The 72,089-nt window shown below is 45.3% G+C and overlaps 1 protein-coding gene across 2 annotated transcripts; it reads right to left on the reverse strand.

The window, feature by feature from the left end:
- Nucleotides 1-12,239: 12,239 nt before the first annotated feature.
- LOC143777072 (tumor necrosis factor alpha-induced protein 2-like) lies at nt 12,240-53,499 on the reverse strand. Of its 2 annotated transcripts, XM_077267035.1 has the most exons (15): nt 53,418-53,489; nt 53,216-53,267; nt 52,737-52,884; nt 52,572-52,664; nt 50,280-50,327; nt 49,025-49,361; nt 45,320-45,472; nt 42,454-42,553; nt 40,136-40,236; nt 39,486-39,584; nt 38,056-38,176; nt 31,147-31,269; nt 30,426-30,575; nt 14,936-15,078; nt 12,240-13,315 (listed from the first exon to the last, which is right to left on the reverse strand). In XM_077267035.1, exons 3-15 carry the CDS (start codon nt 52,870-52,872, stop codon nt 13,150-13,152), a joined length of 1,770 nt encoding a protein of 589 aa, XP_077123150.1. In that variant the 5' UTR covers nt 52,873-52,884; nt 53,216-53,267; nt 53,418-53,489; the 3' UTR covers nt 12,240-13,149. The 2 variants fall into 2 exon arrangements, with proteins under 2 accessions (XP_077123150.1, XP_077123160.1); XM_077267045.1 differs by lacking the exons at nt 30,426-30,575; nt 31,147-31,269 and having other exon boundaries at nt 53,418-53,499.
- Between the last annotated feature and the right edge of the window lie 18,590 nt (nt 53,500-72,089).

Consider the following 72,089-nt stretch of genomic DNA (forward strand, 5'->3'; position numbering starts at 1 on the left):
AACAATGTAATCTATATTATGGAATGTACAGCTTGCCATCTTAAAATATGTTGGTAGCACTATACACCAACTTAAAACAAGAATTTGAGAACATATTTATGATGTAGAAAATGTTAATATTAATAGAAACACATCACAAGTTTCCAAACATTTTATTAATCAACATCAATCTAATCTTGAATCACTCAAAGTTTATGCAATAGAAAAAACGCACAAACCATTCAGAGGAGGGTATACAGAGGTAACATTGAGAAACAGAGAAGCCTGGTGGATTTTCAAACTTGGCACCAGAATACCGCACGGTCTAAACAAGAGGACGGACATTATGCTTTTCTATTAATGCTGCTTAATTATGCATATATTGAATAATCATATGCAAAAACTATAAATTTATATGTTTTGTTGTTTTTTTACCACCCAAAAAAATCTCATTTTCAGTTTATTTATATTTAGAAATTTATTTTACTAGATGATATCATACAATATAGATCATTAAAGTTGCCCTTTACCAGGGAACAAATATATCTAATATATAAAGCTGAATGTGTGTATGTCCGGGATTGGCATCTGAACCGTCGCAGCTAGTCACAAAATTTTGCACAGTCACACGTCTGGACCCCAAGAGCGTCATAGGCTATGTTGTGAGGTGAAATTTTAACCCCGCGCTTTCCAATTCACCAAACAATTTTGCCCCTATCTACATAATGGGGAAAAAGTGAAAGGAAAAGTGTTGGAGGCAAATTAACAGCTGCCAGATGTGAACAAGGGGGACTTAAAGAATGAGAGCGATGGCGCCAAAGAGTATATACTGTACAGTTGCTAAGGTGGGGCCCCAACATGGGATAATCACCACACCACCACGGGGATATGAACACACACACAAAATGCGCCACACACTACCACGTGCTCGAACACATATACCACCCTCAGCGCACATTTCACCACACATACACCAACCTCGCCACATAAAAGTCGAAACACAAAAGTCGCCGCTCAAAACTCGTCACGCGCAAAACTCTCCACATGCAAAACTCGCCACACGTGCAAAACTCACCTCATGGAAAACTCGCCACACGCAAAACTTGCACACGCGGAAAAATTGCCACATGCACAAAAGTTGCAACACATGCAAAAGTTGCCTCACACAAAACTTGCACATACTCAAAAGGCACCACACATAAAACTCGCCACGCGCAAAACTCGCCATGCGCAAAACTTGCTGCACACAACTTGCTACACTAACCTGTCACATGCAACTCGACACACAAAAAGTTGCTACACACATGTCGCCACACAAAAATCATCTCACAAAAGTCGCTACATGCATGTCGCCACACGCAACTCAACACACACAACTTGACACACAAAACTCGCCCTAAAACACACACAACTCTGGTATTATCCTTCAAAAATAAAAATCTGATTAATAAGCAGACAAACTACAAGAGCAACAAATGTACCATATAGGAATCCGGCAGCTGTCAGTCACATGACCTGTCTATTATGTGTATGTGTGAGCTAATATATACTGCCAGGGGGTGGGCTTACTGTTGGCTGGGGATTTATCAGGCTGCCAATTTAGCTTACAAATACTGAGGTAAAAATACTGACCAAATAACGTGTGAACGAGGTCTAATACAGGAGGAGATGACATACAGATATATACTATTTACAGGGGAGATGACACACAGGTATATACTATATACAGGAGGAGATGACACACAGATATATACTATATACAGGAGGAGATGACACACAGATATATACTATATACAGGAGGAGATGACACACACATATATACTATATACAGGGGAGATGACACACTGGTATATACTGCATACAGGGGAGATGACATACAGGTATATACTATATACAGGAGGAGATGACACACAGGTATATACTATATACAGGAGCAGATTACCTACAGGTATATAGTATATACAGGAGGAGATGACATACAGGTATATGCTATGTATAGGAGGAGATGACATACAGGTATATACTATATACAGGAGGAGATGACACACAGATATATACTATATATAGGTGAGATGACACACAGGTATATACTATATACAGGAGGAGATTACATACAGGTATATACTATATATAGGAGGAGATGACATACAGGTACATACTATATACAGGGGAGATGACACACAGCAGGTATATACTATATACAGGGGAGATGACATACAGGTATATACTATATACAGGAGATGACATACAGGTGTATACTATATATAAGGGAGATGACAAACATGTATATACTGAGGTGAAAATGAGAGGTGTGAGGTGAAAATGAAAAGGTGTGAGTGCAAAATGAGAGGAGTGAGGGAAAATAGTGGAGTGATCGGAAAATGACAGATGTGAGGTCGAAATGACAAGTGTTAGGGGGGAATGAGAGGAGTGAGGGGGAAAATAAGAGGAGTGAGGGGGAAAATGAGAGGTGTGAGGGAGAAAATGAGAGATGTGAGGGGGAAAATGAAAGATGTGATGGGGAAAATGAGAGGCATGATGGGAAAATAAGGGAAGTGAGGTGCTATAACTAACCACAGATATTTGCTATGCCCAGGCAACGCCGGGCTCTTCAGCTAGTTACAAATAAGCGGCAATAGACTAGCGTAGTTCCCTTATTTCCTCTACAGGACTTGACCTAGAGTCTATTTAGATTTCAGAACCTGTTTTCTTTATGGGCTATATCAGAACATAAATCTCCACTGTCTCTCTATAGCACTCGAACTGATTCTGGGTAATCAAGCATAACGGCATCAGACGCACGCAGCTCTGCTTTTTCCCCTTTGAGGATCTGACCACGAGTCTATTTACATCCTAGTACTTGCCTCCACTGATAGGAGACTTTGTATTTATATACAATATGTAACGAATTTTAAATTCCAGGATGTCTCACCTAATTTGTGCCAGCAATTAACATGTGTTGGGTATTTTCTTTTCCTTTTTCTTTCTTTCTTTTTTTTTTTTTTAACTAATACCAAGGTTGTACCGCTATACTAAATCTGCTACTAATTACAATAGATCGCTAATATGGTGTTTGAATTATTCCATCACATTTAGATCTAAAAACTGTTTGATAGCATTAGATTTGCCTTTATACTGGACGTGTTAATAATCATAGCAAACTTTTTATGTTTGTGAAATAATGATGCCAACCAAAATTGGATACATTTCAGATATTTCTTGCTACTAATTTTATGTAACAGAATTCATGGCTTCAACACTATTTAATCTTGTGAATCACACATTGTTTATTCCATATTTTTATCTAGCCAAAGTACCTGTTCTTAGGCCGGTTTCACACGTCAGTGGCTCCGGTACGTGAGGTGACAGTTTCCTCACGTACCGGAGACACTGACACACGTAGACCCATAAAAATCAATGCATCTGTTCAGATGTCATTGATTTTTTGCGGACCGTGTCTCCGTGTGCCAAACACGGAGACATGTCAGTGTTCGTGGGAGCGCACGGATTACATGGACCCAATAGAGTCAATGGGTCCGTGTAAAACACGGACCTCACACGGACGTTCTCCGTCTGGGGTCCGTGTGCGTGCAGGAGACAGCGCTACAGTAAGCGCTGTCCCCCCCCACATGGTGCTGAAGCCGCGATTCATATGTTCCCTGCAGCAGCGTTTGCTGCAGAGAAAATATGAATAATAGTGTTTAAAATAAAGATCTATGTGTCCGCCGCCCCCCCACCCCCTGTGCGCCCCCCCCGCTGTTCAGAAAATACTCACCCGCTCCCACGTTGGCTGTCACTCCTTCCTCTCTGCCCCCATCTTCTCCTGTATGCGGTCACGTGGGGCCGATCATTTACAATCATGAATAGTCGGCTCCGCCCCTATGGGAGGTGGAGCCACATATTCATGACTGTAAATGATCGGCCCCACGTGACCGCATACACTAGAAGCCGCGGCCAGACCAGGAAGCAGCGAGGGAGGCGGGTAAGTATTTTCTGAACAGCAGGGGGGCGCACAGGGGGTGGGGGGGAGGCGGACACATAGATCTTTATTTTAAACACTATTCTTCATATTTTCTCTGCAGCAAACGCTGCTGCAGGGAACATATGAATCCGCGATGCAGGGTACCACACGCGTGGGTACCACACGCTCCGTGTGGTACCCACTCGCCATACGGGCGGCACACGTGTGCCGCACGTATGGCCTACGTGAGTTCCCAGGCACACGGACACGGATAACTCCGGTACCGATTTATTCCGGTACCGGAATTATCTGGACGTGTGGGACAGCCCTGAGTTAGTTTTTATTCATTTTCATGTGTCCCCACTTCCTCAGCAATCATGCTAATTAATTACAACACCGGTGTGTTCACCGGATCTTAGTATAAAAGTGTGAGACAAGTCATATATTGGATATGATGATTAAGGGTGCTTGTTCACCAGAAACGCGTTGATATCGCATTTTAATCCATGTTGTTGCTGATGTTTTATCCTCCACTGAATATGATTTGAAGTGAATAAAGGAAGTTTTTTTCTGTGCATTACACTACACGGGTGACTATGGGCTGTGCAATATACTACATAGGTGACTGGGCTGTGCATTATGTGACTGCACCAGCAGAATAGTGAGTGCAGCTCTGGAGTATAATGCAGGATATAATTCAGGATCATAATGTAATGAATGTACACAGTGACTGCGCCAGCAGAATAGTGAGTGCAGCTCTGGAGTATAATACAGGATACAACTCAGGATCAGTAAAGGATCAGTAATGTAATGTATGTTCACAGTGACTGCACCAGCAGGATAGTGAGTGCAGCTCTGCAGTATAATACAGGATGTAACTCAGGATCAGTACAGGATCAGTAATGTAATGTATGTACACAGTGACTGCACCAGCAGAATAGTGAGTGCAGCTCTGGAGTATAATGCAGGATGTAACTCAGGATCAGTAATGTATGTACACAGTGACTGCACCAGCAGAATAGTGAGTGCAGCTCTGGAGTATAATACAGGATGTAACTCAGGATCAGTAATGTAATGTATGTACACAGTGACTGCACCAGCAAAACAGTGAGTGCAGCTCTGAGGTATAATACAGGATGTAACTCAGCATCAGTACAGGATCAGTAATGTAATGTATGTACCCAGAGACTGCACCAGCAGAATACTGAGTGCAGCTTTGGAGTATAATACAGGATGTAACTCAGTATCAGTACAGGATCAGTAATGTAATGTATGTTCACAGTGACTGCACCAGCAGAATAGTGAGTGCAGCTCTGGAGTATAATGCAGGATGTAACTCAGGATCAGTACAGGATCAGTAGTAGGATATGTGTAAACAGTGACTGCACCAGCAGACTAGTGAGTGCAGATCTGGAATAAAATACGGGATGTAACTCAGGATCAGTAATGTATGTACACAGTGACTGCACCAGCAGAATAGTGAGTGCAGCTCTGGAGTATAATACAGGAAGTAACTCAGGATCAGTAATGTAATGTATGTACACAGTGACTGCACCAGCAGAATAGTGAGTGCGGCTCTGGAGTATAATGCCGGATGTAACTCAGTATCAGTACATGATCAGTAATGTAATGTATGTTCACAGTGACTGCACCAGCAGAATAGTGAGCGTAGCTCTGGAGTATAATGCAGGATGTAACTCCGTATCAGTACAGGATCAGTAATGTAATGTATGTTCACAGTGACTGCACCAGCAGAATAGTGAGTGCAGCTCTGGAGTATAATGCAGGATGTAACTCAGTATCAGTACAGGATCAGCAATGTACTGTATGTACACAGTTACCAGTTACTGCACCAACAGAATAGTGAGTGCAGCTCTGGAGTATAATACAGGATGTAACTCAGGATCAGTACAGGATCAGAAATGTACTGTATGTACACAGTGACTGCACCAGCAGAATAGTGAGTGCAGCTCTGGAGTATAATACAGGATGTTACTCAGGATCAGTACAGGTAATGTATGTTCACAGTGACTGCACAGCAGAATAGTGAGTGCAGCTCTGGAGTATAATGCAGGATGTAACTCAGTATCAGTACAGGATCAGCAATGTACTGTATGTACACAGTGACTGCACCAGCAGAATAGTGAGTTCAGCTCTGGAGAATAATGCAGGATGAAGCTCAGTATCAGTACAGGATCAGCAATGTAATGTATGTTCACAGTGACCGCACCAGCAGAATAGTGAGTGCAGCTCTGGATTATAATACAGGATGTAACTCAGGATCAGTAATGTATGTACACAGTGACTGCACCAGCAGAATAGTGAGTGCAGCTCTGGAGTATAATACAGGATGTAACTCAGGATCAGTAATATAATGTATGTTCACAGTAACTGCACCAGCAGGATAGTGAGTGCAGCTCTGGAGTAAAATGCAGGATGTAACTCAGTATCAGTACAGGATCAGCAATGTAATGTATGTACACAGTGACTGCACCAGCAGGATAGTGAGTGCAGCTCTGGAGTATTATGCAGGATGTAAGTCAGGATCAGTAATGTAATGTATGTACACAGTGACTGCACCAGCAGGATAGTGAGTGCAGCTCTGGAGTATTATGCAGGATGTAAGTCAGGATCAGTACAGGATCAGTAATGTATATACAAAAAAAATTATTTTGGTAAACGGTAAACTTGTGATCATAGGTAGACACACACACATGAGAGAACCATAGTTGGGACAATTTCCATGTTCTTCTCTTTATTAGTTTTTGGACACGATATCGGGACCAATGAAAATTACCCAATTCACAATCTTGTAACTAAGATCAATTACCTTTATTTCACAGATATTTATGAAAATGATAAATGTTAGAGTAAAATACATTTATTAAGAAGGGAAAAAAAACACAATTTCCATGCTATCAAAGTAACAATATTTAAATATACAAACTGTGCGTAAGAAATCTGATATAGTAAAAACATGTAAATGATGAGGAGTGAGATAGATAGACAGATAGAATATACAATTATACAACATGTAAAAATGTTGATGTCAGTGAGTAAATAGGATATCTGATTGGATTGAAATCTCTTTTAGGCGGAGTTCACTCAAGAGTATAAAGAATTGTCAGAATTTCATGTAGAAAACGTGGAAGATTCTTTGTCATTCATTATCCGTATGAAATCTGTTTTTATACAGCGGCAGTTATTAACCCCTTCACCCCCAAGGGTGGTTTGCACGTTAATGACCGGGCCAATTTTTACAATTCTGACCACTGTCCCTTTATGAGGCTATAACTCTGGAACGCTTTGACGGATCTTGGCGATTCTGACATTGTTTTCTCGTGACATATTGTACTTCATGTTAGTGGTAAAATTTATTCGATATAACTTGCGTTTATTTGTGAAAAAAATGGAAATTTGGCGAAAATTTTGAAAATTTTGCAATTTTCCAACTTTGAATTTTTATGCCCTTAAATCACAGACATATGTCACGCAAAATACTTAATAAGTAACATTTCCCACATGTCTACTTTACATCAGTACAATTTTGGACCCAAAATTTTTTTTTGTGACGGAGTTATAAGGGTTAAAAGTTGACCAGCAATTTCTCATTTTTACAACACCATTTTTTTTTAGGGACCACATCTCATTTGAAGTCATTTTGAGGGGTCTATATGATAGAAAATACTCAAGTGTGACACCATTCTAAAAACTGCACCCCTCAAGGTGCTCAAAACCACATTCAAGAAGTTTATTAACCCTTCAGGTGTTTCACAGGAATTTTTGGAATGTTTAAATAAAAATGAACATTTAACTTTTTTTCACACACAATTTATTTCAGCTCCAATTTGTTTTATTTTACCAAGGGTAACAGGAGAAAATGGACCCCCAAAGTTGTTGTACAATTTGTCCTGAGTACGCTGATACCCCATATGTGAGGGTAAACCACTGTTTGGGCGTATGGCAGAGCTCGGAAGGAAAGGAGCGCCATTTGACTTTTCAATGCAAAATTGACTGGAATTGAGATGGGACGCCATGTTGCGTTTGGAGAGCCCCTGATGTGCCTAAACACTGAAACCCCCTACAAGTGACACCATTTTGGAAAGTAGACCCCCTAAGGAACTTATCTTGATGTGTGGTGAGCACTTTGACCCACCAAGTGCTTCACAGAAGTTTATAATGCAGAGCCGTAAAAATAAAAAATCATATTTTTTCACAAAAATAATTTTTCGCCCCCAATTTTTTATTTTCCCAAAGGGTAAGAAGAAATTGGACCCCAAAAAATGTTGTGCAATTTGTCCTGAGTACGCTGATACCCCATATGTGGGTGTAAACCATTGTTTGGGCGCATGGCAGAGCTTGGAAGGGAAGGAGCGCCATTTGACTTTTCAATGCAAAATTGACTGGAATTGAGATGGGACGCCATGTTGCGTTTGGAGAGCCCCTGATGTGCCTAAACATTGAAACTCCCTACAAGTGACACCATTTTGGAAAGTAGACCCCCTAAGGAACTTATCTAGATGTGTGGTGAGCACTTTGACCCACCAAGTGCTTCACAGAAGTTTATAATGCAGAGCCGTAAAAATAAAAAATCATATTTTTTCACAAAAATGATCTTTTTGCCCCCAATTTTTTATTTTCCCAAGGGTAAGAGAAGAAATTGGACCCCAAAAAATGTTGTACAATTTGTCCTGAGTACGATGATACCCCATATGTGGGTGTAAACCATTGTTTGGGCGCATGGCAGAGCTTGGAAGGGAAGGAGCGCCATTTGACTTTTCAATGCAAAATTGACTGGAATTGAGATGGGACGCCATGTTGCGTTTGAAGAGCCCCTGATGTGCCTAAACATTGAAACTCCCTACAAGTGACACCATTTTGGAAAGTAGACCCCCTAAGGAACTTATCTAGATGTGTTTTGAGAGCTTTGAACCCCCAAGTGTTTCACTACAGATTATAACGCAGAGCCATGAAAATAATTTTTATTTTTTTCTCAAAAATGATTTTTTAGCACCCAGTTTTGTATTTTCACAAGGGTAACAGGATAAATTAGACCCCAAAAGTTGTTGTCCAATTTGTCCTGAGTACGCTGATACCCCATATGTGGGGGGGAACCACTGTTTGGGTGCATGACAGAGCTCGGAAGGGAAGGAGCGCCATTTGGAATGCAGCCTTAAATGGATTGGTCTGCAGGCGTCACGTTGCATTTGCAGAGCCCCTGATGTACCCAAACAGTACAAACCCCCCACAAGTGACCCCATATTGGAAACTAGACCTCCCAAGGAACTTATCTAGATGTGTTGTGAGAACTTTGAACCCCCAAGTGTTTCACTACAGTTTATAACGCAGAGCCGTGAAAATAAAACATCTTTTTTTTCCCACAAAAATGATTTTTAGCCCCCCAAATTTTTATTTTCCTAAGGATAACAAGAGAACTTGGACCCCAGAAGTTGTTGTTCAATTTGTCCCGAGTACGCTGATACCCCATATGTTGGGGTAAACCCCTTTTTGGGCGCACGGGAGAGCTCGGAAGGGAAGGAGCACTGTTTTACTTTTTCAACGCAGAATTGGCTGGAATTGAGATTGGACGCCATGTCGCGCTTGGAGAGCCCCTGATGTGCCTGGACAGTGGAAACTCCCCAATTCTACCTGAAACCCTAACCCAAACACACCCCTAACCCTAATCCCAACGGTAACCCTAACCACACCCCTAGCCCTGACACACCCATAATTCTAATCCCAACCCTAATCCAAACGTAAATGTAATCCAAACCCTAACCCTAACTTTAGCCTCAACCCTAACTTTAGCCCCAACCCTAACTTTACCTCCAACCCTAGCCCTAACCCTAACCCTACCCCTAACCCTAACCCTAAACGTGACTGAAATACGTGGCACTGAAATACGTGGCACTGAAATACGTGGCACTGAAATACGTGGCACTGAAATACGTGATACGTGGCACTTAAATACGTGGCACTGAAACACGTGGCACTGAAATACATGATACGTGGCACTGAAATACGTGGCACTGAAATATGTGATACGTGGCACTTAAATACGTGGCACTGAAATACGTGGCACTGAAATACGTGGCACTGAAATACGTGGCACTGAAATATGTGATACGTGGCACTTAAATACGTGGCACTGAAATACGTGGCACTGAAATATGTGATACGTGGCACTTAAATACGTGGCACTGAAATACGTGGCACTGAAATACGTGGCACTGAAATACGTGGCACTGAAATACGTGGCACTGAAATATGTGATACGTGGCACTTAAATACATGGCACTGAAACACGTGGCACTGAAATACGTGATACGTGGCACTGAAATACGTGGCACTGAAATACGTGGCACTGAAATACGTGGCACTGAAATACGTGGCACTGAAATACGTGGCACTGAAATACGTGGTACTGAAATATGTGGCACTGAAATACGTGATACGTGGCACTGAAAGACGTGATACGTGGCACTGAAATACGTGGCACTGAAATACGTGGCACTGAAATACGTGGCACTGAAATACGTGGCACTGAAATACGTGGCACTGAAATACGTGGCACTGAAATACGTGGCACTATGACTGTCAGAAAATGTTCATTAAACGGTTAGGGGTGAGGTTAGGGGTAGAGTTAGGGTTAGGGTTTGGATCCCTTTATCACCTTGATGGTGGTGGGTGGCTTTTCAGTGTGTTTTCTGTTTTTTTTCGAAAAAATGCATGCGTTTTTAACGCAAACAAACGCATGTGCTTAAAAATGCAAGAAAATACTGCAGGTTGTATTTCTGAAAATGAACGCATGCAGAAAAAAACCGCATGCGTTTGAAAACGCGACCAAACGCGTACAAAAAAAACGCATGCGTTTTCAATGTTAAATATAGGGAAAAAACACATGCGTTTTTTTGTGCAAAAAACGCTGCAGACAAAAACGCAAGTGTGAAACCAGCGACGCTTTTTATAGCAAAAAAGTTTTTGCGTCTCCACATTTTGAGACCTATAATTTTTCCACATTTTGCTCCACAGAGTCATGTGAGGTCTTGTTTTTTGCGGGACGAGTTGACGTTTTTATTGGTAACATTTTCGGACACGTGACCGTTTTTGATCGCTTTTTATTCCAATTTTTGTGAGGCAGAATGACCAAAAACCAGCTATTCATGAATTTCTTTTGGGGGAGGCGTTTATACCGTTCCGCGTTTGGTAAAATTGATAAAGCAGTTTTATTCTTCGGGTCAGTACGATTACAGCGATATCTCATTTATATCATTTTTTTATGTTTTGGCGCTTTTATACGATAAAAACTAAAATATAGAAAAAATAATTATTTTGGTATCGCTTTATTCTCAGGACTATAACTTTTTTATTTTTTTGCTGATGATGCTGTATGGCGGCTTGTTTTTTGCGGGACAAGATGACGTTTTCAGCGGTACCATGGATATTTATATCAGTCTTTTTGATCGCGTGTTATTCCACTTTTTGTTCGGCGGTATGGTAATAAAGCGTTGTTTCTTGCCTCGTTTTTTTTTTTTTTTCTTACGGTGTTTACTGAAGGGGTTAACTAGTGGGGCAGTTTTATAGGTTGGGTCGTTACGGACGCGGCGATACTAAATATGTGTACTTTTATTGTTTTGTTTTTTTTATTTAGATAAAGAAATGTATTTATGGGAATAATATATATATTTTTTTTATTATTTATTTAGGAATTTTTTTTTTTTTTTTTTTTTACACATGTGGAAAAAATTTTTTTTTACTTTTTTACTTTGTCCCAGGGGGGGACATCACAGATCATTGATCTGGCAGTGTGCACAGCACTCTGCCAGATCGACGATCTGCTGTGCAGGGCTGCAGGCTTACCAAGTGTCTGCTCTGAGCAGACACTCGGTAAGCCACCTCCTTCCCTGCAGGACCCGGATGCCGCGGCCATCTTGGATCCGGGACCTGCAGCCAGGAAGGAGGTAGGAGACCCCCGCAGCAACGCGATCACATCGCGTTGCTCCGGGGGTCTCAGGGAAGCCCGCAGGGAGCCCCCTCCCTGCGCGATGCTTCCCTATACCGCCGGTACACTGCGATCATGTTTGATCGCGGTGTGCCGGGGGTTAATGTGCCGGGGGCGGTCCATGACCGCTCCTGGCACATAGTGCCGGATGTCAGCTGCGATATGCAGCTGACACCCGGCCGCGATCGGCCGCGCTCCCCCCGTGAGCGCCGCTGATCGGTGATGACGTACTATCCCGTCGGCGGTCATACGGGCCCACCCCACCTCGACGGGATAGTACGTCTGATGTCAGGAAGGGGTTAAACACTTACAAGACTCAATACAGTTTCCTATATTAAAGAATTGCAATGTATTTGTAAAACCAAAAAAACAGATGCTATATGGTTGATGTATATGTGATCTGATTTTTCTTTGAGCACCTATAGATTTGACTTGTATGGCTCATCATATATACGGAATAAATTAGTGCATGCTACAATTTTCTTTCGTCTGTGAAATTTATCTCTCATCTAAACAGTCCTTTAGAATAACATTGGTCCAAGCGCTGCAGTTGGTTTGAAAATATGGCCGTGTCAACGTTGCCTTACAATGACTTCCAAGAGATTTGGGGATATTTTATGACCTTCAACCATTGTGATTTAAGGACTTTAGTTACATCATATAAAACGCAAAAATTGTAGCCCATTACGCAAATTAAAGAAAATCTGTCAGCAGATTTTTGCTATGTAATCTTAGAGCAGTATGATGCAGGGGCTGAGAGCCTGATTTCAGTGATGTGTCACTTACTGGTCTGATTGGTCCAGTTTTGATAAAATCACTGTTTTATCTGCTGCAGATCTAGCAGAGCTCAAGAATGCTGAACTCTGTATAACCCCATCCACACCACTGATTGGCCGCTTTCTGTGTATAACTCCGCCCATACCTTTGATTGGCTGATTTCTGTATGTACTGTGCATTGACAAAAAGCTGCTTATCAGTGGTGGGGTTGGGGTTGGACCAGGAGGCACCAGCCACTTAGTTCTGAAATGATAATCTCCTGCTGATAAAACCCTGATTTTATTGAAACAACAGCACAGCCTAGTAAGTGACATATCCCTGTAATCAAGGTCTCGGCCCCTATTTCATGCTGCTCTCAGATTATATTGCAAAAAACTGCTGGCAGATTTCCTTTAATGTTTTCTGCCAAAAAAAATGGCAAAAAAATGCTTCACCAAAATCTTAGAAAATGACATGGCCAACATGGGATATTTGTGAACAGCTGTCTGCCTTGTGGGTCTTCCAGGTTGGTGATGTTCAAGATATTCACTGCAGATATCCTCTGAGAATTCGACAGGTCTTTTTTGATGCATAAAAAGGACTTTACGTGTCGTCTCCTGTAGGAATAGAGGTAAATTATTCTGCAATTTATGCAAGAGGAGTTTGAGTAGTAACTCCCATGCTGTACGTGGGCAGTCATATGGATGTACAGCAGACCCCCCATCTGTTGTATGCGCACAAAGCACGGTAATGTGACTATTCCTCGTACCTGTACATGTGACCTGATGACTGCCTTAATAATGCTGCCCCCAGTTTCACCCTACATTTAAAGGGGTTGTGCAGGATTAGAAAAACATGGCTGCTTTTTTTTTTTTTTTTTACAAAAATGCATTCTGCCTGTGAGTGTATCATAGTGCAGCGCCCCAGAGTCCTGGTCGTTGCAGTACTGTGGCTCCGCCACTATGGGGAGCCATGGTGCGTCCGATGGCACTGAAGGAGTTCATCTGATCAGGTATCACAGACACCAATACATTTCACAGCCGGGCCTCCGGGGGGAGCTAAGGGTTCTATTCATTAGGCCACTCCCCACCATAGTGGGTAAACTGGGGGTCAGGCAGGAAGTTAGATGAGAAAGCGGACTGGATTGGACGAAGCAACACCTAGTGGCAGAGGGTGTTGTGGAGGAAGAGACAGTAGGGTCTCTGTCAGGGGTGGGATCCTGACAGAGGCTTGGCATTGGAAAGAACGTAACGGGTCCGCGCCAGCTCCGGGAAGCGGCGGGGCCCAAGAAAGGACTAGAAGCGAGATAGATTGTGCTGAGTGAGAAACGAGATCAAGCGATAGGAGAATTCCAGTAGGGGTCGTGCTGTAAGACCGGAGCAACACCCTACTGAGGCGCACTACCGGTGGCCGGAACGCCGAGGGAGTATTATAACATTCAGCTTCAAGCAATACTCTAAACAGCGGCAGGACAGTCAGTTTAAGGCGGGCTGTCTAACACATATCACCTATGAAGTCTTGGGAGGCAATTGCAGGAGAGGGGCGTCTCTAGGGTCCCGGAAGAACTCCAGGCCTACCCAACAAACGGGTGCCGTTCTAACTGTAACATCAGGAAGGGACGGACGATTAGAAGAACATCATTTAATCGAGTTGTGAGGGAACTTAAGAAACAGACACAACGGTTGTGGGGTACTTTCCGTAAGCACAGCAGGGAAGGACTACAACACATAGCGCTAAGAAGGAAGGCACCGATTTCCACCTGTGAAGTGAACTCTGGAAGTGCCATTGGACCGGCCGGACTTGCGCAGCCTGGTGAACCGTATTCTGGACTGAGGATTCAGAGATCTCCAGTAAAGAGGTAAAGAGACTGCAACCTGGTGTCCTCGTTATTTACCGCGACCTGCATCCCACAACTGCACCACCAACATCCACACCTATCATTCACTGTGCGCCCCACGGCAGGGTCAAGGACCGGGGCCTAGCCGCCGTGACAACCCCAGAAGCAGAGACTCAGGGGCCCGGTACCGGGTACCCCTCGGCCCTGCGGCAGTGGGGGCGCTACAATATGGTATTAGATCTTGGATCCAGTGAGATTTAGCTGCGTTACCACTCACGACCTGCAGACAGGTAAGGTAGAGCTGTTTCTGAAAAATGGCAGCCATGGTTTGTAATTTTCTTTACTTTTTTGACATCTGGAAGGTCACATTTATTTTTTGGTCACCCTTTTGACTCCTTACCTGATATCTGGGCATGTGTTGCCAAGGGCAAACACGTCTTGCTTAATGGTTTCCAAATCCTTAGGGTCAGATGCTATGATATCGGCCACCTTGTCGATCACATCATTCGCCCAGGCGGCTTCTGACCGTTGATCAACATTTAACTGTAAAAGGGAGAACTATTATTAGGGGTATAGTCCGGGATACAGCCATGACTGATAAGACTAGATATACAGATAGGTCCAAAAATATTTGGGCAGTGATAGAATGTTCACGAATCTCAGCTCTGCAGGCCACAATTTTGGATTTAAAATGAAACACCTGAGATACAATCGAAGTGGAGACTTTCAAATTTAATTAAAGGGGTTGAACAAAAATATCCTGTGAAACATTTTGGAATTGCAAACATTTTTCTACAAATCAACAATTATCACATCCAAAAATCCACTGGTTGGATATAAAGAGTGACACCACACAAAAGATAGTAAATACATATAATTTTGTTAGAGTATATTTAAAATAAAATGAAATAAGGTACATAAACCTTATTCTACCCCATATATTCTCTTTACTTTTCCAGCTTGGTTTATGCTGCTACAATAAACCAAGCCTTTTCTCAAAGAGACAGTGTTCCAGTTTTACCTCTGTGTCCAGCAGAGTGAGCCGCTCTACCACTATATAATTATATATACTGCTCAAAAAAAATAAAGGGAACACTTAAACAACAGAATAATAATAACTCCAAGTAAATCAAACTTCTGTGAAATCAAACTGTCCACTTAGGAAGCAACACTGTTTGACAATCAATTTCACATGCTGTTGTGCAAATGGAATAGAACAGATGAAAATTATTGGCAATTATCAAGACACACTCAATAAAGGAGTGGTTCTGCAGGTGGGGACCACAGACCACATCTCAGTACCAATGCTTTCTGGCTGATGTTTTGGTCACTTTTGAATGTTGGTTGTGCTTTCACACTCGTGGTAGCATGAGATGGACTCTACAACCCAAGTGGCTCAGGCAGTGCAGCTCATCCAGGATGGCACATCAATGCAAGCTGTGGCAAGAAGGTTTGCTGTGTCTGTCAGTGTAGTGTCCAGAGACTGGAGGAGCTACCAGGAGACAGGCCAGTACACCAAGCGATGTGGAGGGGGCCATAGGAGGGAAACAACCCAGCAGCAGGACCACTACCTCTGCCTTTGTGCAAGGAGGAACAGCAGGAGCACTGCCAGAGCCCTGAAAAATGACCTCCAGCAGGCCACAAATGTTCATGTGTCTGCACAAATGGTTAGAAATCGACTCCATGAGGATGGACTGATGGCCCGACGTCCACAGATGGGGGTTGTGCTCACAGCCCAACACCGTGCAGGATGCTTGGCATTTGCCACAGTACGCCAGGATTGTCAAATTCGCCACTGGTGCCTTGTGCTCTTCACAGATAAAAGCAGGTTCACACTGAGCACATGTGACAGATGTGACAGAGTCTGGAGACGCCGTGGAGAGCGATCTGCTGCCTGCAACATCCTTCAGCATGACCGGTTTGGCAGTGGGTCAGTAATGGTGAGGGGTGGCATTTCTCTGGAGGGCCACACAGCCCTCCATGTGCTTGCTAGAGGTAGCCTGACTGCCATTAGGTACTGAGATGAGATCCCCAGACCCCTTGTGAGACCATATGCTGGTGCGGTTGGCCCTGGGTTCCTTCTAATGCAGTACAATGCCAGACCTCGTGTGGCTGGAGTGTGTCAGCAGTTCCTGCAAGATGAAGGCATTGAAGCTATGGATTGGCCTGCCTGTTCCCCAGACCTGAATCCGATTGAACACATCTGGGACATCATGTCTTGCACCATCCACCAATGTCACGTTGCACCACAGACTGTCCAGGAGTTGGCGGATGCTTTAGTCCAGGTCTGGGAGGAGATCCCTCAGGAGACCATCCGCTGCCTCATCAGGAGCATGCCCAGGCATTGTAGGGAGATCATACAGGCATGTGGAGGCAACAAACACTACTGAGCATCATTCCCTTGTCTTGGGGCATTTCCACTGAAGTTGGATCAGCCTGTAACTTCATTTTCCACTTTGATTTTGAGCATCATTCCGATACTCCAGACCTCCATGGGATATTAGTTGTGATTTATGTTGATAATTTCTAAGTTTTATTGTTCTCAACACATTCCACTATGTAATGAATAAAGATTTACATCTGGAATACTTCATTCAGTGATATCTAGGATGTGGGATTTTAGTGTTCCCTTTTTTTTTTTTTGAGCAGTGTATATGTAAGGAGGTTGCTTTCCCTGCTCCTTGCTTGGAACCACTTAGTCAGACAGCTGGTTTGTTGGGGGGAAGACTTTCTGCCCTGGACAGAGGGGACGTGGTGACTGCTGGGAAAGGAGAGGGGAGTGGTCAGAAAAAGTGCGGGAGAGGGAGCGCACCAGAGAGGGGACAGCGTGCGAGAGAGAAAGCAGGCTGCAGCGCCGCGCTCCCCATGACAGAGTGCTCCCCGTGAGGGCACTGAGGCTGAGATACCCACCAGAATGACGGCTGGATGTGAGGGTGTAGATTTGGAAGCCTCCAGAATCAGAGACAGTGATTGTGCAGCCCTGGTGACCGCAGAGACAAGCAAAGAATCCCTGGTGACCGCAGTGACAAGCAAAGATTCCCCGAGTGTGATAAGTAACTACCCAGAGTGTGTGTGACAGCGTTAATACAGGGAGACTGTCAGCCTGATGCATAGAGGCTCTTGCAGCAGTCACGGAGACTGTGCTATTTCCTGGTTTCACTTTCACTTTGCGAAGAACAGATTGCAGAGAGACTTAACCCCGGACCTTCCAGGAGACACAGAAGAGACTTCAGGATTTCAAGCCCTGCTGGTGACTGTATCCACATTGGGAAAAGGACCCTCCAGTCAGGACCTCCCTGAGCTGATAAGTTACAAGAACACTCGTTAACCCTTTGATTCCGCTTAACTGTTTACTGTTTTACTCCCTGCGAGGAGAATTTTACCCCTGTTAATAAATCCCCTTGAACAGTTGGTCTGTCTGTTCCGTGGTGACATACGCAACCCTGCACTCTGTTACACTTGGCGTAGTCGGCAGGATGTCACACGGTAGCACGGAAGGGGCAGACCAAGCAGTTGAGGGAAGCCCCAGGTCTAGCATCTCCCTGGGAGCCATGTTAGCTAACCTGCCAAAATTTTCAGGGAGTAATGTCATGTTGTGGGGTTGGACGGAGCGCATCCGAGGGATGATGCGGATACATCCTATGACACCGGCTCTGCAGGCGGAAATGGCTGTGATGGCCCTAGAGGGGGATGCACGGGACTCTGTTTTGCTAAGACCCCCCCAGGCGAGAGATACCCTGGACAAAGTGTTACGTATACTTGAGGAGACGCATGGGGACCCCACTGACGTAGGGAAGCTGCGCATGCGACTGTTCCGGCAGGTACAGAGAGAGGGGGAGACCGTGACGCAATATATGAACGCACTGCAGGAGCTTCATACTGCCATTATACAAAAGGACGGCATAGGTGTGGGGTCAATTGACGTTGTACTGCGAGACCAACTGGTGACAGGCTTGCGAGATGTATTGATGAAACAGGCCCTGCGAGAGCGCATGCGTGTAAAGCTAGATATGACTTTCTCTGAGGTCGGGAGTGAGGCACGCGAGCAAGAGCAAGGGGTGGTAGTGCCAGTGGGAAAGGTATGGAGCAGGGAGGTAACAGCCCCTCAATGGGTAGAAGACTTGAAGAAGGAGCTTAAGCGAGTCCGTGAGGAGGTGGCTGAATATAAGAAGATCCCTGCTGCAGCAACCGCCCTCCAAAGTGAGACTAGTGCCGCTCGGCAAAGAAGACTGCCTAGATGCTACAACTGCGGAGCACCCAGTCAAAATGAAGAGGAGGCGATGTGGACCCGGGATTCCCAGCTGAAGATAAGAAGAATCTGGGAGGAGATTGAGAGTCTGGGGAAAGCTCTTACTGCTGTTTTGGGGACCAGCAGCATATCCCGAGGTAACGTGCGGAAGCCACCAGAAAGAGATATAGGAGAGGTGCGCCACATAAAGAAGGTTTCGGTGGCGGCCCCAGAGTGTAACTCCGTATCCTGGGATGAAGAACAACCGCAGATGAGAGATGTCCCCTGCCGAGGTCGACGATCCAAACTGAAGCGCCCTCCAGACAGACGCAGACGTGAGTGCTGGACGTGCAGAAAGGTGTGACACATGTCCAGAAATTGCCCTACCCGAGAAGAGCGGTGGCAGAGATCCGCTCACCCCTCTGAGGGTCCTGCTAACTGGAGGGTACGTCGCCCCTGGAGGGAATGGTACGGCAGGAAGAGAAGAGTTCCACCTAGGACAAGACAGTACCACAATGTCGGACGCCAAGGAGAGGTGGAGAAGGTGTCAAGCATCTCTGGTGAAATGACTGCGCTGTCCCAACACGTAAAGGCGAACCTGGTGGATATACAGCCTGGGTCTGAAGGTTTTGTTGGTGAGACTCAGTCCGGCAGGAAGAAAGTGACGTTCACTCGAGAGGACCACCAAAGTGCTTTACTACCCTGCCCAGCACGAGGTCCTGAAGAAGGAGAGAAAGTGCCAAGTGTTCCTGCGACACTCGTTTTCAAGGTCCGAGCCGATGAGAAGGAGGAACCACTGATGTCGTCCCCTGAGGTGGAGAATGTGCTGGCTGTCAGCTCACCAGTTCCTGATCGGACAGGGGAAATGGAACAGCTGTGTGAGACAGGGCGTGTGGTTGAGAAGCCCTGGGAAGTGATGTCCGCAGAGCCCGGCGCAGATGACAAAGAGTCCGGCCTGCATGGTCTTAATTCATCTGACTCAAGCTTTGACGAGAATGCTCCTGTCAAAAAGAGGGGGAGCTATGGAGAAGAATTGCTTGTACTAAGCCCCCAAACTGAGGAGCCTGAACAAGAAGTCCCTAAAGTTTCCGATAACGACAGGGAGGAGGATGAATCCTCTACGCAGACATCTGCTAGCGGCAAAGCTAAGAAGAAGAAGAAAAAGAAGAAATCAGCAGTTGTTGATGAAGCAGAGAAAGCATATCTCAACCTGACTGATGAGCAGCTCCTAAACCATTTAGTCTGGGAGTATGTACAAGAAGAAAGGCAGAAGGAGATGCGAGAATCGCAGGTATCTGACTCCTCTCCAAAGAACAAAGAGAAGCACGAAGAGTCCTCGCCCGTGGAATGGCGAGCTTTAAGAGAGGGGGAATGTAAGGAGGTTGCTTTCCCTGCTCCTTGCCTGGAACCACTTAGTCAGACAGCTGGTTTGTTGGGGGGAAGACTTTCTGCCCTGGACAGAGGGGACGTGGTGACTGCTGGGAAAGGAGAGGGGAGTGGTCAGAAAAAGTGCGGGAGAGGGAGCGCACCAGAGAGGGGACAGCGTGCGAGAGAGAAAGCAGGCTGCAGCGCCGCGCTCCCCATGACAGAGTGCTCCCCGTGAGGGCACTGAGGCTGAGATACCCACCAGAATGACGGCTGGATGTGAGGGTGTAGATTTGGAAGCCTCCAGAATCAGAGACAGTGATTGTGCAGCCCTGGTGACCGCAGAGACAAGCAAAGAATCCCTGGTGACCGCAGTGACAAGCAAAGATTCCCCGAGTGTGATAAGTAACTACCCAGAGTGTGTGTGACAGCGTTAATACAGGGAGACTGTCAGCCTGATGCATAGAGGCTCTTGCAGCAGTCACGGAGACTGTGCTATTTCCTGGTTTCACTTTCACTTTGCGAAGAACAGATTGCAGAGAGACTTAACCCCGGACCTTCCAGGAGACACAGAAGAGACTTCAGGATTTCAAGCCCTGCTGGTGACTGTATCCACATTGGGAAAAGGACCCTCCAGTCAGGACCTCCCTGAGCTGATAAGTTACAAGAACACTCGTTAACCCTTTGATTCCGCTTAACTGTTTACTGTTTTACTCCCTGCGAGGAGAATTTTACCCCTGTTAATAAATCCCCTTGAACAGTTGGTCTGTCTGTTCCGTGGTGACATACGCAACCCTGCACTCTGTTACACTTGGCGTAGTCGGCAGGATGTCACACGGTAGCACGGAAGGGGCAGACCAAGCAGTTGAGGGAAGCCCCAGGTCTAGCATCTCCCTGGGAGCCATGTTAGCTAACCTGCCAAAATTTTCAGGGAGTAATGTCATGTTGTGGGGTTGGACGGAGCGCATCCGAGGGATGATGCGGATACATCCTATGACACCGGCTCTGCAGGCGGAAATGGCTGTGATGGCCCTAGAGGGGGATGCACGGGACTCTGTTTTGCTAAGACCCCCCCAGGCGAGAGATACCCTGGACAAAGTGTTACGTATACTTGAGGAGACGCATGGGGACCCCACTGACGTAGGGAAGCTGCGCATGCGACTGTTCCGGCAGGTACAGAGAGAGGGGGAGACCGTGACGCAATATATGAACGCACTGCAGGAGCTTCATACTGCCATTATACAAAAGGACGGCATAGGTGTGGGGTCAATTGACGTTGTACTGCGAGACCAACTGGTGACAGGCTTGCGAGATGTATTGATGAAACAGGCCCTGCGAGAGCGCATGCGTGTAAAGCTAGATATGACTTTCTCTGAGGTCGGGAGTGAGGCACGCGAGCAAGAGCAAGGGGTGGTAGTGCCAGTGGGAAAGGTATGGAGCAGGGAGGTAACAGCCCCTCAATGGGTAGAAGACTTGAAGAAGGAGCTTAAGCGAGTCCGTGAGGAGGTGGCTGAATATAAGAAGATCCCTGCTGCAGCAACCGCCCTCCAAAGTGAGACTAGTGCCGCTCGGCAAAGAAGACTGCCTAGATGCTACAACTGCGGAGCACCCAGTCAAAATGAAGAGGAGGCGATGTGGACCCGGGATTCCCAGCTGAAGATAAGAAGAATCTGGGAGGAGATTGAGAGTCTGGGGAAAGCTCTTACTGCTGTTTTGGGGACCAGCAGCATATCCCGAGGTAACGTGCGGAAGCCACCAGAAAGAGATATAGGAGAGGTGCGCCACATAAAGAAGGTTTCGGTGGCGGCCCCAGAGTGTAACTCCGTATCCTGGGATGAAGAACAACCGCAGATGAGAGATGTCCCCTGCCGAGGTCGACGATCCAAACTGAAGCGCCCTCCAGACAGACGCAGACGTGAGTGCTGGACGTGCAGAAAGGTGTGACACATGTCCAGAAATTGCCCTACCCGAGAAGAGCGGTGGCAGAGATCCGCTCACCCCTCTGAGGGTCCTGCTAACTGGAGGGTACGTCGCCCCTGGAGGGAATGGTACGGCAGGAAGAGAAGAGTTCCACCTAGGACAAGACAGTACCACAATGTCGGACGCCAAGGAGAGGTGGAGAAGGTGTCAAGCATCTCTGGTGAAATGACTGCGCTGTCCCAACACGTAAAGGCGAACCTGGTGGATATACAGCCTGGGTCTGAAGGTTTTGTTGGTGAGACTCAGTCCGGCAGGAAGAAAGTGACGTTCACTCGAGAGGACCACCAAAGTGCTTTACTACCCTGCCCAGCACGAGGTCCTGAAGAAGGAGAGAAAGTGCCAAGTGTTCCTGCGACACTCGTTTTCAAGGTCCGAGCCGATGAGAAGGAGGAACCACTGATGTCGTCCCCTGAGGTGGAGAATGTGCTGGCTGTCAGCTCACCAGTTCCTGATCGGACAGGGGAAATGGAACAGCTGTGTGAGACAGGGCGTGTGGTTGAGAAGCCCTGGGAAGTGATGTCCGCAGAGCCCGGCGCAGATGACAAAGAGTCCGGCCTGCATGGTCTTAATTCATCTGACTCAAGCTTTGACGAGAATGCTCCTGTCAAAAAGAGGGGGAGCTATGGAGAAGAATTGCTTGTACTAAGCCCCCAAACTGAGGAGCCTGAACAAGAAGTCCCTAAAGTTTCCGATAACGACAGGGAGGAGGATGAATCCTCTACGCAGACATCTGCTAGCGGCAAAGCTAAGAAGAAGAAGAAAAAGAAGAAATCAGCAGTTGTTGATGAAGCAGAGAAAGCATATCTCAACCTGACTGATGAGCAGCTCCTAAACCATTTAGTCTGGGAGTATGTACAAGAAGAAAGGCAGAAGGAGATGCGAGAATCGCAGGTATCTGACTCCTCTCCAAAGAACAAAGAGAAGCACGAAGAGTCCTCGCCCGTGGAATGGCGAGCTTTAAGAGAGGGGGAATGTAAGGAGGTTGCTTTCCCTGCTCCTTGCCTGGAACCACTTAGTCAGACAGCTGGTTTGTTGGGGGGAAGACTTTCTGCCCTGGACAGAGGGGACGTGGTGACTGCTGGGAAAGGAGAGGGGAGTGGTCAGAAAAAGTGTGGGAGAGGGAGCGCGCCAGAGAGGGGACAGCGTGCGAGAGAGAAAGCAGGCTGCAGCGCCGCGCTCCCCATGACAGAGTGCTCCCCGTGAGGGCACTGAGGCTGAGATACCCACCAGAGTGACGGCTGGATGTGAGGGTGTAGATTTGGAAGCCTCCAGAATCAGAGACAGTGACTGTGCAGCCCTGGTGACCGCAGAGACAAGCAAAGAATCCCTGGTGACCGCAGTGACAAGCAAAGATTCCCTGAGTGTGATAAGTAACTACCCAGAGTGTGTGTGACAGCGTTAATACAGGGAGACTGTCAGCCTGATGCATAGAGGCTCTTGCAGCAGTCACGGAGACTGTGCTATTTCCTGGTTTCACTTTCACTTTGCGAAGAACAGATTGCAGAGAGACTTAACCCCGGACCTTCCAGGAGACACAGAAGAGACTTCAGGATTTCAAGCCCTGCTGGTGACTGTATCCACATTGGGAAAAGGACCCTCCAGTCAGGACCTCCCTGAGCTGATAAGTTACAAGAACACTCGTTAACCCTTTGATTCCGCTTAACTGTTTACTGTTTTACTCCCTGCGAGGAGAATTTTACCCCTGTTAATAAATCCCCTTGAACAGTTGGTCTGTCTGTTCCGTGGTGACATACGCAACCCTGCACTCTGTTACATATATACCCCTCCTTACCAGTTGTATTGTGTTTGTATTGTATTTTCTAATTGGGAATACATATTAGTCATCTGGGGTGCAGGAAACACAAATAACGAGACATACAGATTCAAAATGAGAGTAAAATGCACAATGACATGGAAAGAATTATATTTAGCTAGTGAAAATCTAAAAAAAGGAACCTGTGATGAAACCACACAGTATTCGTGCCTACACTGTCAGCGGAACATGTACATGTGCACAGATGTGACTTTCAGTTCATGATTTAAATCTGTCACAAAAATACCCCACAAGAACTGCAAACTGTACAAGTATCACAGGCGGCTGAATACATTAGATTCACATTTACTTAGACATAATAGATAAAATCAGGCTGACCATATAATATGTATGGACGCCTTCCCATTTGCTCCCAGCTTATGATGTTGGGGAAGAGAAGAATCGGGCATGTTGAATTTTAATGTGTGATCCTCTTGTTCTCCTAGAAGATACGCAGCTGGCAGAAGTGTCTACGCGTGACGTAAGGGGTACACGTGACTCATGACCGCCTTTACTGACTTAAATTGCCTAAGGCTTCTTTCACACTAGCGTCGGGCTCAGTCCGTCGGGCCGAGGTTCCCGACGCTAGCGCTGTCTCCGCCGCACAACGGGGGCAGCGGATGCATTTTTCCAGCGCATCCGCTGCCCCATTGTGAGGTGCGGGGAAGTGCAGGGAGGTGGGGGCGGAGTTCTGGCCGCGCATGCGCGGTCGGAAAAAGCAGACCGTCGGGAGCAAAAAACGTTACATGTAACGTTTTTTGCTCCCAACGGTCCGCCACAGCACGGCGCAATCGTCGCACGACGGTTGCGACGTGTGTCATTGCGTCGCAAATGCGTCGCTAATGTTAGTCAATGCAAAAAAAACGCATCCTGCAAGGACTTTTGCAGGATGCGTTTTTTCGGCAAAACGACGCATTTGCGACGTAATGCAGTTAACGCTAGTGTGAAAGTAGCCTAATCTTAATTACTTACTGAATCCGATCTATCATAAACTGCCTTATCATAAGGTCCCCTCCTGAATAATGACATTACACCAAATTTGGATTAAATGGCCACAGCAGCCTTTTATTAAACATACAATACAACATGTAAACAATATCCCCCCCAGGGAGTGGTGGTCCTCGAAGCCTAAAAAATAACCTTGCATAAATTCAAATTGTGTACCTTGGCCTCCAGGCTTAGTCTTGCCTCCAGCCGCTAAGCACCAGCTCGGAGGCAGATAATGACCAACCCGGCCAAACCAACCGATTACCAAATCCTTTAATCAGCCCCTCCACGGGCTGATCTACCACAACCACTCGCAATCCACTCCGGGGGAGTCCAGGACCACTAGAGGTCCCCCCCCCCTACAATCCACCATTGCCCTCTTTCCACCAACTTCGAGGACCTCCCTCCCCCCGCCTAACTGCTATGACAAAAATTACTCCTTCCCCTTAACCCCTTCACCCCAAAGCCTGTTTTCACCTAAGTGACACGGCCAATTTTTACAATTCTGACCACTGTCACTTTATGAGGTCATAACTCTGAAACGCTTCAACGGATCCTGGTGATTCTGAGATTGTTTTTTGTTTTTTTTATTGTACTTTATGATAGTCGTAAAACTTCTTCGCTATGACTTGCATTTATTTGTGAAAAAAACAGAAATTTGTCGAAAATTATGAAAATTTAGCAATTTTCAAATTTTTCGTTTTTATGCCCTTAAATTAGAGAGTTATATCACATAATATAGTTAATAAACAACATTTCCCACATGTCTGCTTTACATCAGCACAATTTTGGAAACATAATTTTTTTTTGTTAGGGAGTTATAAGGGTTAAAAGTTGACCAGCGATTTCTCATTTTTGCAACAAAATTTGCAAAACCATTTTTTTTACGGACCACCTCACACTTGAAGTGACTTTGAGGGGTCTATATGACAGAAAATGCCCAAAAGTGACACCATTCTAAAAACTGCACCCCTCAAGGTACTCAAAACCACATTCAAAAAGTTTATTAACCCTTCAGGTGCTTCACAGGAATTTTTGGAATGTTTAAAAAAAATTGAACATTTAACTTTTTTTTCACAAAATTTTTACTTCAGATCCAATTTGTTTTATTTTACCAAGGGTAACAGGAGAAATTGGACCAAAAAAGTTGTTGTACAATTTGTCCTGAGTATGCCGATACCCCACATGTTGGGGTAAACCATTGATTGGGCACATGGCAGAGCTCGGAAGGGAAGGAGCGCCATTTGACTTTTCAATGCAAAATTGGCTGGAATTGAGATCGGAACCCATGTCGTGTTTGGAGAGCCCCTGACGTGCCTAAATAGTGGAAACCCCCACAAGTGACACCATTTTGGAAAGTAGACCCTCTAAGGAACTAATCTAGATGTGTGGTGAGCACTTTGAACCTCCAAGTGCTTCACAGAAGTTTATAATGTAGAGCCGTAAAAAAAATTAATATTAATTTTCACAAAAAATGATCTTTTTGCCCCCAATTTTTTATTTTCCCAAGGGTAGCAGGATAAATTGGACCCCAAAAGTTGTTGTGCAATTTGTCATGAGTACGCTGATACTTCATATATGGGGATAAACCACTGTTTGGGCGCATGGCAGAGCTCGGAAGGGAAGGAGCGTCATTTGACTTTTCAATGCAAAATTGGCTGGAATTGAGATCGGAACCCATGTCGTGTTTGGAGAGCCCCTGACGTGCCAAAACAGTGGAAACCCCCACAAGTGACACCATTTTGGAAAGAAGACCCCCTAAGGAACTTATTTAGATGTGTGGTGAGCACGTTTAACCCCCAGTTGTTTCACTAAAGTTTAGAATGTAGCGCTGTGAAAATTAAAAAATCATTTTTTCTTTCCACAAAATGATGTTTTAGCCCGCAATTTTTTTTCCCCCAAGGGTAACAGGAGAAATTGGACCACAAAAGTTATTGTCCAATTTGTCCTGAATACGCTGATACCCCATACATTGGGGGGAACCACTGTTTGGGCGCACGGCAGAGCTCAGAAGGGAAGGAGCGCCGTTTGAAATGCAGACTTAGATGGATTGGTCTGCAGGTGTCATGTTGCATTTGCAGAGCCCCTGATGTACCTAAACAGTAGAAACCCCCCACAAGTGACCCCATATTGGAAACTAGACCCCCCATGGAACTTATCTAGATGTGTTGTGAGAACTTTGAACCAACAAGTGTTTCACTACAGTTTATCACGCAGAGCCGTGAAAATAAAAAATATTTTTTTTTCCACTAAAATTATATTTTAGCCCCCATGTTTTTAATTTCCCAAGGGTAAGGCTGGTTTCACACTTGCGTTTTATCTGCATGTGTTTTTTTAAAAAACGCATGTGTGAAAAAACGCATGTAAACGCAGTAAAACGCATGCGTTTTTTAGACGCATGCGTTTTTATAGAAAAACACAAGAAATCAAGAAAAAAACAAAAAACCCTAACCCTACCCCTAACCCTACCCCTAACCTGAAATACGTGGCACTGAAATACGTGGCACTGAAATACGTGGCACTGAAATACGTTTATATATGTATATACGTATATAAGTGCCACGATATTTCAGTGGCCACGTATATAAGTGCCACGTATATAAGTGCCACGTATATAAGTGCCACGTATATAAGTGCCACGTATTTAAGTGCCACGTATTTAAGTGCCACGTATTTAAGTGCCACGTATTTAAGTGCCACGTATTTCACATAAATGCCACGATATTTCAGTGCCACGTATTTCACTGAAATATCGTGGCACTTAAATACGTGGCACTGAAATATCGTGGCACTGAAATATCGTGGCACTGAAAGACGTGGCACTGAATTATCGTGGCACTGAAATACGTGGCACTGAAATACGTGGCACTGAAATACGTGGCACTTAAATACAAGGCACTATGACTGTCAGAAAATGTTCATTAAACGGTTAGGGATGAGTTTAGGGGTAGGGTTAGGGTTAGGGTTTGGATCCCTTTATCAACTTGATGGTGGTGGGTGACTTTTCAGTGTGTGTTCTGTTTTTTTTCTATAAAAACGCATGCGTTTTTAACGCAAACAAACGCGTTGAGATCGGACGCCATGTCGCATTTGGAGAGCCCCTGATGTGCCTAAACAGTGAAAACTCCCCAATTCTAACTGAAACCCTAACCCCAACCCTAACCCTAGTCCTAACCCTAGCGCTACTTTCACACTAGCGTTTTTTTGCATACGTCGCAATGCGTCGTTTTGGCAAAAAAACGCATCCTGCAAAGTCATCTGCAGGATGCGTTTTTTCCCCATAGACTAACATTAGCGACGTATTGACACACGTCGCAAGCGTCGTGTGACGGTTGCGTCGTGTTGTGGCGGACCGCCGGCAGCAAAAAACGTTACATGTAACTTTTTTTGTGCCGACGGTCCACCATTTCCGACCGCGCATGCGCGGCTGGAACTCCGCCCCCACCTCCCCGCACCTCACAATGGGGCAGCGGATGCGTGGAAAAACAGCATCCGCTGCCCCCGTTGTGCGGCGCTTGCACAGTATGCGTCAGTACGTCGGGCCGACGCAGCGCGACGGCCCCGTACCGACGCTAGTGTGAAAGTAGCCTAATGGGAAAATGGAAATAAATATATTTTTTAAAATTTTATTATTTTTCCCTAACTAAGGGGGTGATGAAGGGGGATTTGATTTACTTTTATAGCGTTTTTTGGGCGGATTTTTATGGTTGGCAGCCATCACACACTAAAAGACGCTTTTTATTGCAAAAAATAGTTTTTGCATCACCACATTTTGAGAGCTATAATTTTTCCATATTTTGGTCCACAGAGTCATGTGAGATCTTGTTTTTTGCGGGACGAGTTTACGTTTTTACTGGTACCATTTTCGGGTACATGACATTTTTTGATCGCTTTTTATTCCGATTTTTGGGAGGCGGAATGAACAAAAACCAGCAATTCCTGAAATTCTTTTAGGGGGGGCGTTTATACCGTTCCGCGTTTGGTAAAAAGGATAAAGCAGTTTTATTCTTCAGGTCAGTACGATTACAGCGATACCTCATTTATGTAATTTTTTTATGTTTTGGCGCTTTTACACAATAAAAACTATTTTATATAAAAAAATAATTGTTTTTGCATCGCTTTATTCTGAGAGCTATAACTTTTTTATTTTTATGCTGATGATGCTGTATGGCGGCTTTTTTTTTGCGGGACAAGATGACGTTTTCAGCGGTACCATGGTTATTTATATCCGTCTTTTTGATCGCGTGTTATTCCACTTTTTGTTTGGCGGTATGAGAATAAAGCGTTGTTTTTTGCCTCGTTTTTTTTTTTTTTTTTTTACGGTGTTCACTGAAGGGGTTAACTAGTGATATAGTTTTATAGGTGGGGTCGTTACGGACGCGGCGATACTAAATATGTGTACTTTTATTGTGTGGTTTTTTTTTTATTTAGATAAAGAAATGTATTTATGGGAATATATATATATTTTTTTCTTTATTTAGGAATTTTTTTTTTTTTTTTTTTTACACATGTGGAAAACTTTTTTTTTTACTTTTTTACTTTGTCCCAGGGGGGGACATCACAGATCGGTGATCTGACATTGTGCACAGCACTCTGTCAGATCACCGATGTGACAGGCACATTGTAGAGGCTTGCCGGCGCCTGCTATGAGGAATTCTCAGCAGACGCCGGCAAGCAGGGTCATCTCATGACCCGGAAGGAGTCCCACGGCCATCTTGGATCCAGGGACTCCTTCCAGGTCACCGGAGCAGCGCGATCTCATCGCGCTGCTCCGGTGGGAGAGCGCAGGGAGCCCCCGTCCCTGCGCGATCCCCCTCTATGCCGCTGTCACTATTGACAGCGGCATCAGAGGGGTTAAATGCCCGCGATCGGCGACAGCGCCGATCGTGGGCATTGCTGCGGGGTGTCAGCTGTCATATACAGCTGACACCCGCACCCGATCACCGCGGCGCTCAGCGTGAGACCGCGGTGATCGGGGCGCCGTACTAGTACTGCAGCTGGCACTAATGCAGTGCCGGCAGCGCCGTACTAGTACGGCGCATGGCACGAAGGGGTTAAACAAAAACATAACCTTAAAAATAAACGCGATTAAACAAAATCGAAAAAGAGAAGGGAGGGAGGGTGGGGATTTCAGCAACCGCCGGACCAGTAGGTGATCGTGGCAGTTGCTGAGGTGAAATTGGCAGTTTTTTCTCCAGATCACCCCCTCAGAAAGCTCCCCCTGCTTGCTCCTCCCTGCCTCATCCAAACCCCGCCCCCCTGTGTCCAATTCAAAAATACACAGTCCAAAGAAACTATTTAACCCCGACTTGCCCTTGCCTACCCTGAGGCTCTGCCATTCCCCGTGACCCTGTCATGCTGGCCTCCCTTGAGGGCCAGGGGCCCAGTACGGCCTTTCCTGGAGCATACTCCTTTATCCTGAGTGTGCATGTGTATGCAGAGGTTGGGAGAGTTGGAGCAGATGCACATAGTCTTCCCCCACAGTTATTCATTACTACAGCCCCTGCCTGTACTTACATGGTCAATACTGAACTGCCTCAGGAGCTTTTCCGTCTCACGCATTTGGGTGGCCAGTGACTTCTGCTCATCTATATCGCAATTCCTTATTTCCTTTATTTCTGTTAGATATTTGGTCACTAGGTGCATATGGATTTTAGCAGCCACAACCTATAGAGAAAATACATTTAGATCTGTCTCATCAGATATGTTCCACTACTGACTCAGTAGTTATCTAGAAGCTCTTATAGTTGGCAATTGAAGTAATGCTTAGATTGTAAAGTCTGCACAAGCTATGATTAGCAAGGCTGAGTAAGCTTGCTAATGGTGAGGTGACCAACACTCGTGTTTTATAACTTTAATTTCTTTATGCTAGTAAAACTGAACAAGAGTAAATCTAAATAGTTATGAATGACTGATTGCCTTTAAATAATACAATTCTGGCTGCCTGCAGCCACCACTAGAGGGAGCTCACTGCATACTGTTTCACCACAAGGTATACAGAAGGCTCCTAGGCTCCCTCTAGTGGTGGCTAGAATTTTATCATGTATCTCTTTGTCTATGCAGAGAAATTTGGAACTTTATAAAAAAAAAAGGAGTCTCATAAAGACTGCATTAATATTTTCTCCAGTTATACAAAGTTCTCAAGTCTTACAATGAGGGATGCCTAGGCTAGGCAGAAACTAAGTGGTTGTGCACAGTAAGTGCACTCTATTGTCAATTATAACATTCAATATCTCACCTGGCGACATTCGTCAGACAATGTAGATAGAGAGGACAGACGGTCTTTGGCTTTAGAAATGATTTTCCGCATGATTTCCAGACTGTTCAGTCCTTTTGTCTTGCTCAGCCTTCTGAGATTACACTGGATAAAAAAAGTTTGCTTAAAGTAGTATTAAAGTGTTCCAAGTGGTATATTATAGTGTCCATGTATTGACAGGCCGACAACGGGAACACATTAAAGGGGGCTGTCCAGGTATACATTTTATGGTGGGGGCTCAGCTATCATGTTAATGTAGACCTAACCAGCTGCAGCGGTCATAAGCGCTGTAGGCAAGACATGCCCACTGCAGCCTGTCAGCAAAGACCAGCGCAACGGCGGTGAAAATCCATGGTGGATGATAGGTGAATGGTGGATGATGGGCACGTCGGATTATGCAATGGGCTGCTACGGACATGTATAAGAATAGACTCTCCTAAACCACCAGAAATATAACAAAAAATGTGTCTTCCCATGAGCAGTTGTTCACTGCTGACGGACGGGAGCCCTGCAAATCTTCTTTTTCCTGTCTAAACCCCTGATAACTTTTCTAGGTAGAAGGTCCAGTGCGATGTTATTTGTGTGTCACACTGCAATGATGGCAACCAGTCAGGCCTACATATTGGAAGAGGCGCAGGGAATTCTTGCAGGTAGGAGGTTGTTTGCAGGGTTCCTGTCCAGCAGCCATGGACTACTGATGTATCCTCTGCACCAGGGTCCTGCTAATCGATTTCCAAATCTCTATTCATAATGTTATTGCCAATAAGGAAAATACCATGCTAGAGCCAAGAGCTTTCTGTGTTTTGAGCTTCCGTTTTTTCCTCCCCTTCTTCCCAGAGTCATAACTCTTTTATTTCTGTCCACATAGACATATGAGGGGTTTTTTTTGCGGGATGAGTTGTACTTTTGAATGACACCATTCATTTTACAACATAGTGTTTTGTGGTAATAATGACCATGCAGTATGATTCTCCTCATCAATACGATTATGGCGATACCAAATATGTCCAGTTACTTTAAGTTTGCAAAAAAATATGTTGGTTGTGTCGCCATTTACCAAGACCCATAACCTTTTTATTTGTCAGCCGATGGAGCTGCGTGATGGCTTATTTTTTGTGGGGCGAAACAATGTTTTTATTTGTACTATCTGGGATAAATGTGACTTTTTGATCGCTTGTTACAGCATTTTTTGTGGAATTGCGGCGACCAAAAAAGCGTAATTTTGGGGTTCTTTAATTTTTTATATATTTATATTTACCAATCGGGGTAATTGTTTTTATCTTTTGATAGAGCAGACATTTCTGAACGCGGCGATACCCCATATGTATATTTTTTTATTTCTGTAATATCTTTATTTTCAATGGAGCGAAAGGGGTGTGTTTTGAACTTTTTTCATATTTTTTAAAACCCTGTTTTTATGTTTTGCTGTTGTTGTTAGCCCCCTTTAGGAGACATCAAGATGCATATAGCAGAAATCATGGTCTCCTTTGAAGCCTGGCCACAGTCACGGTTTCAAAGGAGCACTGTAATGACAGGCATGGGGGTCCCACATGACCCGCAATCACGTCACGGACGCGTGGATGGGCAGAGTTAATGACTCGCGCACGTCAGCGTGTGTTAAATACTGCTGTCAGAGATTGACAACAGCATTTAACGAGTTTACAATCATGGGCAGAGCACCTCGCCACCCACGATTATTAATATCAGGTCCTGGCTGTAATACAACGCCATCACCTGCCTGATATTGGGCGGGCTCGCTGCATGAGCTCGCTTCATACACCTGCTTCTGGCAAGCACTGTACATATGTGGCGGATGTGTAACGCCCCAGGGTCCTGGTCATCACAGTGGCATTGCTTTCCCCTTGGGGAGAGTGATGTCACGCTTGGAAGTGATGAAGGATAAGGCCAGGTTCACTTTGCGTTAACAGCAGCCCGTTCAACACGTGCGTTAATGGGCTGCTGTTAACGCAAGTGTCCATATGTCATCGCGCTAGCACAGATAAAGCTAGCAGATGCTCTATCTGCGCTAGCAGTGACGGACCCGGAAACGCTGCAGCCCGCGTCCCAGGGTCCGTCACTCAATGACGGCACATTGCTAGCGCACGCCCATTGTGGGCGTGCGCTAGCGATGCGTCCAACATATGACTTAATGGTGGAGTTAATGGACTAGGTTACACTGCGTTATGCCACGGTGTAATGTAGTCCGTCTAACGGATGCCTATAACGTAATGTGAACCCAGCCTAACTTTCACCAGGTAATCACTTACATACAACATGTTCATACTCCAGGCCAGAAGGGGGAGCTCTGAACCCGGATTAAGGGGAACTTCCTTATATTCTGGCTGGAGGGGAAGTCAGTGAGCAGTCTGGAACAGACAGAGAAGAGAGCAGACAGACATATAGTGTCGGAAGGTCTGAAGGAGCCGTGTAGTCCGAGGTACTACAGCTCCTGGAGGAAGAGAACAGAAGGAAAGAACAACTTGTAGAACGAGTGCAGTAGAAAGAAAGCACAGGAGAATAACACCAGTGGAGCAGAGCTGTGAAGTGGCTACCTCCCTGGCTAGTGCAGATTCTGGTAGCCGGAAGACTGTGGCCGTGCTGAACTCTAAAGTGGCATGGCTGAAACTGGCAGGACAGCTGGATTATAAATCACAGACACAGTGATAACTATAGGGCCCGGGTCATGATAGAGACCCTGTAAAAAGGCCCAGTTCACCTGTCATATGGGTTTGTGTCCTAACCTATATGGGGGACAGAGAGGAACTCGGGGGACCTTATTAGAAGCCTTAGGCAGTAAGCAGTGTCGGACTGGAGCACCTTGGGCCCACCAGAGAAAATAATTCTTGGGGCCCACTATGTAGCTACATAGAAATAAATACAAGACCACCAATTGTGCGGTAAAACACGCTAATATCGGGGTATAATGTAAGGTAGTACACATCTTAATTATGTAGCAGGGGTTGGGGTAGCCCCCTCAAAGAAAATAAAGTAGCCCCCTTATAGAGTACAATGTATCCCCCTCACAGAATATAATGCAGCCCCCTATAGAATATAATGTAGCCCCCCCATAGAATATAATGCAACCAGCCTCAGAGTATAATGCAGCCCCCATAGGGTATAATGTAGCCCCCTTAGAGTATAGTGCAACCCCCCTCATAAGGTATAATGCAGCCCCTTCATGGAATATAATGTAGCCCCCTCATAGGGTATCACACTGCCCCATCTCATAGGGTATCACGCAGCTCACCCTCATAGGGCATCATACAGCTCCTCCCATAGGGCATCATGCAGCTAACTCCCCCCATAGGGCATCATGCAGCTCACTCCCCCCATAGGGCATCATGCAACTCATTCCCCCCATGGGGTATCAGGCAGCTCACCCTCCCCATAGGGCATCATGCATCTCACCCCCCTTGCCCCATAGGGCATCATGCAGCTCACCCCCTGCCCCATAGGGCATCATGCAGCTCACCCAGTCTTGCCCCATAGGGCATCATGCAGCTCACACCCCCTCCTTGCCCCATAGGGCATCATGCAGCTCACCCCCCCTTGCCCCATAGGGCATCAAGCAGCTCACCCCCCCTTGCTCCATGGGGCATCATGCAGCTCACACCCCCTCCTTGCTCCATGGGGCATCATGCAGCTCACACCCCCTCCTTGCCCCATAGGGCATCATGCAGCTCACCCCCCCTTGCCCCATAGGGCATCATGCATCTCACCCCCCTTGCCCCATAGGGCATCGTGCAGCTCACCCCCCTTGCCCCATTGGGCATAATGCAGCTCACCCCCTCTTGCCCCATAGGGCATCATGCACCTCAGCTCCCCCTTGCCCCATAGGGCATCATGCAGCTCACCCCCCCTTGCCCCATAGGGCATCATGCAGCTCACCCCCCCTTGCCCCATGGGGCATCATGCAGCTCACACCCCCTCCTTGCCCCATAGGGCATAATGCAGCTCACCCCCCTTGCCCCATAGGGCATCATGCAGCTCACACCCCCTCCTTGCCCCATAGGGCATCATACAGCTCACGCCCCCCATACAACCAGCCGGGACTCCGGTGGGCCAGTCCGACCCTGGCAGTAAGGGACTACAACACCACCACGCTTTGGGGAAGGCTTTTAGCTCCACCTGGTCAGAGGACTTTGGATTCATTTCCCAACCGGCCGGACCCTGCCTGTACCTGTTGTCTGGTGCCCTGGACTGCGGTTGCCTGAAGCTTCAGTAAACCAGGTAAAAGACTGCAAACCTGTGTCCTCCATTCTTTACTGCACCACTCACCATCTTCACCTACGCATCGAGAGCCCTGGGGACCTACTTCACCTGTGGGAAGTTATACCATCTAGCTGCCACAACACCACCCCAGAGGACCCCTCTAAGCTGCGTCAGTCCCCACTGACCGAATACAACAGGTGGCGTCACAAACACGAACTTTAATCAATATCCATTTTACTTGGGCGCCCAGGGCCACGGACCGTGTTACCGTCATGACACGTCCCCTTAAGTACCGGACCCGGTACCGAGTACCCCACGGCCCTGGTGGGCAACTCAGATGTTATGAAGGGGTTAAACTGTAACTAAACCTTTATGTGCTTAAAGAGGATGTCCGGTCTAAAATGACTGGACAACCCATCGGGATGTATGCAATTTGAGGATTCATAATTCTGAAATCACACTATAGTCCTGCAGACTTTCATTTTTGACTGGATAACCCCTTTAATATATGTGTGTGTATTGTAAGAAAGCAGGAGGTAAGGTCCTGATGGCTGATATATGTCAGTGAGGTGGCTGGCCTCAGTGATGTAAGTCCTGGAAGAAATTTCACCAGTAATAATAGGTTACTTATATGGTTTTTAACTGACTGACTGAATTCTGGTTCCGGGATTTAGGAGCCACCAAAAGAGCCTGGGTGGGAAAGGTCGCTCCCATACTCCAGTCCGGGTCTTACTGGCCTAACAAAATGCATGTAGTGTAGCTCAGGAGGTAGTAGTGTGCAGGGGCTGGTGAAACACAGAGCTGGTGAATACTGTGTGTGTGTTATACAGTAGTCTGAAAAGTTCCAGTGACACCAAGTTGGTGAGAAACTTTTGATTAAAAGGACTGTTTTTGTTTTCATTTATAATCCATATGCCGAAGAAAGAACTGGTTTTGTTATTTCTGTGTGCTGAAGAAAGCAGTTTCCGTTTTGGAGCTTTGGCACTGTGTTTTAAGTGATCATGAGGGTCTTAGGACTCAGATCCCAACGGATCTACAGGAAGTTTAAGGGGTTACAGCATATACACAATTACATGTTTATGTAATGCCGGCATCCCTGCATGATTGTTCCCCCTCCCCCCGGCAGAGACACTGACATGGTTATCTCCATGACCGGTCTGCTGTTCCCCTGCTCTGGCTCCCGCAGCAGATCCCAGGTCTCTGAGCCTACAAAGGTCTCCTGACAACATGCTTAGCACATGGCTGGGCTCCCTTAAAGGGGCAGCGTGCTCACTTCATAATGGATCCCTAGCCTATAGCTGTGAGGCATCATGTATTTAAGGTACCCTTCCCTGTAGGAAGGTGCTTGATCAACTTTAGTGTCTAGTCAGTCTTGCACTTGCTACTTAATTGTCCTGTCTGTACCAGTACCTAGACCCGCCTAAAGCTGTATCCGCACTGTTTGAACCAGCACCAGTGTCCATACTGTCAATTATCTTGTTCTGGTCCTGCCTTGGACTTAGAGTCCATACCTACGTCCCTGTACCAAGAGTCTTTCCTGGGACTCTGATTCCATACTGCCTGGGACTCCGAGTCTGTACATCCGTCCGTGACACTTGGGGTCAGCTGCTGCAGCACTGGAGACCGCCCTGGAGTGGTACCTGACAGCTATCTGCAGCTCAAGCCTAACCTCACCAGAGTCTGTAGTGAATACCAGGTAGCCATTAATTATACCCCTCCAGGGTAGGCCTGGCCTTGGCGCAGTGACTCCACACTACCAGTGTGACCGTGTACTGAGGCCATGGACCCCGCGGAACCCAATACCCCTCCACTCTAGGAGTTGTTCCAGAAAATGACCCTCCAACGAGACAAGCAGTATCAAATCCTGACCTACTTGTGGTCAGTGAATGCCCGTTTAAATGTTCTGACTCTGGCTGCTTCACCAGCACCTGTCCAAGTTGCAGCTAACTCCTTCCACGTATCTCTCCTTAAGCCAGTTGTTTTGAGCCACTTCTTCAAAAATCCTGGTTCCACAAATGTGCAATCTGCTCTGAGGATTTCTGTGAGGTGGAGAGCATCCTGGCCATGAAGAGAGTGAGAAGTAAGAAATTTTCCTGGCCTAGTGGATTGGAAAGGTTTTGGTCCCAAAGAAAGTTGTGGGAGCCCAAGGAGAATGTTCATGCCTTACTTCTTCTGCAGATATCTTGTGGGCTTGAAGAGGGGGGCTACATGTTCACTGCCACAACCGCGTGGCTGTTTCCCCTCATCTGGCTCCTGCTGCTACGCCAAGGTCTCTGAGCCTGCACACGCCATGGAGATCTCTCGGCAACGCTCTTAAGGCGTTCATGCACTCCCTGCTTCTTAAAGGGGCAGCACATTCACTCTGTGTTTCCCTAGCCTATAGCTAAGAGGCATCATGTATTTAAGGTACCCTCCCCTGTAGGGAGGTGCCTGAGCAACTTTAGTGTCTAGTCGGCCTTGCTACTTAGTTGTTAAGCCCTTGTTTTGTCCAGTCTGTGCCTGTACCTGAATCTGCTAAACCTGCTACCTGCAGCTCAAGCATAACCACACCACACCATCAGAGGCTCTAGTGAATACCAGGTAGCTGCTTATTTATGCCCCTCCAGGGTAGTCCTGGCCTGTGGCGCAGTGAGTCCACACCACCAGCATGACCGTTAAGTTGCACTTTCAGATACTTACTTCTTCATCTTTAAACAAGTTCTGGAGGAGGATATTGTCTCTCTTTTTTTCAATCTCTTGAAGGATTAAATTCATTTTCTGCTTTTCTTCTTCATTGGCTCCGATACGTTTAACAAAGTCTCTAAGATGAAAAGGGACAATAGAACATATGAACTGACCTCTGTATAGGGACATCCCCCATACTGGTCAAACCTGACCAACCTAGGTTTCCTTCAGAAGCAGATAACCTCTTTATAGAAGAGATTTTTGGCAGGTCTAGAGTCTGTTCATACCTGTGGGGTGCTTATTTTCTTTAAGGGAATCTGTCACTAGGTCTTTGCTTTCTCATCTGGGATCAGCATGATGTCAGCAGAGACCCTAAATCTAATGATGTATCACTTAGTTTACTGGGTGCAGCAGTTCTGACACAATAAGAGTTTTTAGATTTAGCAAGGCAGCAGAGCTGAGAGAGCTAATCCTGCCCACATCAGGCTCTGTATGTACATAGTCTATAGACAGTGAGCTGCTTTTCACAGAAGGGACGGAGTTGGACACTGAAGTGCAGGCCAGCTGGTCACAGCAAACATAATCACCAGGTGATAAAACCTTCAGTGTAAATAAACAACAGCACACAGCCGGACATGTGACACATTGTTGAATTCAGTGTTTTTACCCCTTCCTCATGCTGTCTTCAGATTATTTAGCAAAAACCTACTGACAGATTCGCTTTAAATGTTTTTTTTTTTTCAATTATATAGTAATCGTTCACAGCTTTGAGAGTTGCAGTTGTTAACATGCCCCAGCACTTTGACAGCCGGCTCTGCACAGATGCACTAAACCGTGAACTATCAAAGTGCTGAGGCGTGCTTACAGCCACCGCTTATGTACTGTGCAATGACTGTAGCCACTCTGCACATGCCTCTACGATTTAAAGGGAGTCTGTTAGAGCAGAATTATTGCCCAAACCAAGTACTGGTGCTCAGCACACCTTGTTGGGGCCATACCTTCCCACCTACTTATTTTCTCTCTATTTCCACCCACCACCTCGATTGACAGCTTATGCTTCATGATGCCACAGAAGGCTGTAGAAAACAAGTAGGTGGAAAGGTGCACTGAACTGTTTTGCCACGGCAAGGTGAACCAAGTGATGTGCTTTCGAACGACTGTTCAAACCGACTCCCTTGAAAGTCGGCGGCTCCTGGGAAGAAGAATGATAATATTCTCCCTGTAGCTGCACTTGCCATAAGGCGGCCTGGCAGCATTGTAATGCCCGGAGTCTTTGAACCTGTATGGTAGAACGTCAACCTCGGACTGCAGCTACAACAGAGTACCTTGTGTACTCAGCAACAGCCTCATATCCCCTAATGCAATATGCCCATGGACGACCCACAATCTTACAATCACACAATACCTATTGTCATAGCGAAAATGTGTTCTGTCAAGATCCTTACCTGAAATGGCTGCAGTAGTCAATGTTGGTCATGATTATTTCTGTGAAATTAGACTTTGTCCGGTTCTTTTTCTGATAATTATTAAATGATGATTTGTATCTAAAACAAAACATTACAATGTATCACTGGATGACAACAATAAATGCTAGGTGCCTTATACTTCCTCATCTTAGAATTACCAAAAGATAAATATTTATAGTCCTTCACGGAAAACAAAGGCGACTTTATACAAATGTAATGGCAGTTTCATATATAATGGAGGGTTGGCTAAATTATCGTGAAGTCTGTTTTCCTTGTGGTTGCGATGCTGTCATTTCCTCAAAATGTATGAACTTGTCAATTGATATGTAATTAAACTAGTTGCATCTTTAGATATACAGTAACACATACCAATTCTGTCCAGAACTGTGTTCCCACACTTTACTCTGTCCCCTACTAGATTGAAAATTGCAACTTTTTTTTGCAAAATTTTTTTTCTTCATATATATAAATCAAGCATAGACTTATGTAGCTGAATTCCCACTGACATTTCAAAAGTGTAAAGTGAAATTGTAAAAAAAGACTCATCCCCCCACAATCTGTCTCAATCGTCTATGTAATTGCGGAAAGAACTTCATAGAAAGGAACTTATTGTAGAATTCTTACTGTACCTATTTAGGAATTGCAGAAATTCACTTTCCACCATCGGCATCACTCTGCTTACAAAATCATCTGGTATTTCCTTAGCTGAGTTGATAACTCCCATAAACATCTGTTAAAAAATGCTAATTAATCAGCAAAATACATTGTGTACTATACTTGGGAATGAGTATCTACTACTGATCTCCAACAATCACACATCATTCATCATGCTGGTCTCTTCATAAATGGCAGGCTTGGGGACCCAGGTTTATTGACAACCCCTGCACTTGTAGGCTATGTTCACACGTTACGTTTTTGTATGCGTTTTTTCATGCAAATTTTCAGCTACGTTTTACAGTACTGGCAAAGTCTAAGAGATTTCAGAAATGTCATGCACACAGCTTGTTTTTTTTTTGTCTTCAGTATTTTGTGCAATACCTTAGTTTTTGCAAAATGCAGCATGTCACTTATTTCAGTGTTTTTCACCCATTCAAAGCAATGGGTGGTGCAAAAAACGCTGCAAAAATGCAGGCATCAGGTTTTGCTGCGTTTTTTTGTGCCAAAACCTGATGAAGTAGAATCAGATTTTTTTTACGAACTAAACTTTGACAACATGCACAAGAGACAAATGTATCCTGACAAAAAAGCATGAAAAAATGCACCAAAAACGCAGCAAGAAACGCAACAAAAACTAAGCAAAACCTGCTTTTTTGAGGCAAGCTTATTACTGCTAAGAGAGCAGGTTTTGCCTGTGGAAAAAAACGCAACGTGTGAACATGGCCTTACAACAGTATTCCTACATTTGATTCCCCTAAGGATTTAAGACCAGGGGCAGCTGTAACTTCTGAAATTCCTATAGCAACATCCCTACATTTGGTACTCTCAGTCTCCTGGGTGGCTGTACCGTCTGCAACCCTATAGCATCAACCCTACTTTTCCGCTCCTCTAAGCGCTGGGGCCAAGGTATGACTCTAACCTCCGCATACCCTGCAATTCTAGTTTTGGACTCCCTCTGGCCCAGATGGAACTATAACTTCTGCACCCCTGATGGCCAACATCGCTAGTTTGGGGCTCAATTAGGCACCAGGGCCCAAATGTGGCTGTATTCTCAGTACTTTCTACAGCTACATCCCTACCTTTTTGGTTCCCTCCACCTCTAGGGCCAAGGTGTATATTCTCTCCCTATATCTATATCACTTATTTTGGGCTCTCTGAGGCACCATGGCCTAAGTATAGATCCTCAGCAATCCCAGCTATATCCATTCTTTTGGGTGCCCTTAAGATTCAAAAGTCAAGAGACAGTAGCAGCAGCTTCCTCTCTACCTACTTATGAAGACTGCAATGATATGCAAAATTTGCCAAAAGTCCAAGTTTTGGCGTTACACTGCTACAAATCTGGATAGAAAATAGGTGAGGTGTTATGCACTTGTCCTGGATCCGTGCTTTGCTTCCCTCACCCTGATCATTTACACTCTGAGCTCCATGCAGGTCTTTGTAGATAGCCTGGCACGATCCCATGTGATTCTGTCCTGGCTTATATATCGCCTACCAAAACACACACAGGTGTCTTGGTTTTAAGACTTCAGTATTCCTAAGACTTTCAGTTTGTTAGTGCAATGATCCTGTTTGCCTGTGGCTTCCAGTAACTCTGCTACTGGTCTGTGATGTCCAGGACGTCTTCTGTCTGCCTGCAGCTTCCAGTAATCCTGCTACCTGTCTGTGGTTTCCATGATGTCTCCCGTCTGCTTGGTGTTTCCAGTAACCCTGCTACCTATCTGTGATCTCAAGGATGTCTCCAGTCTGTCTGAGGCTTCCAGTAACTTTACCTGTCTGCGGACTCCAGGATGTCTGCTGCCTGTCTACAGTCTCCAGGATGTCTACGGACTGCCTGCAGCTTCCAGTAACCTTGCTATCTGTCTGTGCTCTCCAGGACATCTTTGGTTCGTCTGGGGCTACCAGTAACACTACCTGTCTGCGGACTAGAGGACGTCTGCAACCTGTCTGTGGTCTCCAGGACGTCTCCTGATTCCAGTAGCTCTGCTCTCTGTGTCCTGCGTGCCTCACCCAGCTGCTGCACTGATGCCTGCAGGCTGTGTGCCCACCAGGAACTTGGGCTTGGAGGATCCACCTTACCAGATGAGCCTAACACAAAGCTTGGAAAATCAATGTCCAAAAGTCGGTATTTTGGGGTGATACATTAGATGGGCCTTAATTTTCCTGTATTTTGCTGTGTAAATGCCTGTAAGTTTATGTATGTGCCCATTTTTCACTGCCAATAGCATGACTGGGTCCATGTTTAATATCAGAATCTCTCTTGTAAAAATTAAAGTATTTATTTTTAATATACCTTTAGGATGATGTGAGATATTTCATAAAGACTAGATGGGGTTTGTTTCCAACTTTTCTCCATTTCTTCTAATGCATTGTTCCACCACTTCTTCAGATCCTCCTGTGTAAATGTAATGTTAACATAATTTCTCTGCAAATTACAAATAGAGTAAAAAATAAAAAAAGAACAATGGGAGAAAGGAAATTAAAATCAAACCTAAAACTGCCTATAGTTTTTTAATTTTTTTTCTAGTAACTCTGTGTTTTACTACACGCTCTTCAAAACATATAGCATTATGTTCAGGAGGAGTTGCAGTAAGTTCTATCTGCCCTGCACAGGCTTGTTTAACCTTCCTTACATGGGACTTCTCCACCATGCTTTACAGGCTTTTTTTAACTGTCCTCCATGGGATTTCTCTTTGCTCACATAGCTGTGTTTACCTGTCCTACATGGGACCTCTTTTCTAAACTGTTTATCTGTCCCACTCAATAGAACAGCACAGTTGACTATACACTATCCAAATAAGAGGAATGTCAATTAGAAAAAAGTTTATCAGTTCAGCCTTATTTAAAGAAGCACTCCTCCTCCCATCAAAGTTTTAATCCTAATATATTACAGTCACCATATTATATAGCACTATGTACTTCCAATTGCTCATTTTGCCTTTCTACCCAGCTAATTCTTCTCTTATTCCATTAGGTGTATGACATCACGTGATTAAAACATGAAGGTCGATTTTCCCTGCATGACTCATAAGTCACTGCAAAAGTCCCTGGCAGGGGGGATTGGTGAGGCAGCTGAGTCAGGAGTTGAAGAGGGGAATGACTCATGCATGCAAATTAGTCTTCTCTTTTCTCTGCCCTGTGAAGAAACAGGAAGAGTTAACTGGGTAGAAAGGCAAAATGAGCAATTATAATTACACAGGGTTATATAATATGGTGACTGCAATATATCAAGAGGATAAAAATGTTTTATGGGAGTGCTTCTTTAAGTTAATTAGACTGAGATACAAACCCATATACATACAGCCCATGTACAAGAGTGCTGCTAGTGTGAAAATATTCACATCCCACTTATCTCCAGTAGTGTCTTTAGGAATTCATTCTCTGCCTGCCTTTTAATATAAAATAACAGCTTATAAAGCATATCTGCATATTGCACAATCTCATTATATTATCAACAGATACCTATACATATAAAGGACTGTGTGACCTATCATCACTATTGTTTGCAAACCCAATACAAGAAAAGATGATATTTTGGTCCAAATTATTCAAAATATACCAAACTTTATGTTATAAAAATTACAAACACAAGTGAAGGGGAATGAGACACAAATCATAACCCCAAAGAAATGCTATACAAAAAGGAGGCTCGTCCCCCTGGGCATCTAGTAGTGAGCATATGTTGATAACTAGCCTCTCTAACATATAATCCCATAACATCAGAATACACAGAGACAGCCTATATGTAATTAAGTAAATAGCCCACTACCTACCATGATCACTTCTCGGAGTTGTTACTATTCCGAGATCTGTTTGAATAGATTCAAATACTCAACATAATCACCTTCTAGTAACTGTGATACAGATGTCCTGAGGGGGCACCTCCCCCCCCCAACGCGCGTTTCGGTTCCCCCTGACGAAGGTGCTTCTCCGAAACGCGCGTTGGGGCTGAGTATTTGGATCTATTCAAACAGACTCCGAGAAGTGATCATGGTAGATAGTGGGCTATTTACTTAATTACATATAGGCTGTCTCTGTGTATTCTGATGTTATGGGATTATATGTTAGAGAGGCTAGTTATCAACATATGCTCCCTTCTAGATGCCCAGGGGGACGAGCCTCCTTTTTATATAGCATTTCTTTGGGGTTATGGTTTTGTGTCTCATTCCCCTTCACTTGTGTTTGTAATTTTTATAAAATAAAGTTTGGTATATTTTGAATAATTTGGACCAAAATATCATCTTTTCTTGTGTTGGGTCTGCCTTTTAATATACTCTATACTCCTGTAAAAATAATGAAGGAGACACAACAACCAATATTCTCAAAGAGAATCTGTCATCAGCATTTTACTACACCATCTGAGAGCAGCATGATGTAGGGGCAGAGACCCTGATTCCAGCAATATATCACTTAATGGGCTGCTTGCTGCAGTTATGATTAAAAACTGTATTTTTGGCTGCAGATCTAGCAGTTCTCTGAATGCTGACCTCTGTAACCCCGCCCACACCACTGATTGGAAGCTTTTTGTGTACGCTGCTTATAGGCAGCTGCCAATCAGTGGTGGGGGTGGGGGTTATACAGAGATCATGAATATGGAGGACTACATGGCAGCAGGTTTACAAGTACTCTAGTGATAATATCCTGCTTATGAAACAGCAATTTTATCAAAACTACAGCAAGCAGCCCAGTAAGTGACACATTACTGCAATCAGGTCTCTGTCTCTGAGATGCTGCTCTCAGATTAGGTGGCAAAAAACTCAGTGATAGGTTCCCTTTGAAGGAATTCTGCATTGTGACAATCCCTGCTTGCTTAGTAGCTGCTTTGACAATAATGATCACAAAAGTGTCTTAGTACCAAGTTTCCCCACAAATCACAGCTGATCACTGGTGGTTTTAGCAGGAAGTGTTTAATTTCTCTGCAGCACCACCACAGGAGAAATTAAGTATTACATACACTGTTTCCATTCCAATAAATGGGCTGTCTGTGTTCGGCAGGACATGACAGATCCACTAGAGCAGATCTCCACCCTGCCCAACTGATGAGGATCCTATACAGAGGACCTCCTCTATTAATTTAGAATTCACTAATGAAGATGGGATTAAATGTTAATGGGGAAGCCCTATTATTATTTCTTTTATGATATACATGAAATGAACTTTCCTTTTGTTTTTGTGTATATTGGTCTTCAAGTTGGCGTATTTCATCTGTAGACAGCAGTTCTCCCAGTTGGGCCTCATTTACAAGTTGGCGTATATCATCTGTAGACAGCAGTTCTCCCAGTTGGGCCTCATATAAGTGTTTTCTAATGAAACTGTTGTACAGAAGATAAACCAATGCAGATGTTAAAATAATTTGGCATAGACGAGAAGAGGAATATTCTATGTTTTTTTGCAATAAGTGATTTTTCTTTCCATAGCTGAATAATGACCATACAAAGCATTGCATCGGGGGTGTTTATATAGACTCATGAAAACACACAATAAACACCTATCCGTTCTCCTGATATTGCATCCTCCTATCAATTCCTGAACATCTTTTCATAGAACTTTTGCTTTGTGTTTTGTCTTTTATTCCTCTTTGAAATGTAGATTAAATAGACAACTGGGTGTTATCATTCCCTTTGTCAAAAAGGTGAGATCCCCCACTGTCTTGCACTATGAACAATGACATATTGTGCCCCCTCTATATTGACACCGTTTAATATGGAGGGATGTTTAAACCCAGTTGTCAATTTATTAATTCATTTTCAGGATGAATAAAAGAGGAACAGTACAATGCAAACTTGTAAGAAAATATGCGCCAAAATTATTTAATGGGAAATGCCATTATTTGCTGAAATGGACATGTTCTCCTAGCACCAAGGCCTGATGTGACTGCTACGTCTGTACCTCTTATAACTGCACTCCAGGACTTGGGCTTCGTCATTTGATGAATGGTCTATAGTTGACCATATACTTAAAGGGAATCTAACTTTATTTTTTGACCACTTAATTTGAAAGCAGCATAATGTAGAGATGGAGATTCTAGTTCCAGGGATGTATCTCGTACCGGGCTACTTTCTGTAGTTTGGATAAAATCTCTTTAATCAACAAGAGATTATCACTAGAGGACTAGTAATCCTGCTGCCATGTAGTCCTCCATATTTATGATCTCTGTATAACCCTGCCCTCTAATACAGATTGGCAGCTTTCTGCCAATGCGCAGCGTACACTGAAAGCTGCCAATCAGTGGTGTGGATGGGTGTCGCGATGCAACACACAACACAACAGGATGGAAATGGGGAGAGGAAGGCCCTACTGATAGGGAAATGGGGGCTAGTCACCACCTGAGCTCAAACCCAAGCCTGTCCCTGCACTCCCCTAAAGCCCTAAGTGGGTCCTTCCCCCCACCACCATCAGGAACCTCGTCCGCAGATGACACTGAAATTGTACTCCAAACTCCAGAAACAACAGACAACAAAGATCTGCCACTGCAAGGCTGGGCTCCATAGAGAAACTCTATCACCAACAGTCAGCTGATGCATCAGGTGACCATTTAAAGGATGGTGGGAGTGGTCACCACCCACATCAGCTGACCCAGCAACTCTGCAACTGCAGTATATTTCCAGCAAGGGAAAAACGGACATTAACCCCCCGCTGGTCCTGAAAGGAAAAAAGCTACATTTAAAACAGAGTGGAACCAGAGCTGCCACAAATCTAAAAATGGATCGTGACAAGGGGGTTATACAGAGCTCAGCATTCAGAGAGCTGCTAGATCGCTAGCATATCAAGCCATGATCTCATCACAACTGCGACAAGCAACCCAGTAAGTAACACATCACTGGAATTGGGGTCTCTTCCCCAACATCATTCTGCTCTTGGAGTAGCAGGAGTGGTGACAGATTCCCTATAAATGTTTTATGGTGACATTCTTCTTTTCTCTGGTTTGGTAATAAGTGCTAGATAAGTTTTTGTCCTACAGCCTGGATTCCTGTTACGCTGTGACTGTAAGAAAGTCAGTGAAGGGGGACCCTCTATTGCCCCTTAATTTACAGAGAAGGTGGAGATGCCTGGTTCTTGTACCTCTCTGTGTTCCTATGAGATCCTACGCAGCTCTCACCCTCCTCCCAGAGAGGAAAGAGGCAGGAGAAAAAGGGTAACACTGGCTGGACACACAGGGGGCAACCAAGGCACAATCAAACGACAGACACACAGGATAAAATTCAAAGGGAAAATGGGTACACAGTAAAGAGGCAGAAAAGCAACACAAAAGAAAGACAGAAGGGGAAAGTAAAGGTATTCACCACAAACCGCATGCAACAATCTCAAGATGACAAGAGCGACTCCCCAGACCACTTTCTCCAATGCTGCCAGTAATGGAATGAAGATTCTATTGCTCACATGGAGGGAAGCCAGGCACAGGCTTATATAATGGAAGGGAGTGGTTCCAATAAGCTGTACAGCCAATAGACAACAAGAACTATAAACCCTTTCCATGCCACAAGAAACTTGTTAAAGGGAACCTATCACCCTGTTTTTTAAAGATTAGATAAAAATAGTGTGAAATAGGGGCAGAGCTGGGCTTTACATTAGTGCCTTTTTGGTGCCTTTATTCCCCCGTTAGGCTGCCGAAATACCTTTGTGAAGTGGCCGTTTTGTCCTGTCACTCAAGTTGGTCAGGTCGGATGGGCGTGGTTAAATAGCGGTTCCTCCCCCACCTCTTGCGTTTCTCTGCGAAGTTTAGTCCCGCCGTTGGCGTTGTGTTTAGCGCCTGCGTAGTAACGTCTAATTTGGCGCCTGCGTATTATGCTTTGCCCAACTGTGGGCATAGCATAATTTACATCACTGTGCATGCGCGGGTCGTAACTTTAGCCTTGGTGCCCCGGAAGTGATCATATGGGCATAGTGTTTATCTGGATGCCGGTAACATTTTCTAAGCCCGAACTACGAGCGTAAGTTTGGCACCAAACTTACGCTCGCAGTTCGGGCTGAGAAAATTTTACCGGCATCCAGATAAACACTATGCCCATATGATCACTTCCGGGGCACCAAGGCTAAAGTTACGACCCGCGCATGCGCAATGATATAAAATATGCTATGCCCACAGTTGGGCAAAACATAATGCGCAGGCGCCGGAGGCAAATTCACTGCGCAACTGCTAAAAAAAAGTGCGATCTGTGCCATTCACAGATCGCGTTTACGAAAGACACGCCGAGAAGCAGGGGGGGAGGAACCGCTATTTAACCACGCCCATCTGACCTGACCAACTTGAGTGACAGGACAAAACGGCCACTTCACAAAGGTATTTCGGCAGCCTAACGGGGGAATAAAGGCACCAAAAAGGCACTAATGTAAAGCCCAGCTCTGCCCCTATTTCACACTAATTTTATCTAATCTTTAAAAAACGGGGTGATAGGTTCCCTTTAATTCATGAATGGCCGTGTAGATATAAAGAGGATCTGTGCTCAGCTAATCGCTGCATTCTTCTAATCTCAGATGTACCACAGGTCCCAGCAGAGTGCGGCATATTCATGACAATTTTGATTTCTCCTGCAGCTAGGCCATAGCTAGGATTCTGAGCGAGCAGAGTGGTGGCCAAGCATGCTCAGTGCTGCTTCATGCAAACTCCTTCTAGTCAAGGTATTGCTGATGTGGGGAATGGAAGGCTGGGATCCCCAGTTCTGGCAACTGGACTTCCGCTAAACTAGTATTTATCAACTACATACTGGATGGGTAATAAATGGTCAAAACTATCACTGTAGACCCATCCAGCACTCAGATAGTCAATCGATCCAGTCCCACATCAACATTGCCAATGATATGACCCACTCTGAGATGTCTCCCTCTTTCTCTCTGGCCTATAGTGATAAATATGAGGAACTTACTTGGGATATATTGTTTTTGCCCAGCTCAGCAGACAGTGGATATTATTCATTTCGAGGACACCACTTTTTGCAGCGAGCCTTATGACAAACTGCAACTGCTGTTGATACTGTTTGGACGACTTAGGATCCATTTGCATAGCATTTGCCAGAGTCACTAATGTTTGGGCCAAAACGGGGTCTTGAGCATCTTTTGGACATATTGTCATGATCTTAATCTGTTTTGTAGCAGGAAAGGTATCACAAGCTTTCACGCTCTGCTGATCTGGAATATTCGGTTCTTTAGTTCTCTCCAAAAGATTTTTTAGTACTTCTGTTTGCTCATCCTGTTCTTCAAAATCTGCAAAAAAAAAGTCATGATTGGGGAAGTATACCTGTCATTTCAGGTAACTTTTTAGAATAAACTGTTGTATGTATGTACATACGGAAGGACCTGTCAATCATTGGGAGCGGTGCAGGGAGAAGCCGACCGGGGGACTGTATCAGACAAGTCAGGTCTCTCCCAGTATTCTCCAGCCATAACTCAGGATCAGAGTCAGGATATATAATGCGACAAAATTGAAATATTTGAAAGGTTTTCATGCACTGCTCACTTCAGCATCAGGATGCCTGCCGGGATGTGTGCAAGAACAGCAGAATTCGTGCACCCGTCCTACTCTAATGAATACAATACCTGCGGTCTGTGCATGCATTTGCACGGGCATAGGCCAACACTGCTGCATCAGTGCCTCTCATCTCCCAATGCGGAAGATGTTTGTAGGTTGTTGCAGATTAGTGGGGTTGTCCTGACATAGGATAGGTCATTAACATTACATTTAGTGGGTTCCATCACCAGGCACACCCACTGATCAGTAATTAATACCTCCAGCGGCGGGCAGGTGTAAATATTGAATAGCAGTTGATCAGAAATACAATTATGCTCCACTCAATGCATTTTCATCTTTCCGCCTCCGGAGATTATAAGGTGATAGCTGGTGGTGTTGGATGCCCGCCAATCTGATATTGATAATCCATATAACTAGAAACAGCCTGATGAATGGCTCCAGCATGGGGATGAAACGCGTCATGTTACTTTTAAAGTGAACCTGTCAGAGGACACATGCTTCACGATCCATAAGTATGATTTCAGCCATGTGTGTTTGACTATGAAATGCTGCTGGTGGGGACAAAGTCGCACAGGTGACAAGTCTCCCCACCTGCTCCCCTTGAGAGTCTGGATATCCACTGTATCCATCCATAAATCCATCCAGTGACTTACCAGTATGGTATGTTGCGCCTATAGCAGCTACTGACTCCATTTCAATCTCTGATGATAAAAATAGAAGCAAATAGAAGAAAATTAAAGGGGTTGTCCCACAAACAAAAGTTGATTTTAATCAATAGATCTTGGAATAGTAATAATTTCCACAGTTGGATGTGTTTGTATAAAATATTCCTGTGCTGAGATAATCTAATAAATGTGCCCCTGCTGTGTACTTTGTAATGGCCATGTCTTACTGTACAGGAACATGGTCTGATCCTACCACATCTCCTGGGCAGAGGAAGATGCAAAAGAGAGTATACAGACATTACAGGACTGAATCGCAGCTGATACTTTCTGTAAGAAAAACATGTCTAAAATCAACAAGCAAATGTTTTATCTCACAGAAACAAATCAGCTGTGATCCCCTGCTGTCCTTTCCGTATACTCTTTTGCTTCCTCCCCTGCCCAGGAGCTGTGATACGTGTTCACCATGAACTGGAGCAGCTCTGCACGGTCAGACACAGCCATTACACAGTACACAGCAGGCGCACATTTATAAGATTATCTCAGCACAGGAACTTTTTTTTAACACATACAATTGGGGAACCATTACTTATTAATGGTTGGTTTTTTCCTCAATTTATCCTTTGTTTGCCAATCTATGTATTTTTTTAGTTCCCTGCATTTTTTTTTACCGTCGTGGCAAAAAATTATAATATCTCTCTTTCTCCTTCCTGTCGCAGCTAAACTATTCACGAAAGCTTTCCAGAGTATGTACAAAAAAAAAATTATAATATTCCTACAAAAAATAATAAAATTAAATATCTTTATTGAATTCTATTAAAAAAGAGTATTCAATAAAGATATTTAATTTTATTATTTTGAAGTATTTTTGTAGGGATATCATATCTATCTTACATTAAGGGTATGTGACCATGTTCAGATTTGCCTGCTGCAAATATTGGATTGATGGCAGGAAAAACCCTGCATAAAATAAACCTATTGTATTGGCGTTACCCGTCCCCTGTAGACTGTGAGCCCTCTCTCCTCCTGTACCAGTCGGTCACATGTATAGTTCAAGATTACTGTACTTGTTTTTGGTTATCTATACCCCTCCTCACATGTAATTAAGCGCCATGGAACAAAATGCGCTATAATGACAAATAATAAGAATATTTTTACTTGTGTTTTTCTTTTACATTAATTTTAATGGGTGAATATGCTGAAAAAATTGACAGGCTGCACATATGAAGAAAAAAAAAAAGTTTTTTTAAGGTTCAAATCTGCAAGGATGGGAGGTGGGGGTTTGCTGATGACCCCTGTGCCTGTCATTACAATCCTCCTGGCAAAGTCAGGCCATGGTTGCCATTCATATGAGATCATGATTTTCTCTATACATAGCAGTGCTGCTTCAAGTCCCCTAAGGGGACTATTAAATACAGTAAAAAGTGAAAGAAAACGTTTATAAAAATGTGAAAGAAAAAAAAACACAAGTTCAAATCACCCCCCTTTTTGCCCTATTAAAAATAAAACAATAAAAAAATTAAAAATAGACACATATGCTATCACCGTTTGTAAAAGTCTGATCTATGACAATATTAAAAAAATTTAAAAAAATAAAAACACCAGAATTACATTTTTTTTGCCTGCTGCAGCATTGCAATAAAAGGCAATAAGAGGCGATCAAAACATTGTTTCTACCCCAAACTGTTGAAGGATGATGGAAAGGCAGGAATCAATTAATGCAGTCTATTGGTCAACGCGTTTCGAAGTTTCAAACTTCCTCATCAGGACAATACTACATCAGCTCAGGGCACAAAAAAATAAGCCCTCACCCAGCCCCATATTCTGAAAAATGAAAAAGTTACAAGTCTCAGAAAATGGTGACAAAAGCAAAAACATTTTAATACAAAAACAACTGTTGAAATTCACTTTTTTGCCATTTCAAGGCACTAGGAATTTTTTTCCTGCGTTCCAGTGCATCACATAATAAATTGAATGGTATCATTCAAAAGTTCCACTAGTTACGTAAAAAAACACAAGCCCTTGTATGGCTATGCGGATGGTAAAAAAAAAAAAAGTTATTGTTCTTGGAAGAAGGGGAGGAAAAAAAGGAAAATTGCCTATGCCTGCATTTACACTTTATATTGGGTATTTGTGGTTCTGCTTCTGGTCTTGTGCGGTATATGATCAGTATTTACCGAGTTTGATACAATACTAACAACAATAATTTATTTTTCATTTTCTATTTACTTCCTCAGGGTGAATTTTGCATTATATTTAGTGACGACTGATCGGTGGACTTACCTTTAATGTCCCATGCATCTTTAGTAGGAGACAATTGTGGAGTTTTATTACTTTCTGACTTCTTCTTTTTAGGTTTTCTCTTTTTCAAAAAGTCTGATAAAAATAGAAAATAATAATAATAATAAGAAGAAGAAGGATATAATAATTCTGCTCATTTTACTTTACCTTTAAACCTGGTAAATATATTTTTCTCTTTTTTATTTGCTTTGCCATCTTTTTCCTTTTTATTAGCTAGATTGGTTTCTTCATTTTCCCCATTTACATCTTTTTTGCCACCTGATCCTTTGTTATATTCCGGCATTTTTTTCACCACCTGTTATGGCAAAAAAAACAAAAAAATAATTAAAATAAAAATCAGAACAGGAAAACTTTGGAACAAAAAGATGAATTGGCTAAATATAATATGAAAAACAAAGGCGACGTTACAGCTCCTAGATGAAAAAAAAAATTACATTTTTCATTCTGAGTTTAAGATTAAGACGGCAGTTTGTAGCCGAAACGTGTCACTTTCTTTCTCTCCTCTTGTCCTGCAGCTTTGGATAGCACAGAGCGGTGCAATTTTTTTAGTTTTGGAGTAATACAGCATTGAAAATTTGTAACTAGGAGCTCAAGCTATTTTTTTTTGTTTTTAAAATCGTACTTACATGGGTTCAGGACAGAGTTCTGCGCTCCTGGAATTGGTGAGTGTCTATGGGTCTAAAAATAATACATTTATTAAGAAATTAATATACAGAATATGCACAGATAGGTGGAGAGATACATTGATTAGTATAACATTAATACATTGTAATCTAATATCTATATAAAATATACTGTATTATAACAGGGAGAGGGTGATGTACTTACAAGAGCTGCAATCTTAGGATTGAACCTGAAGCTCTGTGCAAAATAAACCCACTGAGGTTACACCCACTGACATTACACCCACTAGTCACCGTCCCACATTTTGTTGTGGAAAACTACTCAGACAACCCATTTACTGGAAATGCATTTATCTATCTATTATTTTAAAGTGAAAGTCCTTTCAAACAAGACCTGTATAAAAAAATCATGTTCCTGCTTCCTCGTAAGTTAAAACTGATTTTGGAGCACATTAGAGTCTAATATGTCCAGTAACTGTCCCAATTCTCATACTATACAACTTGCCCTCTTTTTTTGTTCATCTGCATTCTGCCAGCATTACAAATGTTGGAGCTTTCTTTACCTCACTTCTCAGAGTGCATTTCTTTTGCGGTTGTCCAATAGCATTTTCCATTATGTGACAAGCACAATGCAAATGTTTATTGTTATTTCTGTGTGTAGAGTGATAGAGGAGAGCCTAAAGATTTGTCCCCCCCCCCCCATCCAGTAGAGAGCTAAAGACCTGCTCCCATCCTGTAGAAACCTAGGCATCCATCTCATCTGGTAGAAAACAAGGGACCCGCTCCCTCATCCTGTAGATGGCTAAGGACCCGCGCCCTCATCCTGTAGATGGCTAAGGACCCGCACCCCCATCCTGTACATGGCTAAGGACCCGCACCCTCATCCTGTAGATGGCTAAGGACCCACCCATCATGGAAATCGCTAAGGACCCACCCCATCCTGTAGATGGCTAAGGACCCATCCCATCCTTTAGATGGCTAAGGACCCGCCTCATCCTGTAGATGGCTAAGGACCCGCCTCATCCTGTAGATGTCTAAGGACCCGCCCCATCCTGTAGATGGATAAGGACCTGCCCCATCCTGTAGATGGATAATGACCCACCCCACCCTGTAGATGGCTAAGGACCTGCTCCATCCTGTAGATGGTTAAGGACCCGTCCCACCCTGTAGATAGCTAAGGACTCGCCCCATCCTGTAGATGGCTAAGGACCCGCTCCATCCTGTAGATGGCTAAGGACCTGCTCCATCCTGTAGATGGCTAAGGACCCTTCCCCATTCTACAGAAAGCTAAGGACTCACCCTCACATACCGCAGAGAGCAAAGGACCCTCCCGCACATCCCGTAGGGAGCAAAGGACCTGATCCCACATCCTGTTGAGAGCTAAGGACTGGCCCCCACATCCTGCCGAGAACTAAGGATCCACCCCCACAGTCCATAGAGAAGAAAGGACCCACCTCACATCCCGCAGAGAGGAAAGGATTCACCCTCACATCCGGTAGAGCTGAGGATCCACCCTCACATCCCACCGAGAGCCAAAGTTCCGTCCTCACATCCCATAAAGAGCAAAAGAACTGCCTTCACATCCTGCCATGAGGCAAGGATACACATTCACATCCTGCAGAAAGCTAAAGACCTGCCCTCACATCTCAAAGAGCACTAAAGACCTGCCCCACATCCCACCAAGAGCTATGGATCCACCCCCACATCCCACTGAGATCTATGGACCTGCTTCCACATTGTGTAGAGAGTAAAGGACCCACCCTCACATCCTGCAGAGCACTAAGGACCCGCTCCCACATCCCGCCGAAAGCTAAGGACACGCTCTCACATCTCGTCAAGAGCTAAGGACCTGCCCCTACATCCCAAAGAGAGAAAAAGATCCACCCCCACATCCCACTGAGAGCAAATGACCCTACTTTGCATCCCTCAGAGAGTTAAAGACATGCCCTCATATCTCTCAGAACACTAAGGACATCCCTAAGAGAGGAAGAGACCCACCCTCACATCCTGCAGAGAGCTAGGGACCCACCCTAACATCCTGCAGAGAGCTAAGAACCTGCCCTCACATCCCACACAGAGCTAAGGACCCACCCTCACATCCAGCAGAGAGCTAAGGACATGCCTTCACATCACGTAGAGGAAAGGACTCGCCCTCACATCAGGTAGAGAGTAAAGGACCCGCCCCAACACCCCACCGAGAGCCAAGGACCAGCCCTCACATCCCGTAGAAAGCTAAGGACCCATCCTCACATCCCGCTGAGAGACAAGGACCCAACCTCACATCCTGCAGAGCTAAGTACCCGCAGTCACATCCTGTAGAGAGCTAAGGACCCGCCCTCACATCCTGCAGAGAGCTAAGAACCCACCCTTTATATTCCTTCAGTCAGTCTAGTTACCACATCCCCAAAGCTCGTTCTATGTTCCATCTTAGCTGGTCAGATTTGTGATCCTAAGCCACAAGAATCATAACACTGTAGAGAGCAAAGGACCTGCCATCACATCCCATAGAGAGTAACGGGCCCGCCCCCACATCCTGCTGAAAGCAAAGAGCCTGCCCCCACATCTTGTCAACAGCATAGTACCTGCTCTCACATCCCACAGAGAGGTAAAGACCCAACCTCACATCCCACAGAAAGCTAAGGATCCGCCCTCACATCCTACAGAGAGCTAAAGACTCGCCCTCACATCCTGTAAAGAGGAAAGGACCCACCTTCACCTCCCGTAGAGAGCAAAGGACCCACCCTCACATATTGTAGAGAGCAAAGGGCCTGCCCCCACATCTTGTAGAGAGCATAGAACCTGCCCTCTCATCCCATAGAGAGCAAAAGCCCTTCCCTCATATCCTGTAGAGAGCAAAAGACTCCCCCCACATCCTGCCGAGAGCAAAGGACCCGCTCCCACATCTTGTCGAGAGTATAGGACCTGCCCTCTCATCCCGTTGAGTGTAATGGACCTGCCTGTCACGCTGCTGTAATGCAGGTAGGTGCAGGCTCCATTAGATGGCAGTAGAGTGGAAGCAGGACTGCACCTAAACAGAGCTGACCTGCAGTGCAGCAGTGAGGTTACCACAGGTGGCAGCAGAATAGTCAAACAAGCCGGGTCAAATCCTAGACTGTAGCTCAGTACCAAAGGAATAAGCAAACACACGGTCAGAGACAAGCCAGGGAGTCAGTAACGGTCAGAAGCGGATAAGCCAAAAGACAAAATGCAGAAGCAGGTCAGGATACAAGCCAAGTCAAAACCAGGGAGTCAGCACACTAAAGGGAAACACGGAGTCAAGATGGGAGTAGAGGAAAACAGAAACACGGATTCAGACAGCAAACGCAGCAGGACAAATCTGTTACACCCGGTCTGGTTTCTGTACCTTCGCAGGGTCCCCGTCGGGACTCCTGCTCTGTGCAGGCTCCACGCTGTCAGGATACAGCCTCTGCCTTCCCTTCCTCCTCTGCTTCCCGGCACGCTGCCAGCAGGTTCTCGGGCAGAGTGCTTAGCTCACACGCGCGCTCGCTTCCGGTCTCTTAAAGAGACAGCACGAATTTTTCAGAAAGGACTTCTGGCCAATGGCGTCTTGATGGTTACTATTTCTAGCTCCTCCACCATAGGGAGGGAGCGCCGGAGCAACTAGTATTCACTGTTGCTTCTTCCGGTTCCTGCTAGCATATGCTTCTGTTTCTGAAGTTCTCTGCCAGTGCTCCGCTTAAACTGTCTGTCTCCGCAGATCATCAGCCACCTGTTACCCAGCTCCTGGACGACATCCGCTCTGTCTACGCCAGTTACGTCTTGTCCCGCCAATCCGCCATCCTCATCTCCGGACGATGCCAGTACCGCCTGTACCAGCTCCTACCCGTACACCTGGTATCATCTGGTTAGCTCCACATCTACTGCTAACCTTGCTCATCCGTTTGTCCCGCTGGGACAGCAGCCACGAGTCCGGGGTCTAACTGGAGGTAGCACCCGTGTCCCCCAGGCATTCCACTCTGACCCTGTTCGAGGGGACTTACCACGGGTGTCTGGGGCTCACGCAGTCACGCCCCCTTCAGAGCCCCCCAGACCGTGGTCCCGAGGTTCCACATTAAATCATAATAAAATCGAATGTGAACTTCAACTTCTGTGCCTCTGTTTCCATTTGTTACAAAATCAGAGCAATCAGAGTCAGCTACAGCAGCACTAGGCAAAAACTATAAATGACATCGCCTGCAGGAAGCAGTGGCGATAAATAGCCAACCTGAACCCAGACAAAGGCTGAGAAGGGTTAACTCTTAACATGACCAGACCGGGAAAAGGGAAAACAGGACTCAAAACCTCGTCTGGATCATGACACCGCTCTCACATATTGTAGAGAGCTAAGGACCCGCCCTCACATCCTGTAGAGGAAAGGACTCGTCCTCACATCTGGTAGAGAGCAAAAGACCCACCTCCACATCCCGAGAGCCAAGGACCTGCCCTGACATCCCGCCGAGAGCCAAGAACCCACCCTTACATTCCGCAGAAAGCTATGGACCTGCCCTCATATCCCACAGAGAGCTAATGACCCACCCTCACATCCTGCATAGAGGAAAGGACCCACAATCACATCCTGTAGAGAGCAAAGGACCCACCCTCACATATCAAAGAGAGCAAAGGACCTGCCCTCACAACCAGTAGAGGGCCTGCCCCCACATCTTGTTGAGAGCATGGGACCTGCCCTCACATCTTGTGGAGCACAAAGGAGCGGCCCTCACATCCCCTAGAGAAAAAAGGACCAGCCCCTTCATCCCGCCGAGAGCTAAGGACCCATCCTCACATCCCGCAGAGAGCTAAGGACCCACCCTCACATCCCACAGGGAGGTAAATACCCACCCTCACATCCCACAGAGAGCTAATGACCCACAGTCACATTTTGCAGAGAGTTAAAGACCCACCCTCACATCCCGTAGAGAGGAAAGAACCCACCCTCATGCCCTGTAGAGAACAAAGAACCCATCCTCACATATTGTAGAGAGCAAATGACCAGTCATCACAACCTGTAGAGAGCAGAGGACCACCCTCACATCTTGTGGAGGAAAGGATTCGCTGTCACATCCAGTAGAGATCAAAGGACCTGCTCCTAAAATCCCGCAGAGAGCTAAGGGCCTGCTGTCATGTCCTGCTATGAGCTAAGGACCAGCCTTCACATCCTGTAGAGAGCTAAGAACCCACCCTCACATCCCACAGAGAGCTAAGGACCTGCCCTCACATCCTGCAGAGATAAGGACCTGCCCCCATCTTGTAGACCGTTATATAGTTATGAGTTTTGATCTTTTACCTTTTATCTCTGGTCCTCGTCAAGGGAAAAATATCAATAAGGTTTTCTTTTTTCCTCTTGGTGACATTTGTGATAGTCTTGTTTGTTATTGTACTTGTCTTGCCCTTTATCATTTTTGTATCCCAATAAATGGGAAGTTTCATAGACACGAAACCTTTTGCCGGACAATGAATGAATTTGGTGCATGTTACAAGTGGCTTGCACCTCTATGTGCCTCGCCACAGATATTTTTCCAGTCAAGGACGACATAATTAAACTTGAATTAGACGGGCGGATGTTCACCACTTTAGCTGAGCTGAACGAAACTGATGACAAAATGCCAAAGTTGCAAAAATGTTGCACAACTTCAATTACGCAACATTTAGCAACTTTTCAGAGTGTTTTAAATCCGTATACTGTCAGAAACAGTTTGATGAATCGGCCCCTGTATCCTTTTGGCTTCAAACAATGGTTGGAGACTAACTATCAAGGTCCTAATTCAGACATGAAGAGCACACGGTTCTTAAAGAAGCACTCCTCCTCCTCCCATCAAAGTTTTTATCCTCTTAATATATTGCAATCATCATATTATACAGCACTGTGCACTTACAATTGCCCATTTTGCTTTTCTACCCAGCTAATTGTTCTCTTCTCCACTAGGTCTATGACATCAGGTGATTAAAAACTGTAAAAACAGGAGGTCAGTTTACTTTGCACAAGTCAAGAGTCACTGCAAAAGACTATTGCAGCTACAAGAAGCGGAGCAGCTGGGTCAGGACTGGAGTTGTAGAGGGGAATAATCCTGCAGGGACAAGAGACTTCCTGTTTCTACACAGAGCAGAGAAAACAGAAGAATTAGCTGGGTAGAAAGGCAAAGTGAGCATTTGTATGCACACAGCGCTATACACTCACCGGCCACTTTATTAGGTACACCATGTTAGTAACGGGTTGGACCCCTTTTGCCTTCAGAACTGCCTCAATTCTTCGTGGCATAGATTCAACAAGGTGCTGGAAGCATTCCTCAGAGATTTGGGTCCATATTGACATGATGGCATCACACAGTTGCCGCAGATTTGTCGGCTGCACATCCCAAAGATGCTCCATACAAGGCAGGATGGATCCATGCTTTCATGTTGTTTACGCCAAATTCTGACCCTACCATCCGAATGTCGCAGCAGAAATCGAGACTCATCAGACCAAGCAACGTTTTTCCAATCTTCTACTGTCCAATTTCGATGAGCTTGTACAAATTGTAGCCTCAGTTTCCTGTTCTTAGCTGAAAGGAGTGGTATCCGGTGTGGTCTTCTGCTGCTGTAGCCCATCTGCCTCAAAGTTCGACGCACTGTGCGTTCAGAGATGCTCTTAGGCCTACCTTGGTTGTAACGGGTGGCGATTTGAGTCACTGTTGCCTTTCTATCAGCTCGAACCAGTCTGCCCATTCTCCTCTGACCTCTGGCATCAACAAGGCATTTCCGCCCACAGAACTGCCGCTCACTGGATTTTTTTTCTTTTTCGGACCATTCTCTGTAAACCCTAGAGATGGTTGTGCGTGAAAATCCCAGTAGATCAGCAGTTTCTGAAATACTCAGACCAGCCCTTCTGGCACCAACAACCATGCCACGTTCAAAGGCACTCAAATCCCCTTTCTTCCCCATACTGATGCTCGGTTTGAACTGCAGGAGATTGTCTTGACCATGTCTACATGCCTAAATGCACTGAGTTGCCGCCATGTGATTGGCTGATTAGAAATTAAGTGTTAACAAGAAGTTGGACAGGTGTACCTAATAAAGTGGCCAGTGAGTGTATAATATGGTGACTGCAATATATTAAGAGGATAAAAACTTTGATGGGAGGATGGCTTCCTTAACGCCTTTCTGTCATTGGACGTACTATTCCGTCCATGTGGGGTGGGCCCTACTTCCCAAGGACGGAAAAGTACATCCAGCGCGATCAGCCGTGCACACGGGGGGAGCGCAGCCGATAACGACCCGGTGTCAGCTGACTATCGCAGCTGACATCCGGCATTATGTGCCAGGAGCGGTCACGGACCGTCCCCGGCACATTAACCCCCGGCACACTGCGATCAAACATGATCGCAGTGTTCCGGCGGTACAGGGAAGCATCGCGCAGGGAGGGGGCTCCCTGCGTGCTTCCCTGAAACGATCCGTACAAGGCAATGTGCTCACCTTGTACCAAGCGTCTCCTCCCTGCAAGCCCCGGATCCAAAATGGCCACGGGGCTGCCTCCGGGTCCTGCAGGGAGGTGGCTTCACAGCGCCTGCTCAGAGCAGGCGCCGGGAAGCCTGGAGCTGTGCACTTCAGATCACCGATCTGACACAGTGGACAGCAAAGTGTCAGATCGGCGATCTGTCACTTTTCTGTGATGCCCCCTGGGGCAAAGTAAAAATGTAAAAAAAAAAAAAAAATTACATGTGTAAAAAAAAAATAAAAAATAAATTCCTAAATAAATAATAATAAAAAAAATATATTGTTCCAATAAATACATTCCTTTAGCTAAATAAAAAAAAAACAAAAACAATAAAAGTACACATATTTAGTATCGCCGCGTCCGTAACGACCCGACCTATAAAACTGTCCCACTAGTTAACCCCTTCAGTGAACACCAAAAAAAAAAAAAACGAGGCAAAAAACAACACTTTATTATCATACCGCCGAACAAAAAGTGGAATAACATGCGATCAAAGAGACTGAAATAAATAACCATGGTACCGCTGAAAACGTCATCTTGTCTCGCAAAAAACGAGCCACCATACAGCATCATCAGTGAAAAAATAAAAAAGATATAGTCCTCAGAATAAAGCGATGCAAAAATAATTATTTTTTCTATAAAATAGTTTTTATCGTATAAAAGCGCCAAAACATAAAAAAATTATATAAATAAGGTATCGCTGTAATCGTACTGACCCGAAGAATAAAAATGCTTTATCCATTTTACCAAATGCGGAACGGTATAAACGTTCCCCCTAAAAAGAAATTAATGAATAGCTGGTTTTTGGTCATCCTGCCTCACAAAAATCGCAATAAAAAGCGATCAAAAAATGTCACGTGCCCGAAATTGTTACTAATAAAAACATCAACTCGTCCCGCAAAAAACAAGACCTCATATGACTGTGGACCAAAATATGGAAAAATTATAGCACTCAAAATGTGGTAACGCAAAAAAATTTTTTTGCAATAAAAAGCGTCTTTTAGTGTGACGGCTGCCAATTAAAAATCCGCTAGAAAACACACTATAAATAGTAAATTAAATCCACCTTCATCACCCCCTTAGTTATGAAAAATTTAAAAATTAAAAAAATGTATTTATTTCCATTTTCCCATTAGGGTTAGGGTTAGGGCTAGGGTTAGGGCTAGGGTTAGGGCTGGGTTTAGGGCTAGGGTTAGGGCTAGGGTTAGGGTTAGGGTTAGGGCTATGGTTAGGGCTAGGGTTAGGGTTAGGGCTAGGGTTAGGGTTAGGGCTAGGGTTAGGGTTGGGGCTAAAGTTAGGGTTGGGGCTAAAGTAAAGCACTATATGGGGCCATTATACTGTATGGGGCAATATATGGAGCTCATTATTCTGTTTGGAGCAATATATGGGGCTCATTATTCTGGATAGAGGACTATACTTTCCGGTTTCTGAGCTAATGTAGAATGCACAATAGATATCACTCATGTAATGTAAGAAGTAAGTGAAGTCTTTGGCATTGTACTATACCTATATTTCTCTGCCATATCCGTGCATTATGAATTGTGGTGTGTGTCTAAGGGGCCCACCGGGACTCTTTCGCCCAGGGCCCATGAAAACTATATACACAGGGCCGTATTTGCCACTAGGCACTTGAAGGCACGTGCCTAGGGCGGGGCGGTACCTGAGCAGGTGTGTGTTTTGTTTTTTTTTTGTTTGTTTTTTTATAAAGTCCGGTCCGGCCGGGGTCACACCCCCCAACCCCACCCGCCGCTGCCTCCTTGAAGACATCATGATACAATCATACTCACCTCACCTGCTCCAGCGATGCCTGGTCTGCTCTCATTGACTGCACGCCCTCGCCTCGTCCTGTGTGAGCGGTCACATGGTACCTTGTTGTGAATTCTGTTTGTGGGCTCCCCCGGTGGTGTTTTATGGTATTGCCACTTATTTGCCTTCTTCTATCCTTGATCACCTGTTGACACCCATTAGGGGAGTTTCCTATTTAAGCCTGCTTGGCTGCTGGTCTGATGCTGGCCAACAATGTATCAGTAGCATTCTGTTGCATTCTCCTGCCTCAAGTTCCAGTTCAGCTAAGTTGAATTTTGTTCCTAGTTAATGCTATTTTTTGTCCAGCTATCTGCAATGTGACTCTCTGTAGCTGGAAGCTCTCGTGGACTGAAATTGCCACTCCAGTGGCATGAGTTGTCACTGGAGTTTTAAAGTAATTTCAGGATGGTGTTTTTGAGTAGTGTTTTGAAGTTGACCATGAAGTAACTCTTTCCTGTACTTCTGCTATCTAGTAAGCGGACCTCACTGTGCTAAATCTGCTGTTCATCCTACGTATGTCTTTTCCTCTTGACTCACCGTCAATATTTGTGGGGGCCTGCTATCTCCTTTTGGGGTTCATCTCTGGAGGTAAGGCAGGCCTGTATATTCCTCTGATAGGGGTGGTTAGATCTCCGGCTGGCGCGTGGTGTCTAGGGCATCGTAGGAAACACTCCCCGGCTACTTCTAGTGTTGTGTCAGGTTCAGGTCACGGTCACTTTAGTTTCCATCACCCGAGAGCTAGTCCGTTTGTTATTTTTGATTTCCCTGCCATTGGGAAAATCATAACAGTTTGGCCGGCCCACATGTGTTAAAACTATGCATTAAAGCAGGAAAGGATATGAAAAGGTTTTTTTTTTTCCTTCTGTGTTTGGAAAGTGCACCTTAGTGCTTATTTGTACTCCTTGCTTAAACTGCAGTCTTCAGCCTTTTTTTTTCCTTCCTCTCCTCTTAATCTCTGAATGGCTTTGGTTACACCTGTTTGAATCATGGATCCACAGAGTTTGGTTGCAGGTCTGAATAACCTGGCTACAAAGGTCCAGAACTTACAAGATTTTGTTATACGTGCTCCAATGTCTGAACCTAAGATTCCTATGCCTGAATTTTTTACCGGAGACAGATCCCGTTTTTTGAATTTCAGAGAGAATTGTAAATTGTTTTTGTCTCTGAAATCTCACTCTGCTGGTGATCCTGCGCAACAGGTTAAAATTGTTATTTCTCTATTGCGGGGTGACCCACAAAGTTGGGCATTTGCATTGTCGCCAGGGGATCCTGCGTTATTAAATGTAGATGCGTTTTTTCTGGCTTTGGGGTTGCTTTATGAGGAACCTAATTTAGAGATTTTGGCTGAGAAAGCCTTGATAGCTCTTTCCCAAGGGCAAGATGAAGCTGAGATATACTGCCAGAAATTTCGTAAATGGTCGGTGCTTACTAAATGGAATGAGTGCGCTCTAGCAGCTAATTTCAGAGAAGGTCTCTCTGATGCCGTGAAGGATGTCATGGTGGGGTTCCCTGTGCCTACAGGTCTGAATGATGCCATGAAATTGGCTATCCAGATTGATCGGCGTTTACGGGAGCGCAAATCTGTGCACCATATGGCGGTATCTTCTGAGCAAAAATCTGTGCACCATATGGCGGTATCTTTTGAGCAAAAACCTGTGCACCATATGGCGGTATCTTCTGAGCAAAAACCTGTGCACCATATGGCGGTATCTTCTGAGCAAAGACCTGTGCATCATTTGGCGGTGACCTCTGAAAAGGCACCAGAGCATATGCAATGCGATAGTGTATTGTCTAGAGGCGAACGACAGAATTACAGGCGCAAAAATGGGTTGTGCTTCTATTGTGGAGATCCAGCTCATGTTATATCAGCATGCTCTAAACGCATAAAGAAGGTTGATAAAAAGGTTGATAAATCTTTTTCTATGGGTACCTTGCAGTCTAAATTTCTTTTGTCCGTGACATTGATTTGTACTTTATCATCTGTTACTGTGGATGCTTATGTGGATTCTGGCGCCGCTCTGAGTCTCATGGATTGGTCCTTTGCCAAGCGTTGTGGGTTTGATTTAGAGCCTCTGGAGGTTTCTATTCCCTTAAAGGGTATTGATTCTACACCTTTGGCTAGCAATAAACCACAATATTGGACACAAGTGACTATGCATCTTTCCCCAGACCATCAGGAGATTATTCGTTTCCTTGTGTTATATAATCTACATGACGTATTAGTACTTGGATTACCATGGTTACAAATTCATAATCCAGTCTTGGACTGGAGATCAATGTCTGTGCTGAGTTGGGGATGTCGGGGGATTCATGGGGATGCACCTTTGGTTCCCATTTCTTCATCTACTCCCTCTGAGATCCCAGCATTTCTGTCAGATTTTTATGATGTCTTTCAGGAGCCTAAAACTGATTCTCTCCCCCCTCACAGAGAGTGTGACTGCGCTATTGAGTTGATTCCCGGTAGTAAATTTCCTAAGGGTCGCTTGTTTAATTTGTCTGTACCTGAACATACTGCTATGCGGGAGTATATCAGAGAATCTTTGGAAAAGGGTCATATTCGCCCCTCTTTGTCTCCATTGGGGGCAGGGGTTTTTTTTGTGGGTAAAAAGGATGGTTCATTGAGACCTTGTATCGACTATCGACTTCTGAATAAGATTACTGTTAAATACCAGTACCCGTTACCTTTACTGACTGATCTTTTTGCTCGCATAAAGGGGGCGAAGTGGTTCACTAAGATCGATCTACGTGGTGCGTATAATTTGGTGCGGATTAAGCAGGGGGATGAGTGGAAGACCGCATTTAATACGCCTGAAGGCCATTTTGAGTATTTGGTAATGCCTTTCGGTCTCGCGAATGCCCCTTCCGTTTTTCAGTCCTTTATGCACGATATTTTCCGTGAATATCTGGATAAATTTATGATTGTGTATTTGGATGATATTTTGATTTTTTCGGAGGACTGGGAATCTCATGTTCAACAGGTCAGGAGAGTTTTTCAGGTTTTACGAGCTAATTCTCTATTTGTGAAGGGCTCAAAGTGTATTTTTGGGGTTCAGAGAATTTCCTTTCTGGGATATATTTTTTCCCCTTCATCTATGGAGATGGACCCTGTTAAGGTTCAGGCTATTTGTGATTGGATACAACCTACTTCTCTAAAGAGTCTTCAGAAGTTCTTGGGATTTGCTAATTTCTATCGCCGATTCATAGCGGGTTTTTCTGCCATTGCTAGACCTTTGACTGATTTGACCAAGAAGGGTGCTGATGTTGCTAATTGGTCCTCTGCGGCTGTGGAGGCCTTTCGGGAGCTTAAGCGCCGCTTTTCTTCTGCTCCTGTGTTGCGCCAGCCTGATGTTTCGCTCCCGTTCCAGGTTGAAGTAGATGCTTCCGAGATCGGAGCAGGTGCAGTTTTGTCGCAGAAAGGTCCTGACTGCTCAGTGATGAGACCATGTGCGTTTTTCTCTCGAAAGTTTTCGCCCGCTGAGCGAAATTATGATGTTGGAAATCGGGAGCTCTTGGCCATGAAGTGGGCATTTGAGGAGTGGCGTCATTGGCTTGAGGGTGCTAGACACCAGGTGGTGGTCTTGACTGACCACAAAAATCTAATTTATCTTGAGTCAGCCAGGCGTCTGAATCCTAGACAGGCGCGCTGGTCGTTGTTTTTCTCTCGATTTAACTTTGTGGTCTCATATCTGCCTGGGTCTAAGAATGTGAGGGCGGATGCCCTCTCTAGGAGTTTTGAGCCTGACTCGCCTGGTGATTCCGAACCTACTGGCATCCTGAAGGATGGGGTGATATTGTCAGCTGTCTCCCCAGACCTGCGGCGCTCTTTGCAGGAGTTTCAGGTGGATAGGCCTGATCGCTGTCCGCCTGGTAGACTGTTTGTCCCTGATGACTGGACCAGTAGAGTTATTTCAGAGGTTCACTCTTCCGCGTTGGCAGGTCATCCTGGAATTTTTGGCACCAGGGATCTGGTGTCTAGGTCCTTCTGGTGGCCTTCCTTGTCTCGAGATGTACGTATTTTTGTGCAGTCTTGTGATGTTTGTGCTCGGGCTAAGCCCTGCTGTTCCCGGGCCAGCGGGTTGTTGTTGCCCTTGCCTATTCCTAAGAGGCCTTGGACGCACATCTCTATGGACTTTATTTCTGACCTTCCTGTTTCTCTTAGGATGTCCGTCATCTGGGTGGTGTGTGACCGTTTTTCCAAGATGGTTCACTTGGTACCTTTGCCCAAATTGCCCTCCTCCTCTGAGCTGGTCCCTCTATTTTTTCAGAATGTTGTGCGTTTGCATGGTATTCCTGAGAATATAGTGTCTGACAGGGGTACTCAGTTTGTGTCTAGATTTTGGCGGGCGTTCTGTGCCAGGATGGGCATCGACTTGTCGTTTTCGTCTGCGTTCCATCCTCAGACTAATGGCCAGACTGAGCGTACTAATCAGACCTTGGAGACTTACTTGAGGTGTTTTGTGTCCGCTGATCAGGACGATTGGCTTGATTTTTTGCCATTGGCAGAGTTTGCCCTTAACAATCGGGCCAGTTCTGCCACTTTGGTTTCTCCATTTTTTTGTAATTCAGGGTTTCACCCTCGCTTTTCGTCCGGTCAATTGGAGTCTTCGGATTGTCCTGGAGTAGATGCTGTGGTTGATAGAATGCATCAGATTTGGGGACAGGTTGTGGACAATCTGAAGTTGTCCCAGGAGAAGACTCAACAGTTCACTAATCGTCATCGGCGTGTCGGTCCTCGTCTTTGTGTTGGGGACCTGGTTTGGTTGTCTTCTCGATTTGTTCCTATGAAGGTCTCGTCTCCTAAGTTTAAGCCTCGGTTTATCGGCCCTTATAGGATTCTGGAGGTTCTCAATCCTGTGTCCTTTCGTTTGGACCTCCCAGCATCTTTTACTATTCATAATGTTTTTCATCGGTCATTATTGCGGAGGTATGAGGTGCCGGTTGTTCCGTCTGCTGATCCTCCTGCTCCTGTGCTGGTTGAGGGTGAGTTGGAGTATGTGGTGGAAAAGATCTTGGACTCCCGTGTTTCCAGACGGAAACTTCAGTATCTGGTTAAGTGGAAAGGCTATGGCCAGGAGGATAATTCTTGGGTGACAGCATCTGATGTTCATGCTCCTGATTTGGTTCGTGCATTCCATAGTGCTCATCCAGATCGCCCTGGTGGTTCTGGTGAGGGTTCGGTGCCCCCTCCTTAAGGGGGGGGTACTGTTGTGAATTCTGTTTGTGGGCTCCCCCGGTGGTGTTTTATGGTATTGCCACTTATTTGCCTTCTTCTATCCTTGATCACCTGTTGACACCCATTAGGGGAGTTTCCTATTTAAGCCTGCTTGGCTGCTGGTCTGATGCCGGCCAACAATGTATCAGTAGCATTCTGTTGCATTCTCCTGCCTCAAGTTCCAGTTCAGCTAAGTTGAATTTTGTTCCTAGTTAATGCTATTTTTTGTCCAGCTATCTGCAATGTGACTCTCTGTAGCTGGAAGCTCTCGTGGACTGAAATTGCCACTCCAGTGGCATGAGTTGTCACTGGAGTTTTAAAGTAATTTCAGGATGGTGTTTTTGAGTAGTGTTTTGAAGTTGACCATGAAGTAACTCTTTCCTGTACTTCTGCTATCTAGTAAGCGGACCTCACTGTGCTAAATCTGCTGTTCATCCTACGTATGTCTTTTCCTCTTGACTCACCGTCAATATTTGTGGGGGCCTGCTATCTCCTTTTGGGGTTCATCTCTGGAGGTAAGGCAGGCCTGTATATTCCTCTGATAGGGGTGGTTAGATCTCCGGCTGGCGCGTGGTGTCTAGGGCATCGTAGGAAACACTCCCCGGCTACTTCCAGTGTTGTGTCAGGTTCAGGTCACGGTCACTTTAGTTTCCATCACCCGAGAGCTAGTCCGTTTGTTATTTTTGATTTCCCTGCCATTGGGAAAATCATAACAGTACCTGGTCATTAAGGTTCATGAATATGCATGCATATTCATGAACTTAATGAGCGGTGCCACCTGACCGTGGCGCTCACACAGGACGAGGGTGCTGCGCCGCCGCTGGGAGTCGGGACAGAGGTGGAGCCGGGATTCCTTTCTTCTGCGCGGTGTGAGGTGAGTATGATGATGATGACAGCCAGGGAGGACGGGGGGAGCCGGGGAGAATGAAGCAGAACCGTGGATGGGGGGCGGCGGGGCAGCCGATGAGCCACGCATTGGGGGGGCAGGGGGGATGGGAGATGACGAGTCTGAGCCGCCCGCACCCATGCATACAGAGGGAGGGGGAGATGAGCCACGCATGGGGGGGATGGGAGATGAGCCAGCCAACCATGCATACAGGGAGGGAGGGGGAGATGAGCCACGCATACAGCCTACAGGGGGGATGGGAGATGACGAGCCTGAGCCACCCATGCATACAGGAAGGGGGAGATGAGCCACGCATACAGCCAGGGAGGGGGAGATGAGCCACGCATAGGGGGGATGGGAGATGAGCCAGCCACCCATGCATACAGGGAGGGAAGGGGAGATGAGCCACGCATACAGCCTACAGGGGGGGATGGGAGATGACGAGCCTGAGCCACCCATGCATACAGGGAGGGGGAGATGAGCCACGCATACAGCCAGGGAGGGGGAGATGAGCGACGCATAGGGGGGGGATGGGAGATGAGCCAGCCACCCATGCATACAGGGAGGGAGGGGGAGATGAGCCACGCATACAGCCAGGGAGGGGGAGATGAGCCACGCATACAGCCTACAGGGGGGGATGGGAGATGACGAGCCTGAGCCACCTATGCATACAGGGAGGGGGAGATGAGCCACACATACGGGGGGGATGGGAGATGAGTCAGAGCCACCCATGCATACAGGGAGGGAGGGGGAGATGAGCCACGCATACAGGGGGGATGGGAGATGAGCCTGAGCCACCCATGCATGCAGGTTGGGGGGAGATGAGCCACGCATACAGGGGGGGATGGGAGATGAGCCTGAGCCACCCATGCATACACAGAGGGGGAGATGAGCCACGCATACAGGGGGGGATGGGAGATGAGCCTGAGCCACCCATGCATACACAGAGGGGGAGATGAGCCACGCATACAGGGGGGATGGGAGATGAGCCTGAGCCACCCATGCATTTACGGAGGGGGAGATGAGCCACGCATACAGGGGGATGAGAGATGAGCCTGAGCCACCCATGCATATACGGAGGGGGAGATGAGCCACGCATACAGGGGGATGGGAGATGAGCCTGAGCCACCCATGCATACAGGGAGGGAGGGGGAGATGAGCCACGCATACAGGGTGGGATGGGAGATGAGCCTGAGCCACCCAAGCATACAGGGAGGGGGATATGAGCCATGCATACAGAGGGGGAATTATGAGCCATGCATAATGGGGGGATATGAGCCATGCATACAGGGGGGGAATTATGAGCCATGCATACAGGAGGGGGGATATGAGCCATGCATACAGGAGGGGGGGAATATGAGCCATGCATACAGGAGGAGGGGGGGGGGAATATGGGCCATGCATATGGGATGGGAGGGAGATGAGCCATGCATACAAGATGGGAGGGGGGCATTATACACTATTGAGCATGTGGGGTCATTATACAGTATGGAGCATCATGTGTGGCCATTATAAAGTATGGAGCATCATGTGGGGTCATTATACCGTATGGAGCATCATGTGTGACCATTATACAGTATTGAGCATCATGTGTGGCCATTATACAGTATGGAGCATCATGTGTGGCCATTATACAGTATTGAGCATCATGTGTGGCCATTATACAGTATTGAGCATCATGTGTGGCTATTATACAGTATGGAGCACTGTGTGGCCATATTTTTTGTGGGGTTATAATTATTGTATATGAAACAGTGTGATCAGCAGTGCTAAATGGCTGTGGTTGGGACTTGGATATGGGTGTGACTAGTTGAAATGGGTGTGGTCAGAGGTGTGGCCTAAAAGTTGCCCGAATCTGCTGCAAAAGGCGACTTTCACAACAGCGATTCTTGCCAAAGTCACTGCCGATAGTGTCAGCAGAAACTCTAAATACGGCCCTGTGTGTGTATATATATATATATATATATATATATATATATATATATATATATATATATATATATATATATATATATACATATACACACACATACACACATATACATATATATATACATATACAGTGCCTACAAGTAGTATTCAACCCCCTGCAGATTTAGCAGGTTTAATAAGATGCAAATAAGTTCAAACTTCAAACAAGAGCAGGATTTATTAACAGATGCATAAATCTTACAAACCAAAAAGTTTTGTTGCTCAGTTAAATTTTTATAAATTTTAAACATAAAAGTGTGGGTCAATTATTATTCAACCCCTAGGTTTAATATTTTGTGGAATAACCTTTGTTTGCAATTACAGCTAATAATCGTCTTTTATAAGACCTGATCAGGCCGCCACAGGTCTCTGGAGTTATCTTGGCCCACTCCTCCATGCAGATCTTCTCCAAGTTATCTAGGTTCTTTGGGTGTCTTTAATCTTGAGCTCCTTCCACAAGTTTTCAATTGGGTTAAGGTCAGGAGACTGACTAGGCCACTGCAACACCTTGATTTTTTGCCTCTTGAACCAGGCCTTCGTTTTCTTGGCTGTGTGCTTTGGGTCGTTGTCTTGTTGGAAGATGAAATGACGACCCATCTTAAGATCCTTGATGGAGGAGCGGAGGTTCTTGGCCAAAATCTCCAGGTAGGCCGTGCTATCCATCTTCCCATGGATGTGGACCAGATGGCCAGGCCCCTTGGCTGAGAAACAGCCCCACAGCATGATGCTGCCACCACCATGCTTCACTGTAGGGATGGTATTCTTGGGGTCGTATGCAGTGCCATCCAGTCTCCAAACGTCACGTGTGTGGTTGGCACCAAAGATCTCGATCTTGGTCTCATCAGACCAGAGGACCTTGAACCAGTCAGTCTCAGAGTCCTCCAAGTGATCATGAGCAAACTGTAGACGAGCCTTGACATGACACTTTGAAAGTAAAGGTACCTTACGGGCTCGTCTGGAACGGAGACCATTGCGGTGGAGTACGTTACTTATGGTATTGACTGAAACCAATGTCCCCACTGCCATGAGATCTTCCCGGAGCTCCTTCCTTGTTGTCCTTGGGTTAGCCTTGACTCTTCGGACAAGCCTGGCCTCGGCACGGGAGGAAACTTTCAAAGGCTGTCCAGGCTGTGGAAGGCTAACAGTAGTTCCATAAGCCTTCCACTTCCGGATGATGCTCCCAACAGTGGAGACAGGTAGGCCCAACTCCTTGGAAAGGGTTTTGTACCCCTTGCCAGCCTTGTGACCCTCCACGATCTTGTCTCTGATGGCCTTGGAATGCTCCTTTGTCTTTCCCATGTTGACCATGTATGAGTGCTGTTCACAAGTTTGGGGAGGGTCTTAAATAGTCAGAAAAGGCTGGAAAAAGAGATAATTAATCCAAACATGTGAAGCTCATTGTTCTTTGTGCCTGAACTACTTCTTAATACTTTAGGGGAACCAAACAGAATTCTGGTGGGTTGAGGGGTTGAATAATAAATGACCCTCTGAAAAAACTTTTCCCAATTTAAAAAAAAAAAATAAACAAAGA

The sequence above is a fragment of the Ranitomeya variabilis genome, chromosome 1 (assembly GCF_051348905.1).
Source record: "Ranitomeya variabilis isolate aRanVar5 chromosome 1, aRanVar5.hap1, whole genome shotgun sequence".
NCBI lineage: Eukaryota > Metazoa > Chordata > Amphibia > Anura > Dendrobatidae > Ranitomeya > Ranitomeya variabilis.

Excerpts from the sequence above, each read along its gene's own strand:
- LOC143777072 (XM_077267035.1), bottom strand. The coding sequence starts at position 52,872 with ATGCCGGAATATAACAAAGGATCAGGTGGCAAAAAAGATGTAAATGGG. Across the intron at positions 52,665-52,736 it reads TATATTTACCAGGTTTAAAG|ACTTTTTGAAAAAGAGAAAA; the intron begins GTAAAGTAAAAT and ends TATTTTTATCAG. Across the intron at positions 49,362-50,279 it reads AGGCGCAACATACCATACTG|ATTTTGAAGAACAGGATGAG; the intron begins GTAAGTCACTGG and ends TTTTTTTTGCAG.